At 33.2% G+C, this 72,089-nt stretch overlaps 4 protein-coding genes across 5 annotated transcripts in view; 2 read left to right on the top strand and 2 right to left on the bottom strand.

The window, feature by feature from the left end:
- The window catches only part of LOC136987490 (coiled-coil domain-containing protein 73-like), a 23,684-nt gene extending 13,597 nt beyond the window's left edge, over positions 1-10,087 (bottom strand). Inside the window, exons 1-3 of the mRNA XM_067285223.1 lie at positions 10,060-10,087; positions 9,446-9,555; positions 3,879-3,950 (exon numbers count right to left, since the gene is read on the bottom strand). Coding sequence (XP_067141324.1) covers positions 3,879-3,950; positions 9,446-9,555; positions 10,060-10,087 — 210 coding nt within the window. The remainder of the gene's footprint in view (positions 1-3,878; positions 3,951-9,445; positions 9,556-10,059) is intronic.
- Positions 10,088-17,499: 7,412 nt separating this feature from the next.
- Positions 17,500-45,836, top strand: LOC136987505 (reversion-inducing cysteine-rich protein with Kazal motifs-like). Its single transcript, XM_067285242.1, has 22 exons — positions 17,500-17,626; positions 24,498-24,550; positions 24,631-24,714; positions 24,788-24,824; positions 24,892-24,974; positions 26,162-26,249; positions 26,655-26,840; positions 27,079-27,212; positions 29,384-29,530; positions 33,804-33,897; positions 33,966-34,242; positions 34,317-34,450; positions 36,611-36,748; positions 36,827-37,018; positions 37,089-37,196; positions 37,276-37,357; positions 37,427-37,516; positions 43,440-43,504; positions 43,583-43,710; positions 43,791-43,917; positions 45,244-45,345; positions 45,415-45,836. The coding sequence occupies exons 1-22, from the start codon at positions 17,545-17,547 to the stop codon at positions 45,825-45,827; spliced, it is 2,844 nt and encodes a 947-aa protein (XP_067141343.1). The 5' UTR covers positions 17,500-17,544; the 3' UTR covers positions 45,828-45,836.
- Positions 45,837-53,640: 7,804 nt separating this feature from the next.
- On the top strand, positions 53,641-55,589 carry LOC136987502 (indolethylamine N-methyltransferase-like). The gene is made up of 4 exons (XM_067285238.1): positions 53,641-53,680; positions 53,944-54,091; positions 54,850-55,057; positions 55,122-55,589. Exons 2-4 carry the CDS (start codon positions 53,944-53,946, stop codon positions 55,171-55,173), a joined length of 408 nt encoding a protein of 135 aa, XP_067141339.1. The 5' UTR covers positions 53,641-53,680; the 3' UTR covers positions 55,174-55,589.
- Positions 55,590-56,949: 1,360 nt separating this feature from the next.
- On the bottom strand, positions 56,950-61,958 carry LOC136987484 (WD repeat-containing protein 86-like). 2 transcript variants are annotated; one of them, XM_067285217.1, is made up of 7 exons: positions 61,698-61,958; positions 58,442-58,946; positions 58,206-58,373; positions 57,972-58,133; positions 57,769-57,904; positions 57,600-57,703; positions 56,950-57,536 (listed from the first exon to the last, which is right to left on the bottom strand). In XM_067285217.1, the coding sequence occupies exons 2-7, from the start codon at positions 58,919-58,921 to the stop codon at positions 57,342-57,344; spliced, it is 1,245 nt and encodes a 414-aa protein (XP_067141318.1). In that variant the 5' UTR covers positions 58,922-58,946; positions 61,698-61,958; the 3' UTR covers positions 56,950-57,341. The 2 variants fall into 2 exon arrangements, with proteins under 2 accessions (XP_067141318.1, XP_067141319.1); XM_067285218.1 differs by having other exon boundaries at positions 58,442-58,846; positions 61,698-61,957.
- Between the last annotated feature and the right edge of the window lie 10,131 nt (positions 61,959-72,089).

Genomic DNA, 72,089 nt, shown 5'->3' with positions numbered 1-72,089 from the left:
AAATAAACTTTTAAATTTTCTGTGGTTCGGTTCTCGTGCTCGGATATAATTCACTATATTTAGGACAGTTTTCATCACAGTATCTACTTTAGGATTAGCAATACGTCAAGCCGAGTTTTCCTGGTGAATGATGCAATAAAATGCTATTAGATTTGTCAAATCATAATTCTGTTTCAGTACAGAAATAAATTCATTTTCGGATCCAGTCATCCAAAGACAGACATCGGTACACACGAAAACTAATCTTTTTCACATTTATCTTGTTCTGTTCTAGAAAATTGCAAATAGTATCGAGATAATCTTTGCCCCTGGTCTGACCCTTCATTTGGAAGAATTTCAAATAATCTTCGCAAATTCAATTTTGTTCTGTACAATATCTAACAAAACCCAAGCATTGTGATGTTGCCGAAATATCCGTGCTAGAGTCTAAAGTTAAACTAAAAACTTGCAGTTTTTCAAGTCTTCAATTTCGTTATCACAAATATGGTTTACAATATCTTCAATACGTCTAACACGGGTAGAATCTGAAAACTGGATTTTTTTATTTCCAAAATTATTTGATTTTTGTTACTGAATTTATCAAACAGTACATTGGAAGCGCTTAAAAACATTCCTTCCCAATTTTAGCATCAGTAAACGATTTCATATGTTTACCAAGTATATAACTAATTTCATACCATGCCTTTGTTACAGCTGCATCTTGTGCTATTGTCACAGACATAATATTTTGTTGATATTGCAATGACTTTTTAAAATAGCGAATTTCTTGCGTCTTATGAATGATCCCAGAAGAAAAGTATCATCGGACGATTTGTGTTTAGTGTTAAAATGCAAGCAATATTATATTTTTTTAATATAACACTTTCACTACAGATCAAACAAGTTGCTAAACCGTGTTTGATTTGCATTACAAAATAGTCAGCTTCCCATTCGTCTAGAAACAATCTATTTTTGCCAGACATTTTTTGTTGTATTTTTTTTTTAACTCTTTCCGCCCTGTGGGCACTAAGAGGGCCTCTTTTAGTAGGCCCATTATGGGTTCGGCCAGGCCCACAATGGGGCGACCGGGTGGTGAGGGACGGGGCCCGACATATCCGAACGGACCACCCCCGAAAAAATTCCTGGGGATTATTCGACCCGTTCGGATTCGATCCCGGGTCCCCCAGAGCGGTAGGCTGCCACCTTTACCGCTCGGCCATCCGGCCGTCTTTTTGTTGTATTTGGAAGACACTCCTGACGTGCTTGATAATAATTATAACTTACAGTTTCTCAAATAGAATGGTCGCTAATTCAGTGTGATTTATTGTATACTCAATTATAACTGTTAAGCAGTGGTGATATTCAGCGGGTTTGCACAGGTTCGGCCGAACCCGTTGTTAAAATTTTCAGTTTTTCGACCTTGTTAAACACACGGAACATTTCTCAGTGGTTTTTTTAATATATTAAAATATACGTATTATACTCTGTAATACTACTAAACTAGAGCCTTATACCCCGTTCGCACTGAGCATTTCAATCTAGATTGTGAGGAAGGTCGGAAACTATGTCTTAGTGCAATCGCGATCGATTCGAAAGTTCTTGAAACTAGATCCAGTCATAAGATAGATCCGACAGTATCACGCGCGCGAGATAATACAAGATGGCTGTGGAAGACGTGTCGGGCTATGGACAGCGAAATAAAAAGGATAAAGGATATTGCATTTCGAGAGATGACATCTGTCTATTATCAGCAGTGCCATTCGGGGTGAAAAATTTCTCTGCCTAAAAAAAAGGTCGACAGCACTAATCACTAATATACTATTGTTACCTGGTCTTCGCCCAGGGCTCGTTACGTTCTACATACGCCACTGATTATTAGATATATCGCAAGAAAAGGTATTGTATTTATTTCTAGCCAAAACTTCCATTTCGTTTGTCGGTGATTGTCAGGGAAAAACTTTCCGCTAGCGAACCCTTTATTAAATATTTCGAATATCACCACTGCTCTTAAGGTAGTTAAGGTACACATTAACAATTACAGAGTCGACGACACAAATAAAAAGAAAACAAGTTATGACATGTGATGACTTTCGATTTTATTATCGGGTGTAGGCGCTATGGGTTTCAGTAAATTTCTAAGTCTAACTCTACTTTTACTATCCCATGCGGATCGCCGCCTGATGGCCACCACGTGTTCACGATGCTCGGACATCTGGCGACGACAACTTTCTAAGAAAGAACAAAAGGCACTTAGCGGTGTGGGCGGAATGACCAAATCTATTTTTTGCCGCGAAAATTTCAAAATTTATGTTTTGACTGCATTATTTACGGATCACGTCCGGGCCACTCACGAAAGCTCAGCAGTCCAGGCGCAGCAGGTCGAGTACGCTGGGTCTAGGCAGTTAATTACGTTAACATACTTTCATCCAAGTTTCGTAGCTCTTGGCAATTGGTCGAACGGCCTAGGAATACAGTGATACCCCGCTTTTCGTCGATAATCCGTCTGAAAACAATCGACGAAATCCGAAACCAACGAAAACCGAGGCAATTATTTCCATACGAATCAATGTAAATCCAATTAAGTCCTTCCAGACACTAAAATACATACCAAAAACACTTGTTATAGAGAATTAATACAGCGTTAAATACTAAAAGCAATAAGAAATTAACGAAAAAGACTAATTAATCTTAATGCTTTTATCTTTATGCTAAACATAAGATAATTAGCAATAAGATGAATGCAATGGAATTGTTTGGCTAGACACGCCGGGTAATGTCTTGTCTTATAGAAGCTCGTTAGACATGAGCTTCTAACCTATATCGCCCCGTGGTAAAGTGTGACCTAACTGTCATGTAATAGTAGTTGTATGCGTTTACGATGGTCGTATCGAGGGGAATAATGCCGTCTGGGAAATTCGTTTAATGGTAACTGGCCACTATTCGGGCGTTATAGACGTGGAGAAAACCCGGAAAACTTCATAGGGCCACCCTCCCTAGCGAAGCGCGAACCCACGACCGAACTCCCAGTGTCCAGGGAACGGAACCGTTGGCGAATGGTGGGCCGTCGCGGGGAATGTTTACACAACGAGAAATAACACCACACTGCGCCGGAAAACGCGTTGGTCGCCCTTTGTTTTCGCAAAATTAGCAGCGAGGTCACTTGAGCATGCAGACAAAATCCGAGGCAATCGACGAAAACCGAAATCGACGATAACTGAAGTCAACGAAAACCGAGGTATTACTGTATATAGTGAACAAACATCATCATTTATATACAGTGTATGTCTGTATATATATATATTATTTATATATATCCTCTTAACCGTGAGGGACGATTATAATCGTCCAAGGCGATCGTGTGGCAGTGGTGAAGGACGACTATACTCGCTAAATTCTTTTGGGGGTATCGCCAAAAACTAGCCAAAAACTACCGCAAAAAAGAAATTCACATAAAAAATGAATTATGTAACAATAAAAAAAGACTTTTCTTTACTAGACAGAACTGTTTACAAAATCTTTTTCCGAAACGGTAATGAGAAAAACGCTTGAAAATATACTTTAAAAATTTCCCACATTTCTCCTCCACAACTAAGTGGGAGCCCCACACCTGACTGTTCCACTGTTAAAAAGATATATATAGCCTATATATATATATATACACACGTCTATACACATATATAAACAAATGGATTATAGGCCTAGTATTAACGTTCTCAAAATAAATTAAAACATCAAGGCTATCAGTGCCCATTTATTACTATTTGAAATGATACTTTTTCACAGCATCATTGACATTGACTTTACTAAAACAGTTGAATCAGTAATTTAAGAATGAATAATAATTCATTCTTAAATTACTGAATCGTTATAATTTTGCATATTATATGAAAGTTTGTTACCCGTTGTTTCTTCATTTCAAAGTTTTCTTGTATCAACTGCTGAATTTTTGCCGTATTTGTTTCATCACATTCCTATAATCATAACAAAATTCTCAATTAAACGAAATATAAAATGTAATATTTTATTTTCTAAATATACCTAAATGTTATACTTGATATTATTTAACAATAAAACTAAAATAAATACGTAAAACAAGGTATTGCATTTTCATTAGTCACCAAAAATACACTCATTCCCATAAAAATTACCGCACAAAGGGAGAGTTGTAGGAATCGAACGAAATTGTACATACACATATCACCGTTACACTCACGTAAGTAACTACAAAATGAAAGCAAAAGGATCATTTATTCACGGAAATACTATAAATGGAAGGAAGTTCTAGTACCCTGTTAGCCCACCTCTAGCGTAAATACATCACGCGATACGGGCGGGCACGGAGGCATACTGGTATCGTATGTGTCCTACGGCATCTCGATGGCCGCAAGAGGTCTTCTAATTCCTTCAAACTCCCAGGTTGATCAATTTGGCACCCCGGGTGATTCCAGACACGTTCGATGGGTGACAAATCAAGAGACCGAGTGGCCAGGGAAGTGTGGCGGAGGCAATCCCGTGACACCCTTGCCGTGCGTAGTCGAGCATTGTCCCGTTGTAAATAGCTCTTGGGAGTGCGGCCAGGAGAAACAACATGTTTGGATGCAAGATGCCACTAACATACCGCTGAGCCATCATGGTCGCTCGCATTACTACTAGAGGTGACCAGCCATCGTATGTGATGGCACTCCATATGCGGGTTCAGTGTGCCGTTTCAAAGCGTAGGCAAAATTTTGGAGTTCACCACAGAGCCTATAGACACGAACATGGCCACTGGCAGTACCTGTATTGTCTGAATTCGTCGACGTAGAAGACTCGGTTCCATTTCGTCGCAGTCCAATCCCGTCAGAAGTGACACTACTCCAAACGTAAGTGACGGTGGGCGGCCGACAAATGCTGCACACGTAATGCACGCCGCCGTACCAAATGTTTCCCGCCCAGGCGCCTCAGATGACCGAGTGGTCAAGATAACAGCCTACCGCTCTGGAGGACCCAGAATCGAATGACGACAGGTCAAAAAATTCCCAGGAAATTTTTGGGGGTAGTCTGACTGGATTTTCGGCCCCCGTCCCTCACCACCAGGCCGCCCTATTGTGGGCCTGGCCGAACTCATAATGGGCTTGTTATAAGAGGCCTTTTTAGTACCTACATGATGAAAAGAGCAAAAAAAACCCCAGGCACCTCAAAATTCTATGGACAGACATAGGGGCCCGTAATGATGGCTCCAGCCGTATCTGGATGGCGGAAAATAATCCGGTCGATTCGACACCGTGTGTGCGAGTTCTCTCCGTCCATTGCCCCCAACAACACCTCACAATGTTGTCAGAACTGCCTAGGTGGCCGGCGATTCGGCGAAATAACCATCCGGTTTTTCCCCTTTCAAACTGGGTTAGTCGTTCCTATAATATATAAATTCAATGATTAAAAACAATGGGATCGATATAACTAATAAATACTAAAAATAAAGAATATTCTTGTTTAAAAACAAGTAAAATATACTCTAACTTCTTCCGACTTCGAGGAACAATACAAGTTAAACAGATAAACAAATGGTGAAAAAACCTAAACATTCATTATTACCAGCATTTTTATTCCGTTTTTTCTATAATTGATATACTCCAAATGCATTTCGCTTCACAAGTAAGCCTCATCAGTGGATACATCAGACTAGCGACCACTGCTCCTGTTTTATGTCAAGTAAACTTTTCCCAACATGCATCAACGTTCTTCCCGGTATTTAACTTTATGACATTTGCGTGCGCGATGAAGACTATTTGTATGATAGCAATAGATGAAAAAATATCAAAACTTAAAGGTATTAAATATTATGCAAGATACGTAGATGACATAATAATAATATACGACTCACAAACAGACCTAACGACCTAAAGATATTGAAGATTATGCGAATAGATTACAAAAAAATTTAAAATTTACAAGCGAAGAACTACAACGGGAAATGAATTTTTTAGATATCGTTATAAAGAGAGATGAAACAAGGGTTTTATTTTCGTAAGTACGAAAAACCATGTAATATTAAAAATACTAATCAAATTGAAGACAAGTCTGCCCAAGAGGGACCACCATTTATTTTGCGCTCCAGACTAAAAACATACACATATGGCGACAGGCCTTCCTTTTTAGGCTTCATGTCGCCAAAGGTAAAAAAGTCCTTTAAAAAACACAAACATCCAGTTAAAACTAGGAGTCGGTGACACACAGACGTCTTACTCTTCAACCATCCAGCCAGTGGGTGTTTCCGCTTTTTTATCTGCTGGAACAAGCGCTGGAAAATGCAAATTTTAAAGCTGCACCCTAAAAAGCCTGAAGCCTAAAAAGGAAGGCCTTGTCGCCATATGTGTATGTTTTTAGTCTGGAGCGCAAAATAAATGGTGGTCCCTCTTGGGCAGACTTGTCTTCAATTTGATTAATAATAATCTCGCCATCGGTCGGAAAAATCGACAAATCGATTAAAAATACTATTAATTACAACTCTTATTGTCCTTTAGAGACTAAAATAAATGTATTTATCATGGAATTAAAGAAAATTATAAACAGAACAACTTTACAGGAAGATATAGATATACTCGAAGTAACAAGACAACTTTTTAAAAAATTTTTGTTAAATGTTTATCCTAAGTACAGTACATTCTCCGTAAGTGGTGTAACTCTTACTTGAATTATAGGTTTAATGTTAAAAATGAAATAAAAAATATTTCTTATGTATAATTTCCTTATGTGATTAATCTATTTGAAAAATATAAACCAATTTTTAAAGAATTTTCTATGTAAATAGTTGCCAACCAAAAACCAAGATGTGAAACGTGATTAGCATCGTAAATAATGAAGATACAAATATATATAGGGATCAAGTTAAAACTGCAGGTGTCGTCTATAGATTATCATGTACCTGTCGAAATCCAAATTATTACATCGAAGAAACTGGAAGAAAGCTGAAATTGAGGATAAAAGAACATGAAGCAGCTGTCAGATTAAGAAGGAAGGAATCGGCGTGGTTCTTGCATTGTAATGAATTTGATTGTAATATAAATTAGAAAAATGTTAAAATATTATATAAAATAGAAAACTGTATTCAAAAAAGAATTATTAGACATTTTTGTATTATCGCGCATGCAAATGTCATAAATTTAAATACCGGGAAGAACGTTGATGCATGCTGGGAAAAGTTTACTTGACATAAAACAAGAGCAGTAGTCGCTAGTCTGATGTATGCACTGATGAGGCTTACTTGTAAAGCGAAATACATTTGGAGTATATCAATTGTAGAAACAAACGAAATAAAAATGCTGGTAATAATGAAAGTTTAGGTTTTTTTTATCATTTGTTAATCTGTTTAGCTTGTTCCTCGAAGTCGGAAGAAGTTAGAGTATTTTTTACTTGTTTTTAAATTAAGAATATTCTTTATTTTTAGTATTTACGTTCCTATAATCTTCCACTGCGACGTAAAGACATCACTATTATCCTGCTTCTCTCTGCAACAAGTAAAGTACATACAGAAAGTCTACGCGCTTTTTTTATAGGCCGAGGAAAACGCAGTTTAACACCCTCTGCTGGCATTACGCCATAAGCCATCATGCTATAATCGTCTCCTTAATCGTCACCATACCTGCTTGAGTCTTATCTGCTTGCCAAGTTTCGCAGCAATACGACAATTCCTCCTTGGTATGCTAATTTGGCGGTGAATGAATTTCGAAAAATGCCGGTATTCATCCAACGAGAAACATGTTTTAGACCGAAAGTAATCTGCATCGTGGAGGACACAAGATGACACAATGCTTATTACTTGATCTTTAAGGTTCTCTATAATTGGTGAAAAGTGTCAAGTTTATTTTCATAAATGGAAATTCACATTTTTATTGCATATCATCTAAATATCTAAAAATATAAACATTATCTAATTTTTTTTGTTACTAAAAAAATACATTTATTAAAGTAATCAGAAGTATTGCACGTTAATAATAATTTTATTTCATTGTTAAACGAGGGTGTTTTCTTTTTAGCAAAATATCGTCATCTTTTGACCTTTCTTTCCTGTTAATCTTAATCTGAAGTATATTTTATTTTAGCTTTTTATATTTTTATTTATTATAAAATGGCAAAAAAAACTTCATTTTTGGGTAAGGATGGGTTTTATAAAAAAATTGCAAGTGCTAATAAATAACAAGTAAAATCTTCATTAAGTCTGACCCTATTCGAGATATGACACAAGACTCCCCCCTCTCCCCACCCTTCCACCATTAACCACCAAAATTTAATATCATCAATCCTCCTAATCCGCAAACCTCCATGCAAAATTTCAGAAATTTTCGACAAAGAGCACAAGAGTTATTAAGCTTCAAAGAGGAAGAACAAAATCGTCCCCCCCACACACACACTAACATTCATACGTACAGAAACAAACTCCGATTATTTTTGCATTTATCAACATTTCAAGATTTCCTGAGTCCAAAAGTGTTAAAGCCTGGGGGGTCAGTTTAGGACCAATCACCATATTCCGATATTTAGTTTCCCGGCTATATAACAGACGGGAAACTAAATATCGGGCGAAACGCACGAAGCAATAATAAAAATTTTCATATTCTAAAATCTATGGGCAAATATGAAACCACGCGCATGCTTGCTGGAATAAAAAAATTTCAAATGATAGTATTTGCGATTAAAATTGTGACCCTTTATACGTAGATGTCTCTAATTTTTGAACCGTGTTTCGGCGAAATTGTGTTGTAGGAATGCCATATTGTTCCAGGGGTAACTGCAGCGTAATACGCTGTGTTCATCGAAGTCAATTGTTTCTGAATCTTTACAACTTTATTCTTTGGCGACTCCTTCGATTATTCAGAAAGAGTCACATCTGACTTGCGTAAGCGTTATTTTAGCTTTAATAATTTGCGTAATTCTCCAACCACCAAATCTGGAGAGGTGGTCAGAGTCAGAGTTGCTTTTCCAGATGTTACTCTTCGTATTTTATACTTTAATAGATTTTTATTTTTAAATATTTAGACTGCTCTTAAAGTTAAGATTTGTTTCATTCAGACCTTTTAATAGACTAATTAAAAATTACTGTCGTATTGAGCTTTGCCTGGTCATAGCTTACTGATGACTTTATATATGTGAATATGTATAATGTTTCTTTTTTTTCTTCTTCTTCTTTTCTGAGGTTTTGTTTTTCTGTTTGTTTGTGTATGTGTGTGTGTGAGGAGCAGTAATTTTTTCTCTTATGGCATTGCTATTCCGCGTGGAAAAATAAATAACTTTTCTGCGATGCTCCGTTTTAGTTGAATGTTTTCCATAACCTTGCTTTCTCGTATTCCTTACATTTACAAGTACTGTAAGGGCTAAATAGCTTCTCGACTGTATATTATTCACACAATTCTATTCACACATTTACATACAATTATTTTTATAGATTCATATTAGCATTTATTTAAAACAACTTTAATGTTTTCCTTACCCTTCTCAATCTCAATTCTTCGACGATTTCAAATAATTTACTTTCGAAGGAAATATGTTCAAACTGTAGAAACGGCAAGTTTGTGCGGCACTTTTCATAACTCTCGGCATCTAAGATATGTAAAAATTATACAAATAGATACAAGATTAAATTATCTATAATTTTAAAGAATTCTGGTTAAATATTGGCATATTTTTAAATAATAAAAAAGAATCAAGTTGAAATTTTTAATGTAAAGAGTAAAACGAAACATAGTTTATAGGCTGTCATCAAATTACGTTTACGTCAAAGAACTATAAACAACAATAAATCAATAAAAATTATATACAGTATTTAATATTTAATTTTATACAAAAATTCACGTTTTTCCCGAGCAGATATTTAATAGAATAAATTATTTAACTTTATGAATGACTTTTTACCTTAAAGAGTTTTCTTTTATTGTTTCAGTATAATGACTCGAAATTTTAATAAAATTAATTTCATCGAAAAGATTATATTAATTCGGATTTATAGAAATTTAATTTGGAAAACACTAAACTGGATATTTTCAAGAAAGAGATCCAATGACTTAAATATTACTTAGAATTTAAAAATATAACTGAAATATTTACGTTCTGTGGGTGATGAAGCATTACTCATCTTGAAATGCTTGGCAATAATATCTGAAAAAATAGTAAATTTTAAGAAATAAAATAATATTAAATACTTAATAAACTTTTATACTATAAGAGTGTATTACTTATTTAATTATTGCTAACTATTTATTATAAACATACTAAAAATTAAGTAGGGTAATGGTAGCGTCAAACGTTCGTCATGGTACAATATCGATCGTCTAACACTATTTTAGACTGATATTTATTACAATGTGTAGTAAGATAAAAAGTAAAATTTATAATTATATGAAAATAAAGTTTGGGGATACTATAGATTACTATCTATGGAATTTCAGGATTTTGATTATATATTTGAACTCGGGGGACCGAGACGAGTTCAACGGTACCCTACTTTTGGACCGGAGACGAAAAATAAAAAAGTTATCACACTTTTTAAGTTACCATACTTTTTTAATGCTCTCGTGCAGACGGCACCGTAGTTGCTAGTATTGCCATTTTCCGGTAAAGTCTGCAAACCGTGACGTCGGACTACGGTCGTCTCCCGGAGCGTTAAACACGCGATACGAGAGCGGAGAGAGCGACGCGACTTCCGATCATCGCGCGATCGCCATTTTGGTTAATGTTACTTATGGCAGCGAACATGGCGGCCCGACTGACCTCTCGTATGGGAGCCACCACACGCCGCCATGTGCTAAACTAGTGATCGATTCACGGTAGTTCTTGAACAAAGTAAAAAAGGGGGAAACGTCTACTAAAGGCAATTTTAACGGCAAGCACGCGACTCCCGATCGCGATAGCGAGGCCGACTTAGCGGAGAGCGACGCGATTCTCTATCATCGCGCGATCGCCGGAAAAAAGTATGATAACTTTTTTATTTTTCGTCTCCGGTCCAAAAGTAGAGTATCGTTGAACTCGTCTCGGTCCCCTGAGTTCAGATATATACCCAAACACACGAAATTTCATAGAAAGTAATCTATAGTATACCCACATTTTTTATCAGACCTTTGTTTACATTATGAAAACAAAGAAAACATATTGACAAGCGCTGTTCACCCAGTACTCGACCAGCAGCTATTACGATCGTTTGTGGCGGCCGATAATTCAGTATACCTTCATCGAAAGACTGCAAATGCGGCAACCTTAAAGCGAAAGGATAAGTCAGCTCAATCAAGGGTGTCGCCAGCCAATGAGCCAGGGGGGGCAAGATGATATAAATTGATAGAGGATATGAATTGTATTTAGGTAAAATAAAAACGATTCATAAATTTTAAGAAGCTTAAGAAGATTATTTTAATTAAAACATAATCTTCTTGGGTTTTTCGCGCGGGAATTATAAATCGGGCAATAAATGACTTAGCATTTAAATAATTTTTTTCGCATGTCTAGGGAGGGGCAACTGCCCCTCTGCCCCCCCTCTGGCGACGCCCTTGAGCTCAATAACTGTAGTTTGGTACAAAGCTCCCGAAACGTGGAACCTTGGTTACCTTCTAAAGCCCCTTCAATGCCTCACTACGTGTTCGACTACCAGAAGGGGTGTTGCGCACTAATTTTTCTCATCACCGTTAGGACGATACCTCTTGTTAAAAGATGTCATTGGGAAATGGGGTGGTCTTACCATGCTGCCTGCAAAGATGCTATGCCTAAACCTGCTCCGATAGACTAATTAAGCAACGATTTCGGCTTCGGCCCCCTATCCTATATACGTTATTATATAAGTAAAATATCGCATACCATTTAAAACTACTATTTTATGATAATTATAATATCTTAATTAAATCCAAACATTAGTATTTCATGCATTTTGCCTTCAACTTTCTAAATTCTACATAAACATCTTGAAATTTTTTACATTATACTTCATTTTTCTTTAATATCTTGAAGTATATGCCAGAAAACTATCACTACCTTCCTTTCAGTGACTTTAACTTAATTTTATAAAGTTCCTCAGTCAATGACGGGCATTATTAAACCATCAATTTGTATTCATTAAGCATAAATATAACTGACTTATATATAAAATTAATTAAATATTAACAATTATTCTCAACATATTTAGCAACAAGCATTTAAATTCTGTTTAATTTCAAATAATTGAATAAAAAGAATGAAAATACCTCGGCTGGTTAACGTCCATTCGTCGATTACTGCGGATGAAGAACATATAATTCTTTTTTTATTATAAACACAAGAGTAAGCGTCTGTATTATATATTTTCAGCAAAATTTAATCTTCGCAAATAATAATATATTAAAAACTTACCAAAAGTTCATTCCTTGCTATCAAAAAATTATTAATTCCAATGAAAGTTATAAACTCGCAGGTGGCGCTATGATTTTTATCGTCTGTTTTCCTTCTTTCTTTTGGACGCGTTAAGTATAAACGACGAAACTTTTTAATGTTCGTATATTATTTAATTATTTAGTATTTAAGTAAATTTTCAACGGAAAAAAATTGAATTTTTCTTATTCGTTTATTCGAGAAAAAACGTAATGTATTGCGATGTATAATTGGATATCGGAAACAGTTTTATAGTTTATGACTTTTGATTGGAAGTTATGGAATCGCGTGAAGTAAATTTACTTTTTTAAAAATTAATTATGAATAATTTTAACCTTTTACATTAAATCGCGTTAGGTTTTTACAAAATATTATCTGGATTATTAATTTGTTTTATTTTTGATTAAAAAGAAGAAGATGAATATCGATAATATATTTTTATTTACTTGTAAACTTCTTGCCTCCTTTGAATTACTTATTTAATTATCTTAAACTTCGATTAGCGAAAATGATAAGTAAATAAGTAAAAAATATATATTTATTTTTTCAAACAGCGTTAAAACAAACGAAATTTAACTATACCCCGAATGGGATAAAAGTTAACTTGGAAATTAGTGCCGCCCTCCGAAGCCAAAGAAAATAGGCGCGGCTTACTTTTTGCCTTACCCTGAACTCCAAGTAATAGCGAGGTTGCCGCCGAGGTTTTCAACGCAAATCATGTACGTCAGACGTTCTGCGCCGCCTTCCTGTAAGCCTAGAAGTTTGACAATGGCGTTTGGAAAGTCGAGCATGGCGTTCCAAACGCCATTGTCAAACTTCTAGGCTTACAGGAAGGCGGCGCAGAACGTCCGACGTACATACAGTCCACAGCTTCGTCACACGTGTCAGGTGTGTCGTGTAAAGGAGGATGCACACATGCGGCGCGGCAAAGAAAAGCGGTGTCGCAAACGCATCTTCGCCGCGCGGCAGCACGACCACACAAGCGGCAATCCGCTTACATTTCTGCGCACGCGTTCAGTATTCAAGATGGCGAACGATACCGACACTGTCGCTATCCACGTGTTTACAAATTTTGTTTTCTACGGCTTGCTTTATTTAGCTAGAAGATTTTGTCGAAGATTCGAACGAAGATATTGGATTATATTGGAAGATGTTTTCTTGGATCGAGAAGGTACTGGTGTACAAAATACACTTATTCCTCGATTAAGGTCTCTCGACAAAGAATACTATTTTGAGTAAGATTCGGTCATTTTGTTCTTTGAATTAAATTATATATGATTATTTGTGTAGAATTAGTGTTAAATTTATTATCCTTTCCTTTTTATTCTGATGTTAGTTATCTCGGTTAACCATGTCGAACTTTCCGCTATTAAAACACCACGTGATTGTATTTTCTCACGTGACTACCAGATGAACTGTTATTGGCTGATAGAAACGCGTCTTGGCGGCGTTCGCCGCAAAAGATAAAATTCTACCAACTTTTGAGGCACGAGAAAAGCCGCACAAAATGACTTCTGCTGCGAGAAAAAGTGACGTCATTCTGCCGCTTTTCCTTGCCGCGCCGCATGTGTGCATCCGGCTTAACTATAGACTTGGGAATGCGGGGAGAGTTCTTCCTGCCTGAAGAGGGAGAAATTGTGCTTTCCGTTCGTGTGTCCAGTCAGTGCTGACCAGAGTGTGTGGCTGTGTGACTGGCAAAGAACCAGTGTTGTGCTTTTATTAATTTATTGTCGGGTGCCTGAGTGTTACTCGCTTGTGGAGTGCCAGAGCGTTACTCGCTAGTGTTGGAAATAAATTTCAAACAGTTTTGTTGTTGTGTTATAAATAATCTTTGTACTGCTTTAGACCGTGTAAACGGGAACATTTTAAAACATTTTACAATTCATACGTAATTATAAATTAGCATAGGTATACTTAATTTAGCTTCCGGGACTGATGTAAACGTAATATATTGGAAATGTTTGGTTAAATATTAGTCGCTGCTAGTTTTAAATTAGTTTCCACGTGTCTGTTAGCCGGTTTCTTCTTTTAATTTTTACTAAATTCATTGCGAAAATACTATTCTCATACATAAATTGTAGAAAATAACGTTTGAATTTTTGCCTCATACTTTCACAAGCCGGAAAATTGATATATTTATTTATATTTTATGCCACGCGGGCCGCAAAAAATATTACTGCGGTCCGCGGGTTGCCCAACACTGATTTACGTACCAAAGTATGTCTGAATATCAGTAGGTCTGAGAATCGGCTACTATCTATTTTTCATACCCCTAAGTGATAAGGGTTGTTGACCCTTAACCTTTTTTTTAATTTTTGGACAAAATTTTTTGTTTTTATTTTTCTATAATGTGGCATTAAAAAATACATACAACCCTAAATTTTTACCCTTTTATCACCAACCCCTATTTTTTAATAGCCATTTTAGTAATTTAATCATTTTTCATTCCGCTCGATAACTGATCAATTATCATCTTTTTTGTATTCAGTTTCCGATTAGATTGGCATTTGCAATGACTATCAACAAATCCCAAGGCCAAACGATGTCTATTTGTGGCTTAGATTTGAGCACGCCATGTTTTTCACACGGACAATTATACGTGGCATGCTCTCGAGTGGGTAAACCATCCAGTTTGTTTGTGTTAGCTAAAGATGAGCTAACAAAAAATATTGTTCACGCTATAGCATTAAGAAATTGATATTGTTTGTTAGTGTTGCTGTCGTAATTAATTAATGATATATAATTTTAAAAAATAAATTATAATAACTTAAAAATAATAATGTTTGGCATTTGTTATTTTTATATTCCCTCATCGTTCACAACGCTCCATGCCTATTTCACGCATATACCACATCCTTACACACTTACAATAAGTTAGTTATTTTTTGTCTACACTAGAAATTACCTAGAAATAATTTATATGGCAAAACAACGTTTGCCGGGTCAGCTAGTATTTATTTATATTTTATGCCACGCGGGCCGCAAAAAATATTACTGCGGTCCGCGGGTTGCCCAACACTGATTTACGTACTAAAGTATGTCTGAAATCAAGTGAATGGCTTATTTATTTTTCTATGTACAGTACATCTAAGACACACAACACATGTTGAAAGTGAATTAATTAAATTTAAGTTTAATAATTGTATTTGTTAGACTTATGGATATGTTTTATGATTATTTGAAGACCAGGAGAAATTTTTGTCGTTTGTCAAATTTGGATTACCAAACGAAAACATCAATTATCTCCACATCAGATGTAAATTAATACTTCTGATAAAGCCTAAAAATCTCAAGATATTTTAGTTATCAAGATTTTTTAAAAGAATAAATTAAAAGTTGTTCTGAGTATTATTTCACGATTATAGTACAGGGATCTGCGCCATAGAATCGTTCATCTTATTTTTCTACGAGCACGAGCTCCATGATGGTCGAGCTTGATCTCCAGCTGGAGCTAGGAGAGTTTCCTCAATTTATGGTAATCTCTGGTAAAACGAAGGCGCCGCTAGGGTAGTTCTATCACCATGGTTCCCAATTAGTGGAACGCGAACCCCTGGTGATACGCGAAATTGCATGAAGGGGTACGCGCGGAAATCTAGAATCGGTCGATTTAAAATTTAAATGCGTGAGATGAACCAATCAAAAAATAATGGGTGGACCATCAATTTACAACATGATGTGGAATGTACAAATTCGTTTATTTATAACTAAAAATATTCTCGAAATTTCATCCAAAAAATGCATTTGTGACAATACCTAAATGAAATTCTTACGCAAGAAACAAAAATCCTACAATTAACACAATTTGTATTCGCGAAATTAACAGACAGAATTAGCTTCGAATTTATAATATTAGTATGGATTAATATGAATTTCTGCTATAAGGGGTACCCGAGTTTTAGCTCTTTCTTGAAGTGGTACGCAGTAAAAACTAATTGCGAACCACTGTTCTATCAGAAGCAGGGGCAGCACTGAGTGTAAGACAAAAAGTGCTATGCCGTGGATATTTTGTTGCCTGCCGATTTACAGCAGCTATTTCTGGTGTAATTGCTATTTGTTTAAACTACTGCGCACAAGAGCGTAACAAGAATGGCACCGAGTTGCCGCGCAGATAATTGTACGGCATGGCATAAAAAAGGATTCGGTATAGCCTTTCTCCGGTAAATTTAATATAGGCATAACTGCTCCGTTGCAATGTCGTCGGTTGGCAATCAAGAACTCGTAACTGCTCCCCAAAAAATTTTTCTGGAGAAACATTAAACTTTCTTTACCAGTCCGTTAATTCCTACGTTGATTTTTTATTTACGTATTTAACTAGGTTTAACTCGGGTTCTACCACAATTTTACACATCACGGGAAACGTGCTTCGTTATCCGCTAATGCCGTAATCTAAATTTGAGCAAATATTGGAGTTGCCAGGTTTTGATCGCCCACCGATAGTATGGTGGTGTTTTTCTTACGTAAACCCGTCACTCGATGGATATTTGACGAGTAATATACAGAATTACAGTAATTTAATTAACTTACAGTAATTTCCAATAGTCCGTTTGCGTATGCTTAATAATAATTTAAGGAATGTAATAAAAACATTTGATATTTCAAGCTGTACGATAAAAGTTTCTTTGACTTTTCTGATGAACGGAACTCAAATCTTAATCATTCTCCAATCTATTTTTTTTTTTTTTTTTGCCATGGAATCTGGTTCGAATAAAGCTCCTTCTCGGAATTTCTAATGGATTTGGTTAGATAATGGCTTTTTCGTAATTTTTGATTAGTTAGGTCGTTATCTTCCATTGTAGAGAGTTCCAGTTTAAAGCCCAATGATACTGTTAAATTCGTGAATAATCTTTCGCTCTTTCTGATTGTAGCAAGCAGTACAAAATAAAGGATGAGTCGGAATAAGGAATACCTTTTGGTTGTTTTCAGCATGATCATCCAGTGTAAATATTGAACGTACTGTACAGTACTGTAATATATATATATATATTTAATAATCGTGAACAATTTTTAAATTAATTTTAATTTCTCGTCGTATTGTTTTGTACGTCTTTATCTGACTATTACTCACCCCGATTTCGATCAATATTTTGATAATTTTCTTATCTCCTTTGCTATTTCTTCGGCCAACAGCGATCAGTTCGTTTATCGTCATCGATTAACAAGTAGAAGATATTCAAATTTGTTGTAAACACGAAAGCAACACTCATGGCTTCTAATAGGAATAAAATCGAACTGTTTACACTTGTCATATTTTTGTTTACACCTATAGAAATTCTTAACGGTCAAGGTAAGAACTTTGATCTTCTTGAATACTTTCTCCATAAAAACCTTTTGTAATTTATACATTTCACTTTTTAAATTATCGTAATTGAACCTATAAACTTATTTTAGGGACTTTAGTAAATATTTAAATGTTAAATCTAAATATCCCGAGAATGTAAAGTACCCGTAGTTTTGCTATCAAAGATATTACAGTACAAAGATTTCTGATAAACTTTGTTAAAGATAATGAAACATAATAACCTATTGTCTTATAAAATTATGTAAATAATGAATTCATTTAAGGAATATTCGTAACAGTTTTTCTAAAAGTGAAAATATCATATTTGTATGTAGAGTTCATTGTGAATATTTTTAGGCTATATAATCTTACAAAATAATTTTAATATGGCTTATTTACTTTTATATTACAAATTTTTGTGGGTTTTAGATCTATATTCGAGCTATAAAATGTGTTAATTATTTAAAGTATAATCGATGCTTATATTAAACGAGGAGATGTTTGTCTTGTCTTGTATCGGTTAGGTGGGTGGGCATCAACTTCTAAGCTATATCGCCCAGTGTAAAATGTGACGTAATTGTCACGTAGCCTAATAGTAGTTGTGTGCGTTTACGGTGGTCGTTACGCGGAGAATAATGCCTTCCGGGAAGTTTTTTAAGGGTAAGTGGCCCGTATTTGGGCGTTAGAGACGTCGGAAAATCCCGAAAACTCCACGTGGCCAGCCAGTCTCGATCGGACGCCAACCCACGAACGAACTCCCAGTGTTCGGGAAACGGAACTGCTTGGCCACTGGTGGGCTTCGTATAAATGTCACACCCATTCTGAAAATCGTCTTGTGGAAAATGGTTGTTGCATATAAGAATAAATTCAGTTTTATGTATTTTAATTTTTATAGTTAAATTTATTATGTATTTGTTTTTTTCCTGTATAGGTTTATTTTAAAATAAAAAAGTTCACGTATTTCAATAGTCCTAAATCCGCTCAGCCGATCTAGGATTTTTTATGAACTTAAGTATTTACTAATTAATTAATCGTTTAGGAGTACATAAATACAGGCTGCTTAACAAATCGCGAAGATAAGAATAAAGATAGCCGCGTAGCCAAATCTTGCCTGTAGGATCCGCGTAGAAAACCACTCGGTAACTCATAATTGCTCGACTGTAGTTCCTGGTGGGATTCGCTATCGATTGTTCGACGTAGACGCAACGTCATCGAGAGTCGGGACACTACAGCCAGCGAATATTGGACCCGTTGTCGCCAGTGAAATAAAAATAGATAAATATTTTTTATAAGTTCTTTATAAATCATTTTACAAAGAGGGAAGAAAGGCTTGGTTTTGAGAGTAGAAATGAGCTCCTAAAAATATTGTAAATGCCCATAAGAAGTAAACTTTTCATTAAGTCAGACCACGCTCGAGATATGATACGCGACTTCCATCTTCCTCTCAACCTATAATCACTAAAGTTTAATAACATCAATGTTCACATATACAAGTTATTACGCCATATTTCGTTACTTACTTAATCTTTAACTTATCCTGAAATAAGCGCCAACAAACACCCACCCATAAACACAAACGTAAACACGAAGGGCGATCAATAGCAGCTCCCAAACCATATTGGCTAGTAACCACGGTAGTAGTTTACATTAGAAAGCAACATTGTATCGTCCAAAACTCAAATGATTTCGTTTCAGTATCCATTATTTGGTTTTATGAATAAAAATTTAGAAGTTGTGAAAGAGCGCGTTAGTGTACACGAGGATGTGAGTGTCGTGTCCAATTCTTTTGTATTTTCCGGCTGCTATATATCGCAGAGGGAAAGTATGACAAACGGTCAAAAGATGACCTCCCAAAGACTTTTACATTTTTGGACTCGGGAAATCTTGAAACGTCGAGAAATGCAAAAAAGAAAAAAGAAAAGAAAACTTCGGGGATTTTTTCCTGTGTGTATGGATGTTAGTGTGAGGCACGATTTTGTTCACCTTGTTTGGAGCTTAATAAATCCTGTGCTTTTCGTCGAAAATTTCTGAAATTTTGCAGGGAGGTTTTCGTATTCGTGGATTCAACGCTAATAAATTTTGGTGGTTAAAGATCGACAGGGTGGGGAGAGAGAGCGGTTCGGATTATGAATATTTTACTCGTTATTAGCATTTACAATTTTTTTATAAAACCCGTACCCCCCTCAAAATTAAGCTTTTGGACATTTTATAATAGTTAAAAATACTGTATAAAAAAGTTTTTTTAAAAAAAATATCATAACAGATGGCGCCACACACACAGTTTTAAACGTTGCCGGAAAAGGTAAGCAACTCGTTGCTGGAGTTTTTGAATGGTAGTCGACATTGTACATTTTTTCGTAGCTACATTGAATGCTCTGTCGTCGAGAGAATCTATTTTAGATTAAATTTTATAGTTCGGATCCTTTTAAGTTTTGTCTCTAAAATCGCATATTTTAAAAGCAGAGATTCCTTTATTACGATACTATCGATATTACAGGCACCGCCATCTTTTTCTATCTTTCGTCGTCGTTTCCAAATGCCGCGCACGTCCGTAATGGCGGAGACGCTTTTAACGAACGCACCTAAAGTCCAAAACAAATACATAAAGACGTCACAGATAGCAGTTTTCTGACATTTTGGAGGTTCAGTGAGTTTCAAAACATCGAGATTCGAAAAATTCGGAGGACCAAATGTGACACGATTACAATTGATATATAATAACAGCCGGGAAATTAACAGGAAAGTAAAAATTTCAGACGATAACAATACTTTCTCGTCTTGTTATAACTGCTAGGAAAGTATTGACATTAAATACCCTTAAAAGAAGAAAGCGAGAGAATGATTTTTTAGATTTTTGTATCTGTTCCTACCATATGTTGAAAATATATGGGGGTATTACTTCCACAAAAATTTGCCTTTAATTGATTTCCCGTTATCGTCGGTCGTCAGAAATCGAGCTACCGTGTCGTCGGTTAAAACATTTGTAAATACACGGGAAGTAATTTCGGACAATTGTGATAACTGGGGAGAAAAATAAATGACTGATAAGATCTTACTTTGCCTTCTCCCTCCTGGTCGGATACAAACAAATTCTCCCCGATAAACTACTGACAATACTTCGGTGATTCCCACAAGGAGGAATACTATTTTTCAAAAAATTCAAAGTTTTTGCTAGTTTTTGTCAGTATTCATATTTTCTCTTTTGCTCTTCCAGTTTTCACACTAAAGATAATCTTGCTTAGTCTCATTAAAACTTATTTAAATCCTCTATCTACGGGCAAATACTTTTAGAACTGTGAAACAAGTGACAATTTCACCAAACTTCAAGTATGTAGTATTTATAGAACACATGCATTTCAGATAACCCCGAAACATGGATAATTGAGATATCAATTTGAAACCAGAAAAGAGAAAGTAGAATGTGGTCATTTCCAATAAATGAGATATAATATTTATACCAATAATTAGTTAATAGACCGACCGATTTGCCTTACTTCCAGACTTATCGGACCGATATTGTACGACGAGTCTGGAAGGACGAGTCGGTTAGCCTACTAACTAATTAATATCAAAACTCAGACAAGAAGCAACAGTCCCAAGATATAATAGCTTAAAATTATCTAAATTTATACTAAACAAGATTTGAATTAATCTTAAAATACGTGTTGAGTCAAAAGTGGCTACCTGTTTTCTCTTGCCAACAATTTTTGATTACAGGGAACCAATGAGTAGTTATTTCAAAGCCAAATGTTGAAAGTGATATTGAAATTATGATTCTCCAGTATCGCAGACTTTTGATTGTTTCTACGATAAATTGCCCATGCTGCACCCGTAATGTGCTTCAGATGCTATGTGCCATCTTGAATGCCAATGAAATTTGGGAACGTGACTTCTTCAAAACAGCTTCAAATGCTATTCTTGGGTAGTTGTAAATCCAAATTCCAAGCACATCCTTTCTGTCTTTCTGACACATTCCGTATATTGTTCTGAAAAGTTGGGGAGTGAAAGTCTTGTTTTCATGTTTTTAATGCAAGAAAACAAAATAATACGATAACAAATAAATATTTCTACAAGATGTATTTTCATATAAGTTTTAAATAGAGAGTATATCCCATGGAGAGATAGACTAGATTGACATAAGCATTGCAATCACCTGGTTAGATTATTATGGAGAAATAGTACACCAATTCTTCTTGAATCTTGCAGCATCAACTCATTGCCAAGGGTGTCGCCAGAGGTGGGGCAGAGGGGCAGTTGCCCCTCCCTAGACATGCGAAAAAAATTATTTAAATGCTAAGTCATTTATTGCCCGATTTATAATTCCCGCGCGAAAAACCCAAGAAGATTATGTTATAATTAAAATAATCTTCTTAAGCTTCTTAAAATTTATGAATTGTTTTTATTTTACCTACATACAATTCATATCCTCTATCAATTTATATCATCTTGCCCCCCCCGGCCCATTGGCTGGCGACGCCCTTGCTCATTGCATCTGTTGGGAGCAATTGCATTTTAAAGTATTCATTCCAATCAAGCAAATAAACTTATATTCCATCCACATATTTATGATTAAACTAGAGAACAAAGAAGAATCTTTCTTTCTAATGAAGCATTGTCAGCCTTCAGAATAATTCTCTATATGTTCTGAAATGTAAAAAATTGCAAGCAGTAGTACAAAATTTAATCTTGGATGAGCCCAGTTGACATAAAAAAAATTTTAATACACATTAAATAAAATTTTCACCTTATGTAACCACTACTTTATAAGTAGTACAGAAATAGAAGACACAACACAATATAAATATATAAAGTCAATTTTAATTAGGAAGCAATTTTTGGAAAATGAAAAAATAATGCAATGAATATCCTTTCTGTTTGCGAGTACGTCGGATTCGAATACCGAGTTCGCTGCAAAATCCTCGTCCCGGCGGCGTTAAGAAAGGTCGGATGCGTCGGTTTGTCGTGGCGTGCGATTTTAAGTCGTTTCCGTACGACTTAGCCCAAGATAAAAATGTGCAGCCTTACATCTGTGTTTCCCAAGTACTCGATACGAGGGATGAGGATTTTGCAGTGAAAAAATAATGTTTTTTCTTTTTACTTTGGGGTGTGACAGGGTCCCTTGGCTCCCACCTGGATGCACCAATAATTTGAAAGATTATAACAGATTGGAATCTTATAATCCTTCTAATACTAAGCAAAGGATTACTATAATAGAATGACTTAATGCAGTATGCCTCACCAATCCCAAACAGCAGTCTGGATGCAGTCTATTAAACTCTTTGCCATCTTGCTGACTCCTGGCCTCAACTTTCAAACTAACTTAATTCATTTTTCCTCACTTAACCCATGCTTTGTAAGTAAAAGAATAAACAAAAATCAATGAATTTCATATGTTCGAGATTTGTAGAATATCCTGTAAACAATAATAATAAGATTTGGCTGAAAACGTTTGTTATTTATTAAAATTTTTCTCAGCAACTTAAGGTGTTTGGTTGTTTGTGATTTAATTTTGCTGAGTGAGTTCACTTCAATAATAATAAGAATGTTTACTACGCTAAATACATTTTTCCTGTATTACACAAATTACTAAAACAGTTTTAATGACAAAAAGAAATTTTTAATGAATATTAACAAACAATAAGAAAGATTTTTACTTAACAGTTTAAGCTTTATTACTTATAAATTGAATAATAAGAATATTTCAATTATATGATGTTAAATTCTTAAAAAAAGAATGAATAAAATATAATTTGTTTTATTATTTCTAAAAAATCAATCTGTTTCAATCTTATTTGTTTGAAATTTCCATCTTACAAAAATTCAAATTATTTGAATCTGTAAAAAAATAGTTTTTTGATTATTCTTTTTAATTTTAAAAATACATAATGATTATTGTTATTAATTCCAGAGATGCAACAGAATTTATCCTGAAAATATTTCAATTAATATTAACAATTTGCTGTAAAGTGTACCTATGATGGAATTTAGATATAATTTAATGTAGTTTCATATTACAGAAAGTTAAAATTATTTTTTGAATATTAATCTCTAGTTGTTATTATATAATGTATTGTTAATTGTTACCTTTATGTTTAAATGTTTAATGTTTGATTACAACCCTTAAACTGTTTCTAAGCTTGGATCTTTCATTAGATATATTTTTTATATTTTTGAATATGTACAATAATATATATATAATATATACAATAATACATATGTACAATTTTTACTGGGATGTAGAATCATTATGTAGTTTGGTTTTCTTTATTTGACTTTTATATATTATGTGGATTGCTGAGATGTAATTTATTTAATTTTATTGCTTTGGTTCTGAATTGTGTTGTAGCCTTGTGGGTAGATGATTGTTAAATTAATTAATTTCAGTTCACTGAGCATTGTAGACATTAGGATGTTTTAGTTTTAGGTTACATTTCCTAGAATATGAACCATCTGTCCAAAAATATTAAAGTATTTTTATATAATTTTTGTATAATAAAGCATTGTTCTGTGTTTGTATTGAGTTATTGAAGGTGCAGTTATTATTATTATGTTTAAAACTTCACTTTTTTACAAAAGATTTTTACTTTATTTAAGAGAAACTATTGTAATATATCTTCTGTTGTCTGATGAATTATTATTTATCTTATTTTGAAAACTACTTATGTTAAAAATTTTTTTTAAATGTTTTGAATCATCAAAAACAAAATCAGTGATTTAACTTTTAAAAGTAATTATTTGATTTTAAATTTAAATTATGAACAAACTTCGGTAACAGGTTTGAAGAGTTTGTTAGTATTCTCCGGTGTCGAGTTAACAATGTATAGTAATTTAAATTATGAATTAAATATTTATTATTCTAAATAATTTTTTTGTACAGTTCCGGAATGTTGCTCGGAAGTCACGGGAAAATGTCGACGTGACTGCGAGGAGGTATCGACTTGTCGACCGAACGGTGTCTGTTTGAGATTAGAAAAAGCATAATCTATTCAATTAAATGCAATTTATTTTAGATTTCCTTAATAAATATGGCTCTAAATCCAGAAGAAAGAAAATCCAAAATGAGAAATTTACATGCCAGTTGTGGAGAAACATGGGTACAATTCTTAATCTTTATACAATGAGATGTGTGACTTTTCATATTTAATAATCATAACAAATATTTTATAGACTTTCTTCTGGAATTGCATGAACAGAACACTGCAGAGTAAGATGTTATTTTATGAATATGAATTATTTTATTTATGAATATGACAATTTGATTTTTATTATAGGAATAGATAAAGGGGAAAGATGGTATGGTCGTTCCTGTTGTCATCTTCCTAAAACTCAAGTGTGCCAAATGCAGTGTCTTGAAGTAATGAATTATTATTTAGGAGACTTTGTCTAGTCTCACTTAGTATTATTTATTGTGTTTTTATGAAAGAGAAAAACATTTTAGATAGAATTCCAAATATGGCTCATTTTTTAAGTTAAATGAGCCAAACAAAATTGCTGAATTGTTAAGTTATTGGAAAATAACTCATAAATTTAATGCTTTAGATAATTATTGCATGATCTCTCACTTAAAGAACCAATGTTTTTATATACTGGAAATTGAATGATTAAAGTTAATCTAAATAAAATATTTGAAAGAAATGATTGACATGGAACATGACTCAAATTCATACTTTTGCAAGTCTGACATTATCTACCAATTATGTCTTTTAACTTAACACTTATGTACGGGATCTGGCCGAAAAATGGACAATTATAAATAGATATTTATTATTCTTGCAGGCTTGTTAGGGAAGCCAAACCTACTTTAAAACTTTTAATTGCAAATGTGTTTTACTCATTTGAGCCAATCTCAGCCAAAAACCATTACAAACTTTAAGAATATGGAATAAAATTTATTTAAATACAAAATAAACAGAACAAATATTCAAATAAAAAGAATAAGCTGCTGTTAATTTTACAGCAAAATTGTAATAACAGTTTCTCCATTCTAACTGTAAGGATTATAATTACATGGTTTTTAACTTTTTAAATATTTATTAACAAATGTTTATTTAGTAGATTGCAAACATATTTTGCCATTTATATTTTGAAGCTGATATTGCGTGAGTGACTCTCATTTATGCACAAATACTCTTCATATCTTCAAAGTGTGTCAAGTGTAGAGTGGCACAACATTTTCAGGCATGAATTTTTGGATTAAGAGTTTCAATATTTTGTAAGTGATGAGTGTGCACTATGAAGATTGTCCACAATATGTTGAAACTCTTAAGATAAACGTTCCTATTATCATTTATATGGTAATTACCCATTTTCCTCAGAGACCCAGTATATATATATAACTTTGGAACTATTTATGTCAATTTTTATTTCAGATATTTGTAAGTTAATGTATATTGATTTAAATCATTCAATTTTCTCCAAAACTGTAACATTACTTATCTCTAGCCCAAAATTATAGCTTTAAAACAGCCTGAAAAATAATATGATAGTTTTATTTCAGTAGATAATATAAGTAATATTTGTTATAAACTAATTCTTTTACAGACCAATTCAACAGAATTTCTATCATCTTCATGTAAAAGTTTAAAAGATAAGAATGAAGAATTTTTTAAATGCATTGAAAGACAAAAATGTGAGATTTTAAATTGCATTTTTTATGAAAATTTTAGGTAGAACTGACATATTATTTTAATTACCAAATTCTCTTACATTCAATGACTTTCTATTAGTCTAATAGGTGTTTTTATGTCCATGTGGCTGTGTTGTTTAATATTTCCTGTTTTCTCTCCTTTTTATTTACTCATTTAACTATTTTATGTGTTTTTCCATTAGATATTTTCTTTTTAGTAATTGTTTTGTTTCCTTCTCTAACAGCTACAGTATGCTTTGGCATAGCTGTTTTGTGTAATCTGATATATTTGTTTACTGTTTAAATTATATAAGTTTATATAACATCCCAAGCTTAATCTTCATGATTATCAAAACCTTTAACTGTTGGGTTTGATAATTTTTTAATTTAAAATAATTTTTTTTCTAGATGCAGACACGTGTTGCAATCATGCTACTACAACGGCTTGTAAAAATATTTGTAAAACTGCATTTTCTAACCCTTTGCCGCTAAGCATGGAGATAAAATCTTCAATCTTGGATAAGTGTAATGATGATGTCAGAGAATGCATTAAAAAAATTTCAAATTTAACTGTTTCTTTCAGCATTTCAAAGGGTATGCAGTTTTTAATAATTGTGAAATTTCAAAATTATAACGAAACTTTATGGACACAAATGCTTCAAATTATATCTACAAATTAGTCTTAATTGATTAACCATGTATTAAAATAGATTGAATTTCTTGCATTACGTTTTTAAAAGTTTTTTTTTTTATAATAATTTGCCATGATGATAAGTGAAGATATTACCTAAACTAACTTCTCTAGTTACATACCATTTTTATTATCCTGTAGATCCCCGCTGCTGTGAAGGAGGTCATACTGCTCAATGTAGAGCTTCGTGCCGACAAATTTTATCTCCCACTGTTCATAGAAAAGAAATAGTAGACATGTTATTGAATAATGGCTGTGACAAATCAAAAGCAAATGTATAAATTTTTGTTATAATAATTTTCAATTAATATGTTGTTATGTTATATACTGTGATGCCTTGTATTTGAAATTTAATTCATTCCAGGAGGTAGTTTTGAGTCAACTGTTCAAACTCAAAAGCAGTTTGCCCTGTTAAAAATAATGGAAAATGAATTAATCCATTCCCACATCCAAAACAATACTCATTTTGATACACAGTAAATACACATAATTTAAGGAAAAAATAATAAAATTAAATGTCCTAAATTACAAGTTAAAACATGAAAACAGTAAATAAATTATACAGATATTTCATAATAAAATAAAAGTTGCACTTACTGTATGTTAGTAGAGAGTGATAACATCCTATTTCTTAAGGACACTGCAGCTTGCTTGGCTTACAAATAATCCTCTCAGAGATGATATTACCAGCTGACTGCTTCTTATTTATTCAGACTTATTTGTTAGAGGAGCTTTTCCATCTCCTAATAACATGCAATTTCTTGGAGGTCAACTTTGTCATGCCTTCAACCCTATTTGCTACTTTTATTACTTCTTTGTTCTTAAGAATGGTGCTGTTGATTTTGGCATCTTAAACTTGCCACCAGATCTGCTATATGTGTACCACTTTCATGCTTTGTGATAAGTTCCTTTTGCACCTGAAATGTCAGTAGTACAAACTTCCTAGTAGTACAAATTATTAACCATCCTAGAAGAGTTGAAGCATGAAATCCTTAGATTTCATGCTTCAACTCTTCTAGGATGGTTAATAATTAGGTAGGAGTTACATATGTCACCAAACACACCAAAAATAAAGCAATACAAGGACTGAAAACAGATGAGTGTAATGCAGGTGATGCTTTCATAGTGAGAATTACAGAGGAATTGAGCAGATTACAGATGGCATTTATACAGTGAACATATTTTTTGCTATTCATGAAGTTTGAACATAGAAGCATCATTTGAACTTTAGAATGTTTGAAATACAAGATGTCACTGCATTTATAAGTATTATAACAAATCAGTATATTTATATAAATTTTTTCTTAATTTTTACTGATCATTATCAACTAAACTATAGGTACTTTTAGAGATCAATAATTTTTTCTAATATATTATAAATTTAAGAGCTACAAATGGAAATTATTTTTTCATTTACAGTTTTTATTTCTATTTATCAGGCTAAGCTTATGAAATTTTATTTGGCTTGATTTGATACGTTACATTATTAAAGCGACACTCTAATTTACTGCAGCACTATTCATAGTTCAATAAGCAGAGTGAACTTAAACAAAATTAAATTTTTCTTATTTATTGGAACTAGGGGTGCAGTGCAGGCATTGGAAAGAGTGAGTTATGAGATGCAATTGCCTAAGGATGTTACATGTAGTTGTATTTTACCACAATGAAAGTCATTAAAATTATTTTGGTCATATATTGCCGTGTCGATAAAGCAGCACAATTTTTGGCAGGGAAAAAGATGGTTGTTTCATTCCCTCCATACTCTGCTGGCTTAGTCTGATATGAATGAAACTGCATGGTCAGTGTGATCACTGCCTACTGCTTTCTTTTTATATTCACGGCTTCATTTCCCTTCATAACTTTGTGCCTGTTTCCAAAATTTTTAAATATGAAAGGACATCTTTTCATAATCACTTATCTGTTAACATATTATTTCTTAACTTTGCTCGTGCCATTTGTTACATCTATACATAAATCCATTTAGACTTATTAATGCTGCAGTGTTACAAGAGATACTACTTATAAATTATTTGTTTAGTGAATTTAATTATGATATATAAGTATCAAAAAATTTTAACCCTAGTGATATAAACATTCACAGAACTGTTACGAGCATACAACACTTTGTCTGTTTAATAAATATGTATATAGAAGTGAAATAATCCCCATGAGGAAAATTATTTAGTACTAGAGTGTAATATCATTTTTCATCTTTCCTCCATAGAAATAGCTAAACCACATTATTAATCAAATACAGAAAAATAAGCGTGTGATTAACATTAAACATTATAATTTGAGTATATTAAGTTGGTCAATTTTTGTTGGTTGTTGCAATATTATAAACTAGATATTTCAATTTAATCAGTATTATATTTATTCTAATTACATAGATTTATTAAGATAAACTTAATTTTATGTTTAACTTCTGCTTTATATTGCATTTTAGAAAAGATTATGGCAATGCATTTATATGAAAGAAGAAAAAACAGAGGAAAATATTAAACCAAACAATAGTCTTCTTGGTTTGGACAGGCCAAAATTACAATGTTGTTCCAGAGCAGTATCAACAAAATGTCAAAAACTCTGCACAGATGTAAGTCAAGTTCTTTTGATTCATTAATTATCATAATATGGTATATCAGATGCATAGCATAAGCTGTTAGATCACGCGAGTGCATGGCCAACGAAAGGACAGGAAATACAAATAAAACAAAACTTTAATTTTATAGAAAAAAACAATTATTAACAAAACACTTTTCCTTCTCACGTGATGATATTCAGGATTCTTTTACAACTCCAACTCAGGACCTCGCACACGTGTAGACGAAAGAGTAGACAAAGAAAAAAAAACACGTGGTTCACACAAAAGAAGCGCAACTCAATGATAGTGAATTACAATGAGATGCTAACCGAAATATTATAAACTAAGACTAAAACTAACTTACAAACTATAGAGAGGAGAAAAAAGAGTTAGATAGATATAGAGAAGTATATGAAAGAAAGTATAGGGGGTACCCAGAATAATGATACGTCCTCGGGATCTTCGGGTCGGGGAATTATGTTTAAGACACTGGCTACTATCTTTCTTCTTTTCCAGTCGTATCTCTGTTCCACTGAACGAGCCGTTCGGATTCTCTCTCACCGTCTGCTCCGTCTCAGCTCCTCTTCAAGAATGACCGTTACTCCGTTCGTGTGCCTCGGGGTCTTTTCACTCCTTTGTCTTTCCCCTTACTTCCTGGAAAAGGACTGCCCCACCCGCAAGGAAAGTGAAAATCGAAAGATCGAGAAATAAGGGAAATAAAGAACAAGGAATTGAGGGATTAATGTTATGCTTATGACTATCGCGTATATACAAAATTATGACGTACCGTCACAAAGCAACACCACATTTTGGCACAGAATATTTAGGGGATTACTAAAAGGGGCTTTTTTTAACTGTATTCTGGTTTAAAAAAATGTAAAATTCAAATTCAATCTTCTATTTATTTAGGAAAAAGATGAGTTCAAAATTTACCATTAAAATATTCTACATGAATAAATGCAAAAGCTGCTTTGCTATAAAAATAATAATAAAGTTGAGCTAGGTAAAGGTTGTGGGATTGCGAAGATCCTTGGGGTTGAAGATCGCAGGTGTGGGTGTTTGATTACCACTAAAGAATGGAGACGAACGAGAAATACACTTAGAACTAACTTTATGTACAAAAAATTTTTTATACAATGTCAATGTATCCACAAAGTTGGCACATACGTAGCACAAGGCGGTTCACAAAACAAAAGTCCTTCAGCAAGAAGAGAAAGAGTTGAACAAATCCAATCGGTTCAAAATAAAAAAAAAAACTATTTGCTCTGTGAGGTTATAAACCAGCAACCGATTCACTTGTCTAAATATTATATCATATTTCCGATTTCTTCCTCGGATGGAAACGGATTACCAAAACCAGGAACTTCCACACACACAAAGAGAAGGAAGACTTGTTCACCCCTATGCACACAGCACTCAATCAAAAATCGTTCTTTCCTCAAACACCAGAAACCAGAATGGAACGTTGCCAGCCCCTCACACTTTATATATCGTGCCCTTCTGTAACTTACTGAAGGCCATTTGATTATTCTTTAACCTGTAGGAGATTCCCACTGTGCATATAAGGTGCAGGACACTTTTTTTGGCTAAAACTTGCATCCTGCATGCTGTAAAATATGGTACAAAATTTCTAAAATATAATTTTTGCACAAAGGAAAATTTAATTATTTCTGTTCGTTCTGATTCTTCATTTTGTTAATTTGATTATTTAACAACGATCCTGATTAATGCCTGATGCGATGCCTAATTTTCAATATTATTTTCCTATGTCTCAGTTCTTTTGGATCACCAACATAGTGCTTACCAGAGTAAAAAATGTGCACGTAGAATGCACACTAGGGTGTAGGGGTAGCAAAAACATTCACTGGGGGTCCTGAAAATTGAATTATGCCTCAGGCTTCTCAAATGCTAAATCCACCACTGACAAGTATAGTAAATTATTTTGGTAAAGTTGCCAAGGCAAGTAGTATGCACTAAATAATTCACAAAAAATTCTTAAAAAAGCAATACATTAAAATATGTTTAATTTATCTTTTCTTTACATTTTATGAAAAAAGTATCCTTGAATTGACCTTTATCTGTAGAATTCTTGTCTGCATGAAATATGCAAAAAAATTTCTTTAATTTAAAAAAAATTTTCTTGTGAATTTTTTAAAGGAAATTATTTTATGCCTAAAATACCACTTTTTTTAATACATGGCATGGGTATAAAATGCTATGCATTCTAGAGAGTTAATTGGTAATTGTCTCTTCTCCAATCTTTGCTTTTAGATCAGTTATTTTCTATGTAAATTCTAACTTTCTATATTCTGGTCATCTTCCCATTGATAGTTGGAAGTACGAGTAATTAAACCAGTTCAAGACAATTGTTTTTTAAATTTTCAACTGTTACAGATGCACCTCTGCAATTGGAATATAATTCATCTGTACAGAAATTTAAGATTTTATTACTAGTTTCCACTCATTTATCATATGTTTCGAACTTGGACTATACTGTGATAGGAATAATAATAAGTCAGTGGAATATATTATAGGTATAATAAGTGAGTGGGAACTGATGATAAAATCTTAAATTTCTGTACATATGAATTATATTCCAACTGCAGAGAGGCTTAAAAGGTTTGAAATGCATATTGGAGAATAGAGAAAAATAAAATAGAATTTTGCTGGTGATTGTTCTGTGTCAGGTTTAATAAGTCTATATGATATCTGATTTTGGAAAACTTAAAAATTACTACAGTTAAGATTAAACATGTTTTATTAATTTATATTGTTACAAAATAAAATTCACAAATCAACACTATCTCTAACCTATTGACCGGAGTAAAAATTTGTTCTAAAATTCGCTAACGTTTTCGTTGCCCCTTCCGGGCACTTCCTCGTGCTTTCGATAAAAGACCGTTGCGAGCTGTATATTGACCTTCAAACCTCCTTTTCAGAGGTGTTCAATTACCTAATTCCCGAATTGCATGCGTTTCCCCGTACTATAAATCTTCAACCCGTATACCCGCTTGTCCTCCTATTGGTTATGGATAGAAGACTTAATAAGGAAATGGTGTATGTGGGTCAACAAAAAGATCCTTGGAAATGTGATGAAAGGAGCATAAATCAGACATAGTATGGAATAAATTCACGACAGCACTGTCAATTTACGCCACAGGCCCTGACATCACAGCGGAGTTTGATAGGGCACGTATCATTCTTTCCACCCGAATCAAGACCACCTTAAAATTTTAGAGGCCATGGAAATTTTTAAAGCACAGTGCAAAATTAAGAGCCTCAACTTTAAGGAAGAAATGTCCCTTTCTAAGGCGTGGCAATTCTTAATGGATGACAGCCGGTGATTATATTTATTGTCTTTGATGTTTACCGTTAGGAAGACAAGCAGGTATACGGGTTAAAGATTTATAGTACGGGGAAATGCGTGCGATTGGGGAATTAGGTAATCGAACACCTCCAAAAGGGAGGTTTGAAGGCCAGTATACAGCTTGCAACGGTCTTTTATTGAAAGCCTGAGGAAGTGCCCGGAAGGGGCGACGAAAACATTAGCAAATTTTAGAACAAATTTTTATTCCAATCAATAGGTTAGAGATAGTGTTGATTTATCATCCCAGGGTATCGGAAGGATTAGAAAGTAGATTAAAATTTACAAATTTGTGTTGTAAGATTCAGATATAAAATATCAATAAATGTTTTTGAAACTTCTTTCCTAATTCATTAAATCATTATTTTTAATTAAATGCATTTAAATTTTAAAAAATGTGATGTAGCAGTTTATTGGGAAGCAAGTTCTAACAGAAAAGTTGAAGCAATATTTTAATTGGAAAGGAATGAAATGATTTAACAAGAAGCAAGGAACTTTCTAACACATGTTAATTATTTTTAACTCCCTATAAAATTTGTGAATTTTATGTAATTAAAACTAAGGCATTAATGAAAGATGTCCTACTCCCACTATCATTACAGTTTGATACAAAATGTGGATAAATTCCATGTGTTTGAATAAATTTATTGAACTCTTACTAAAATAAATTTTTCATAATTTTCTTACATAACATAAGATTACAAGAATCTATTTTTCATAAAAATATTTCAAGAATTTTAATAAAATTTCATTAGTAATTTAAAGAAAATTAAAGTTAATTAATTAATCAAACATCTTATTAATTGTAACAGAAGTTAAGTCCTGGAAATTTTATTATAAATTATTTGCTGATATGAATTAATTTATCGTCTTGGGCTTTGTATCATTTGAAAGGTAATTATCATTGCAAATATTTTTCAGATGTCTTCCAGCGATCCTTTGGCAGTTGACAAATTTGAACAGCAGTGTGTCGGACAGATTGTAGAAAATGATTTGTTGCAGTGTCTCGCCGACGGTGAGCAATAGGTTTTATTACATTTTAAAAATATTTTCAAAAATATATTTTTAAAATTAAACATTTAGTGGACGAACCTTGCGAACTGGGATGCGAACAGTTGATGCACTGTACAAATTTTAATGACAGACCGATCGAGCTGTTCAGAACTTGTAACACTCATGCCGACAAGACGGCCAACACCGTGTACTCGATATGGCAGAGGGGGATTATTCCCGTGGGCGATACCAGTTTCCATCTGAACGACATATCTCAATGCAATCCCGAAGGGTGGAAAGCTTTGGCTTGCACTTTAAATTTAAAACCGTGCCAAAAATTGGATGAAATAGCAACAAAAGTTTGTAGGTAAGTAATAAAAAAATATTGTACTCTATTATTCAGTAGCATTTTTATGATTTGTGTGTGTTTATTATTTACAGATTAGATTGTGAGAAGTATTTAATGTCTTGCATTGATAAAAATTTCCTTTCAAAAGGTGAAACTCCTAGTGTTTTCTGTGATAAATTTGCTGCTAGTAATTTAGAGCAGTGCATTTCTTTAACACCATATTTAAGTAAGTTCTAAATTATACTTAAAATTTTTTAAAATATCTTAAATTCTATGTGTATAAATTAGGAAACTCATTGTTTATTTAATTTTTTGTTACTACAAACTTATTGTATCTGTAAGAAAAATTACATATCACACTTTACAAATTGATTGTTGCTATTAATTTTATCTGTTTAATAAAATTGGATTGAATGGAAAGTTTTTACAATTTTTAACAGTGACAATCAAGTTTTGCTTTTTATTAAATGTATCCATTTTATTCATTATGGTTTCTATTATTTACTGTCAACTTTTATTAGTTTGCAATAAACGTATTGATTCTATCTGCTTATAAACTATGTTGTTTCTGTTAAAACAGCCTGTAAATATTTTGGTTTCACGCTTTGTATCCACATACACTTAGGATAGTTACATAGATATTTCTCTTAGTATGAGGGTAATCCCAAATGTAAGGTCTCCTATTTTTTCAAAAATACAAAGAAACGTTTATTTTCAATAACGTTCATATCATTTTAAAGCTTGAACATTTATCTATTTTCTACATAATCACCATTTCGGTCAATGCATTTTTGTAGGCGCTATGGCAATTTTTGTATGCCTATGTTACACCAGCTTGCCACCATGTCGCGGGACCCATCTTGCACACTTCTTTTTATATTGCAACTTTTCCGTTCAAATCCTATGATTGGTGCATCCGGAAACCCCAAGAACCAAAATGCAGACATTATCCAGAGTGATTTGCCGATCTTCATGCAGAGTGGTTTGATCAACCTTTGTTATTGTCTCGTCAGAAATTGACGGACTTCCGCTTCTTTCTTCCTCGTAAATTTCAGTACGATCGGCTGCAAACTCCCTACACCACTTGAGGATGTTTTTGACATCTATGTATGACTTGCCACACACTTCCATCAATTGGTGATGAATTTCAATCGGTTTAACATGACGTGGCGGCGAGCTGGTAATGACATATAGGCATACAAAAATTGCCACAGCGCATAGAAAAATGCATCGACCGAAATGGCGATTATGTAGAAAAATAGATGAATGTTCAAGCTTTAAACTAATATGAACAGTATTGAAAATAAACGTTTCTTCCTATTTTTAAAAAAATAGGAGACCTTACTTTTGGAATTACCCTCGTATAACTTTCAATGATTAACCTTTTCTGTTGCTTTGTATTGTAACTTTTCAATCTTTTTAGAATACACTCTACCACAATGATGGAAAATTTAAGTTTTTTTTAATCTACGGTGATGAGATCATCCCAATATTTTACATGTATAATCACTTAATTTGAAAAACAGCCTTAGTGATAAACAAAGAATTTCAAAAATCTTACCAAAATAAACAGAGGCAAAACTTAGAAATACAATTAATAGTTGGTTTTAAGGCTATATTAAGTTATAAACTCCACAACTTTATTTTTGTTCCTAATTAAATGTGTAATTTTTCTATAAATTTTTTAATTCAAAGTCTGAAACAATGGTTCCCAAAGTGGACACTACCGTCCCCTGTGGGTGATGAGTAAATCCAGGGGGGGCAAAAAGAAGCAAGTAGGTTGCAGGGGCCCGGAGGCAGGATCTTGAGCGGTGACTTGGAGCAAAGGTTGGGGTCACCGATAACTTCCCTTTCCTCTTTTAAAACAAGTAAGAAGAAAAGTTTTTAAAAAATATTTTCAAGCCTTTCTCAACAAGGAAAAATGGATTATGGGGTATTGGAGCACGATTGGATACATTGAGTATAACTTTATGAAACCAAGTGGCTGGAAAAAGTTTAGGAATACTGGTCTGAAACATTAAGAATGTGAGATACTCCATAAAAATATCTCAATCTCAGATTAAGATATTTAAGAACCATATTAAGAGCCAATGCTTTAAATTAAACGACAAGAAAGAAGGACCTATAGTATATGTGAATATATGATTTCATTATTTAAACCATAAAACAGTATATTAATAAATACTCTGAAAAAGAATTTAAGTGAAATTGTTTAATTAATTAACATCTATATTAAATTTTATACAATTTCAATTCTAAATTTGTTGCAACAGTATGCCTGCAATGCAGATTTTAAACCTTTTATTTTCAATTAAAGTTATACAGACCTAAATTGTCATTTAGATTTAATTATTGTAGAGAATTAATATAAAATATTATGCTTTAGCACCAAGCAAATATCAGAATCATCTAATTGAAGTCACCACTCCGTGCGTACCAAATCCTTGCTACGAAGACGAAGTTTGTATAGTGACTCACACCTGTTTATTTGGACGCGGATGTTTACCGTATTCTTGCGTTCCCGGTAATACGTGTTATTTATGTTTTATAATTCTGCATACTTCAATGTATTACGACAGTTATCGACGATATTTTTAAATAGGATGCCGAATGGGGCAAAGATCCAATCTGGTAGTGGCTAGAGGAACTTACGTGCAGTTACCTATGACTCCCGACGTTTATAATATTGTCTGTTATAAAGTTTGTTATTGTAACTTCAAAGGCGAGTTAGTAGATTGTATAAAAGCACCCTGCGGAAACAACGACAACTGTTGGAACGGCGGAAAGAAAATCGGTAAGTTTTAAATTTTATTTAAATGAAAGTAGATTAGCGGAAACAGTAACGTAATTTTATGTAATAATAGCTCACAATACTAGGATTCAAAAAGGCTGCAATATTTGTTTCTGTTATGCCGGAACGTTAACCTGTACGCAGGAAAAATGCCATTCTTCGGGACGGGATCTGGATAAAGGTTAGCATCGATTCAGTTTTTCTTAAGGAAATTTAGGTTTATTATATTTTAAAGTTTTACCTATCTTCCCATCGTTTAGCTTTACCGTGTAATTGTCCGGACCATTACGTTCCCGTCTGCGGTAGTAATGGAAAAACTTACCCCAGCGCATGTGTAGCCAGGTATAAATTTTTTTTATGAAAAATTATCAAATATGGCGCTTTAATTCGTAACGAAGTGGCAATTTTCAGATGCGATTCGTTAACCGACGATCGGTTTGAATTTGGAGCGTGTTTCGATTCCGATCCCTGTAGTCCTAATTCGTGCAGCCCGCAACAAAGGTAATTTTAATACCGTTATTATTTTATTCCATTTTTGAATTGGAAATGCCTTTTCCTGGGACATTTAAGCAAGCCACTTTCCCTCTGACCATTTCGGCTAGACCCACAATGGAGCAGCTGGGACTCAACGTATTTGTGCCAAATCCATAGTTTACTTGAGAATCTAATCTAAAGTTAAATTCGAGCTAAAACTACGGCTATCCTATTATTTACCATTAACAATATCGACGGCCATATTCTGTAATCAGAGTTACACTTAAAATTAACATTGGTATGTCAAATCTAGTTGGCAAAAAGTTGGTAAAAATTACTTCACAAGACGGGGATGGGTTAAAATTCCGAGTAAACACTCGTGCAATTAACATTATTTCTCTCAGCTATTAAAACGTATGACTGATTAATTTAAAACTCAAACACGTGTTTTATAAATTGTGACCGTATCTTACTACTTGGGTTAATTCGATGATGATCTTCCTTCCCTATTAAATGAATATCTTGTCTTTCCGAGCCTTTTTTTCCAGGCTCTTTTTGTTTAGATTTTTATAACAATCTTCAATTGTTTATTCTTCCTTGGCATGACACCCCGAGTACCGTTATATTCTTTACACGATAATTCCTGGGCAGGTGTGTATTTTCTGTTTGGATGAAGTATCGTATTTGTTTTTTTTCTATTGTCTTATAATAATTCCTGTAATACTATGTTTCGGAAATTAGTCAAATTACGACCTGCGTTGCGTCCGATTTGTGTTGATATCTCCTCCATTTCCTATACTCGTGTTTGCTGGCCATCGATCTGCTGTGAAATAGACCGTTTCGCATGGTCCATTTCACAGATTACAAAGACAGACGGTCTCCTACAACTCTACAAGACAAATGTTTAGAGCCTAGGGCGGTGTTCGGTAACCCAGAACACCTAAGTTAGAATTCTGAGTGGCTTATTGGGCGGAGCTAAGAATAGATAAAAGAAGCTAGTGGTGAGAGGAGACCGGCGGTAACCAGACCCTAAACACTGGGGAAGTTCGTGGGTTCACACCCCGGTCAGACAGACTCGCAGCTTGGAGTTTTCCGGGTTTTCTCCTTGCAGATAATGCCTAAAAAGGGGCCAGCTCCCCATAAAAGTCCTACCGGAAGGCATTCTATCTTTCCCCGCGTTTCGTTCGGCCGTCTTCTATAAGTCCAGCTGTTCGGTCGCTTAGCGATCATCCACCGACTCTCGGAGTAAAAGCGAATATCAATAAACTCCAATCGTCAGGTTCCAGGTAGAAGAAAGAAAGAAAGAAGTCAAGCAGTAGTTAGAAACGAGTTCAACATTGCATCATAACTAGACTTAGCAAGAATTCTGCGTTACTGAACACGGCCCTGGTAAACATCAGTTTTAAATTATGACGCTACGGCTAACAGCGCCAACGGCCGGACTCGATTTGTGGTATTTTCTGCTTATAGTTACAGATTCGTTTATTAGTAATTTGTATCAGATAAAAATGAAAATAAGCTAAACTTTTAGATTACTTATAAACGACAACGTCAGCCTTTTCGCCCGATTTGAAGGGTAACGTAGCACGTTTATCGTTTGTTTATCGTACTGTCAACGTTGTCGAACTCGTTACACGTTAAATAAAACGGAGGGTGGTTTAAAATATAGTCAAGATAAAGTTTAAACAGTACGATTTGTGATATACCGGTACAATACTTCTGTTTTCTGTTCGTAATTACAAATTCAACAACGTTGACAGTAGGATGAACAACGATAAAAGCGCCAGTTTTACTCTTCGGATGGGGAGAAAAAGTTGACGTTGCATTTGCGCCATGGTGCGGAAGAAATTGACATAATTGGTCGCTCGGCCTAGACCAGGGATGTCTGTTACGTTATTGACGCATGCTAAGATATGTGAACTCACGATTAATCCAGTCCTTGAACGATATAACAACTTTATTCTTAACAAACTGTTTTCACAAGCTTTACATTGAAGGTAAGCACACCTCGTGCTTCAATGCTACAAAGACTTCTAAGCAGAGATGTACCCGCCGCCCTCCTATAGCCAAATTATAGCCACGACAATGTCCAACCCGCGGGCCGCACTGCGATTCACTTAACATTTTTATGCACCCCACTGCACCCTAAAATTTTAGGTAGGCCTATATTTTTACTTATTTTGGTAAAGTATGTCGTACTACTAATTCTTGTTTCACTTTGATGCCGTAATGTCGTAATTGGTTTTAGAAAACTGTTTTATCTAGAGAACTGTTATGCACGTGGGTTTTTTTAACTCTTTCCGTCCCGTGGGCATTAAGAGAGCCTCTTTTTTGCAAGCCCACAAAGGGGCGGCCGGGTAGGACGGATGGGGCCCGACATATCCGGACGGACCATCCCCCGAAAAATTCCTGGGGATTTTTCGACCCCTCCAGATACGATCTCAGGTCCCCCTGAGCGATAGGCTGCCACCTTGACCGCTTGGCCATCCGGTCGCCTGTGCATGTGTACCGGTACAATACTGTTGCAAACAATTCTTTTCATGCATGAAAAGCATCAAAACTGCTGAAAGAAATAGGTTGAGTGATTCTCATTTAACTATCATTCTTAGAAGTAAGACTAGAATTATAAAAGCAGATATTGACAATATAAAAGGAAGGCAATGTCAAAAAATCGCAATGAATTTATTTTTATTTTGTGTATAATTCTTTTTTACTGTTAATAATATAGTATTTTTTGTAATAATATATATTTGTTATTAAAATTTGATATTTACATTTTGAACTTTGAAAAAGCATATATTTATATAAAGTACCTTTATGGCCCGCTGAATATACCTAAATTTCTAATTTGGCCCATTAGGAAAAAAGGTTGGACAACCCTGTTCTAGACGCTTCTCTTTCAAATCTGTGGTCAGCATATTGTACACACCATGCACTTAGGAAATAAGACATATTTGATCTCGAATGGGGAATTCGGAAACGCCACTGCCCATAGTGGGCGCTCGGAGTTTCGGTGAAAGGGTGATTGATGTTTACGTTTGTGTTGGCCGTATTCGCTTTACTTTTTGTGAGAACCCAGACGGTCCGAAATCGCAAAAAAATGCAGAATCCTGTTGTGAAAAAAATATCGATATTTTATATGAGAGAGAGAGAGGAAAAAAAACTCTTGATCAAAACAACGTAACGAAAAATGTAAACAACGATGTCTCGGGACGACGACACCGCGCGTTAACGACCTGTTAATGTTCAATCCAAAGGTGACACACGCGCTCATAAAGAGGTATAGGTTTGACACAAATACTTAAGAGAAAACTCAGGAAAACAATTTCAGAAAAGGGGGAAAATTGAAGAGATAGAAAAATATCGCGTGATTGTTAAAATTCCAAAATGACATCAATTGCAAACAACGGATTAAATTATGAGTGCAGGTGTTGTGGTTCTATCAACAATCTTGGAGCATAGTCGACAAAGGTGTCAAATAGACACCTCGAATCGGACCTTTCCCGCGACCCGACATGGTCTCGTTTCGTGCTTGAAAACAAAGTGGTGACCAATCGGGAAACGAGGAGAGGGACGAGAGACCAATCCGAAAGGTGGATAGTACACGAGAAAAACGTATAAAAACTGGGACTTCAAGGTCAAAAGGAGTGTTTTTTCGGAATTACGGACTACCTTTTATGGATTAAGCCAACGGTGTGTGAGTAGTGTCACCGCCCGTCACCATCGTCAAACGGCCCTTCTCGTCCGCCCGGGACTGGATAGATCAACCAGCCGAATTCTCACGTTTCTGAAGATCGCCGAGATTTGGAACAATCGAACCGATGTAATTATGAATTCGTCCAAATAAACGGTTTTCCGCATGTAAACACTTGTTGTCATTTGCCTCCTTCGCCACCGTCCACATACACGGGTCCCCTTAAGCTCATCCTGACGCGAGATTAATCGTATTCCCCTTTAAAGTCGGCAAATCTTACACTGGTGTCAGTGAAGCGGGATATTTAAGCCCAGTCTACACCAGTTCAAATCTTACATTTTCCACCCGTAAACCTGTTAGAATTCGATGTTTTTTGTACGTTATTACGACGTTACCATTAAATGATGTATTATAACACCTTAAAGTAGAAGCTTAAGGCAAAATATATTAATGGCAGACATGAAAACGTTATTAGAAAGAAATGTACCCATCATCATCAAGTTTAATAACACTTGATAATTTTAATGAATCGTATACATTCTGAACTTTGTTTGTAAGCCTGTTTATACGCTGCAGTAACTTCAATCTGACAGATAGCAAATTTGTAACGTTTGGTTCTTTAAGGGTTTAACGTACTGTGTTTGATGTCGTTCCCCAAAATAAAATATCTAAAGATCTCAGATGTATAAAATTGTACTTTTGCTTCAATCAACTGGAGTAGAAATATTTGTTAAAAGAGTGATAAATATGTTCCAATGAGGCGATGCTTAGTACTGCGTATCCCCAATCCGTAGGAATTTCCGAATCAACAGGATCAAACACCAAATGATTGAAATAAACAATTTGCGAATCTGGGGCATTTCCGGACTAATTCAGAAGTCATATTCCACGACTTCTGAATTAGTCCGCAAAATATGTACATCGTGACCTTGCGTGTTAAATTGTTCATAGACGGGTACAAATACAAATTTCATATTCGTTATGCGATAAAGAGTGATAGTGAAATTTACTAACTTATAATGTGATAAAGCTTTAAGAATGTAGGTTCATTTAGTGAAAACGTTTTTATCTGGCGATAATATACAGATGTATAGAAACTGTACTAATTCTTTATAATACCGTATTTTTTATCACTCCAAATTTACGATGCCTACAACATTTCAACTTTCACTTGATTATCCATCAGATGTCGGGTCGAGCTGAGGCGCTTATCTATAGAAGACATTACAGAAGCGAAACCCTAGTTATATTTTTATCCGAATACCAATGACGATTAGCTGGTAATCCGACTACGAGTTACATTTAAACCGGAGTTCGTTAACTCTTCATTTAATCTAAAGTGGAAGGTATTGAAAAGCATTTCAAGTTCACGAAACTTCGAATTATGGAATTACCGTTATTTAATAAGGGCATAAAAGTGTGATGCAGACAACATAAGAATGAGCAGACATGAATTTACTGTATATAGGCCTACGTATATGAAATACATAGCTTGAAATCGCCACGATACTATCTCTGCTTCGAAAGGAAACAGCGGAACTGGGAATGGATGAATCGTCACTAAATTTCTGTTACAAATAGTATAGGCTTACTGTACGTTGGGAACAAGTAGATCGAGTTCGCGGAGCAAACGAACACTTAGACAGAATTGGAATGTTTTTCTGCGAATGTTCAAAAATATCGTAATTTTTAACCCATTGAAAAAAAGCTTTTTGTTTTGGAATCCGAACTTGGTTCTATGTTCGATTTTGATAGAGAAAATATGAAACTTTTCATATGATTTGAATGAAAACTGTTTCCCCCTCCCCAATTAATTTGAGTGTGGATGTCCATTTCGAAAGGGATCAGAACTTGTATAAGTCCTTAGTTGTTTTTTAATTTTTGTGTGTCTGGCTTTGGAGGTGTTAAACAGTGATTTTCAACCGGAACAATGTTAATAATACTTGGGGGTGACGTGTAATTTAGTTTTTAGTTAGTTACACTTTATTCTTTTTTAATTTATAATATTTTTACTGTATAAGGAAAGGAATTCTAGAGTTCAGGTTGACATTTAAATATACAAATTTATTGATTTTATGAGAGTCACATTGAATGAAAATAGAATTTAATTTGATGAGGTTTGTGTTTTTCTTCTTTGTGTGTCAAAGACACTTCTCTCTGTAAACCACTTTATTTTCTAATTCGCTGATAACAGAATTATAGTATCTTGAGATTTTTTGCTTATATTCTTATAAATACAGGTGTCTTTGATTATAGATGCGTTCCCAGGAAGCGAGTATGTCTAAGCATTAATCATAAAAGCTGTAAACAATACGACTGCGGTTGGTATTTGTTTTAATGTATTTCATAAAATAGTTAAAATTCTGTATTAATTTTTCTCTTTTTACTTTATCAACTAGTCGACATAGAGCAAAACTGCAATCTACAATTAAATTCTCCCGTCTGCGATACCGACAATATTGAACATAACAATTTATGTTGGTTACTACAAAAGCAAAAGCTTCTGGCTTATTATGGAAAATGTATGGTAAGGAAAACTTTTAAGGAACATATTAAATAATCTCAATTTGCAGTTAGCTTTTTTATAACGTGTAGTTTAATAAATAGCATCACTGCCGAAGTAATGGGGTGGTATGTGGACATAACGGAGAGACATACAATAGCGAATGTGCGGCGTGGGCCGAAAGAGTTTCGGTGGATTACATGGGCCCTTGTGTTGCCGTGGGAGCCTTCGGTAAGCATTTTCTTGTTAATTAAATTTATAAACGTCTAGAAATCAAGTTATTCTATGCTATAAATAAAAGAAAATTTTCATCAGCAAGATTAAAAATTTGTTATATAAAAATATATAAAAATAAAATATATAAATATATATAAAAAAATATATAAAAATAAAATAATAATAATTAATTATTATGTTGGGTTAAGTGAGATATACTCGGTTAACACCGGTGGCTGTGTACTAAGCCGGACCAGAGTCAAGGCATAGTAACCAAAACAGAAATTAAAGAAATGTATCAGTGTGTGTGTCTGTATTCAGGAATTTTCTCACAATATGACATGTATTCAATATAGTGGCTTTCTGCAGTGTGATGTATGTGTTTCTATTCAATTCCAATGTGCCCAGGCTTTTGTGTAGCATGTGTGGTATGACACCTGTAGAGGAGAGAACAACAGGTACAATAAGCACCCTATCCATCCTCCACAGATGCCTTATTTCCTGGGCAAGTTCTGTGTACTTGCTAATTTTTTCAGTGCATGCGTTTTGTATATTGTGAGTGTTTGGAATGGATATGTCTATAATGTATGCGATTTTATTGTGTTTGTCAATGAGTGTGATGTCTGGTCTGTTGTGGTAAATTGTTTTATCTGTGATTATGGCTCTGTCGTAGTACATTTTGTGCGTGTTGTTTTCCAATACTTTCTGTGGGATGTATTTGTAGTATGGTTCGTGGATGTCTACTAATTTGTGTTTCTTTGCAAGCTCTTGGTGTATTATATTTGCTACTTGATTATGTCTGTGTAAATAATCTGTCTGTGCCAAGAGCTTGCAACCAGAGGTGATATGTTGTATAGTTTCTGGCATGACGTGACATTTTCTGCATGTGTCATTTGTGAGTGTTGCATCTTTGAGTATGTGTTTTCTGTAGTTTTTAGTATTTATGACCTGATCCTGAAGGTTTTCTTTAACTAGTTTTGTTACATCTGATTAATTTCATATTTCAGTCGCAGTTTAATCGGCATGCTGGTTTATGTGGCATGTCGGTCATTCCGCGAAATTACGGTAATCATTAACCACAATACTTTTTCTCGCCAAAATAATTTAATGCAATGATTTACCGATTCCTAGACGAATATATAAATCCCAAGTAATAATTTTAATTTAAGTGTTAAATTATTTTTTATACGTGAAATCCCGCTTAAATTATCTTGACACACGTCACACGTCACATTTATAATACTGAACGAATCACTTGTCAAACAATGGTGTAAATGTAACACCATTCTTTGACTATTTGCAGATAAATTTTCTAAAAATAAATTCGAATTAATTTTCCAGACGGCTCTACAACTACGAGATGTAACAGTATCAAGTGTTCTCCTCTACCGTCTAAATATTGTCCGCACGTGTATCCACCGGGAGGGTGTTGTCCGGTGTGTGGTAAGTAAAGTTAACATTTCATCCACTCTAACATTTGAATGTGTCTTTTAACCGCATTTGTTCGCGAAGGTGCGGCGTTACGCTTGTTATTTACTCGAAAGATGACAGACTGGATAGTGGAAACGATCGGTAACGTGGAGCCAGTCGTGGTTCAAACACTGGCAGAGAAGTTACGCGAGCACGTAAAGATCTTGGAGTGCGATGTCTTTGCGTATCTGAGCGTTAAATCGGACATTATCGCTCTGATCGTCACCACAATGGATCATCCCACCGAAGTTCAAATCGAATCTTGTATAACGGAAGCTAAGAAATTGGAATCTCTGATACAGAAATCTTCTCCCACTCTATTAACTGATTTGTCCTTATCGTTCATTAGCGGTGCCACCATGATCGAACCCATAAACGGTTCTTATAAATTAGACAGTGCTGCGATACTTCTGCAATTGTTAACTGTTTTTTGGTGCTATGTATATGTAATATAAATATTAGCACTTTAAATCGATTTTTAAATATAAATTTTAAAGAAAAATGTACAAAGTTTTTGTAATAAAATTTATATTATTATGAAAAGGCTCTCTGCTTTTCTTTAATTAAAAAGTAATTTTTGTAATTTGTGGATTTAATTAATTAACAGAAGTAATGTCTGATGACTGTAAATTCGTAAAATGGATATTCGGGGTGCGTTTTGTGCCATTTTTGACTTAAAATTGATTTCGGAAAAGAGTATAATGCTTATTTTGAACCTTTCTAATTTTAAATAGCGTAATCATTGTATTTTAATAAAATATATTTAAGAATACACATTCTCTTGCGTAACACCGAAGTGTGGGGTGGCCGAAAATACGTAGAGTAACAGCAAGTTTCGAAAAGTCAGTTGTGTAGCGGGAAGAAATTGCCAAGATATGCATCATCCATTGTATATTAAAATTTTGTAAATAAAGCATAGACAAAATTGGCGAGAGACCTGGGAAATGATTCCTTGGATCAAAGGATAATCCTTGTACATCTCTTGGAAACCAATTCAAATTGAATTGGTTTACGAAAAAATTAGGTGTTGGTAAATAAAATTCATTTTTTGCTGGGCTTAAAATTCATTTTTTTACAATGGTTTTCAACGTATTTAATATAGGTTATCGTAAGGTTTAATATTATTTAATATAGGCCATAATATTAAACTCGATGATGGTCTATATTAAATAGGTTGAAAACGTTTGTAAATTTAAAAGAATTTTAAGCCCAGCAAAAAATTAGATGTTAGTGAACCTGAATTGAATTATTTGCTGAGAAAACGGTGGATAGATACTTTCGTAAACTTTCATTGGCTGTTGAAAGATCCAATGAAACGCGACGAACCATCTGTCTACCAAAACTTGTGGAAGGAGTCCGAGGAAGGGTCGGAAATTCCGAGATAATTTTCGTCGAAAGGTGAAGGATTTAGTTCCCGTCGTGTCATCGAAAGGAAAAGTGTTATCGTGCGATCCGAGCGAGGCATATCAACTTAATGCATCTTGAGTGGTAGTCCAACCGATGCATTTATCGTCTCATCCTCTCACGGAACCACGTAAGTATCTATAAACCCAAAGTATTTAAGCAGCAATTTGACTCTGCGGTCAGCCAAATCGTTCTTTGTGTCCAATATTTTAATTTAGATTCATTCAATTGACTTCTTTAACGCGAAGTTTTCGGGTGTAAAATACATTTCCAAAATAAATTGTTAATTTAAATGTAGCAGGGTGTGTTTGTCTTTGGTCTTCTTCGAGAGGAAGATTAAAGTAAAACATTCCATGCCATTTACACATGGAAAGAGCCCTCGGGGAAAAGATTATTAGATTTTAGTTTTGACCCGCTCATTAACAAGATGGCAACAACGAATTTATATTTCGGCGAAATCGTCGCGTCGTATTTACTTCGAAATCGTCGATTACTTCGGTATCAACAGACAAGAAATCGAAAAATGGATGACTGCTTCGACTCGACGTCCTTGCTGGAAGTTTACGCCATTTTAGAAGATTTTAGGTTAGTTTGAATTTATTTTAATGTCACTATTGTAAATTCGTCCTCATCAGAACATTTGTGTTTAGGGATATTAAAGAGGAGGTTAGAAAGATCGAAAATAGGATTCACAATAAAGTTAAATTGGTAATACCTTGCGACGGGGCATAAAGATAATATATTACCCAATGATATTGGTAAATTCGACGTCATTACGTGTTTCCACAGCATCTCTGTGTCTTTGTCTTCATTATAGAAGAACAGGGAAGGTCGGGAAGTAGCGGACAAGCGTTGTTTCTAACATTTGCTACAAATGGCAGAACTTGTGAAGACACCAGCGTGTTGGGCGAATAAAGAAAGTTGAGATTCCGCCATATTTCGTTAAGCAACAGTGTTGTTTACACGTGGCAAAAAATTTGGTATTTTAATAGTGTTTAGAGTGAACGAAGATAACTTCTGGTTGTCATAGTCTGCCTGAAAATGAGAATAAGGTTTTTTTTGTTTATTGTTGGAAACAACATTTATTGTTCTTTAACTTGTAGGCCAGAAATCTTCTTAAGCTTACTAATACGTATGTGGTAACATACATATTAGTATGTTTTGTTTCATGATGTTTCGGGTTGTATGGGACAAAAATGTTGAGGTTTGTATGAGACAGAAGTGTTACGGGTTGTATTCGAAACAGTTTAAGGTTGATAAGAATTATATTCTCACGGAATATTTTTGTTTTACAAGACAATGTGGGTAAACAACGGCAGAAGAAATGAAAGAAAGAAGAAAAAGAAAGAATCTGTGCAGCTAAGAGAAAACTGCTGGGGGAAAATTGTCTAAATAAAGAGAGACAAAAAAGAAAACAGCCAATAGGCTTAAATCAGTTCAAGAAAAGAGAGAAGACCAAGAGAATCACTTCATCATCTGTGATGAAACATTTGAAGAAGACTGGATTCAGTGTAGGATGTGTGCAGGTTGGGCTCACGAAAATTGCGCCGATCTTTAAGGAAACAATCTGTTTTATGAATACGATGTGTTCATTACCAAAAAAAGTAAACGTAGAATGCATTTGTCATTAAAACGAATTGTTAAATTTTCAGACTGATCGTTTTTTAAATTCTCTCATTTATACCACTTTCTTCTCATGTATTAACTCGGTTTTACAGTCTGTAATTTGTACTTTTATCAATTTCTCAAAAATAATTCTGCCTAATAATAAAAAGTTGTTGCTGACCAAAAGTAATTCTTCTCTTGCCGATTTTTCTCATGTCCGATACAACCCTCCACAAGTAAATTTGATAAAAATGTAATGACCTTAAAAATATAAATAAATTTTTTACACTTTTTATCTTAGAAAAATGAGTTTTAACGGGAGTTTTTATAGAACAATGAAGTTTTGTATGGAATGTAATTTGGTCCAATTGAGCTGTGAAAATATTTTAAAATATAGAAAAAGCTTAGGTGTCCGATACTACCCGACCTTCCCCCTAATAAAATTTTACACAAACTCAAAAAGTATCCGAGTGACGATGGAGTCTTGGTTATATTAACGGAGCTGAAAGTCAATAAGTACTTTGGGAGTCAATGGATCGATTTTCATTCGATGAACGAAGAAGACATCGAGGAGGCTATTAAAGATTCTGCATTCTCCGTAAAGAATCGGTATGATTTCGACGTTCCTTATCTTAAAGAAAAGCATTGTTTATATTCGATGGCTAAAAGTCAAAACGAATTATGGTAATTAATTTCAAGTACATTAATTTGCCACAATTACTCCTCGGTAAACAAGTCGTTACACAGTTTATACACGGTGCATCATTTCAAATGTTATATTTGTTTATAGTGTTTCTAAGGTAATTAGGCTATAGTTGCAAAGTTAAGATCCGGGTGCCCAGTTCTTCGATGCGAGTATCGAAAATGTCACGTGGTAACGGACTTTACCGCGTGACATTTTCATTTTCAACGAGATCACGTTGCCACTCGACAACAGTAGACCAGAAATCCCGGTTTATTCTTCATTTCAAATTATTTATCATTATTGAAATACAGTTCATTTATACGATTATTAAATCGTCTAAAAACTGTTTCAATAATGACGAATAAATAAAATAAAATCAAAATACAAATATTATAAGAGGGTCGATATAAATTTTAATGATAAAATGCTAGTATTATGCTCTTATTTTAATTAAATTTTGATGGTTATATGTAAATAAATCAAAGGTCTTCGATTTGAATTGTATATCATTAAGTGTACGAAGTTATCGGTCAATGTCACGGTCTTACACGTTTCTCTTTGTGATATTACACGTAAATTATTTGCTTAATGATGAATTAAATGGATATTTGTAATCAGTAAAATAATTAATAATTTAATAAAGTTTGCGAGACACTAACATGCCTGGTCCTTAAATCTACATTTCGTACGCATCCGATTCGTCTCAATAGCTGCACGATAGACTAATGAAAGTCATTCGACTATAATATTTTGTTAAATTAGTTAAGTATTGCGTAGTTGTTTACAGGAAAAGAAATTTTATACGTTGACGTAACGTTCTGCTATCGGAGCATCCGAGATCAAGTTGAGGACTGATTTACTACTCTGTACAAAAAGCCAATTACATAATGTTTCATTAGGTGGGTCGATATCGAAGTTTATCGCACTTTTAACATTTTAACCTTTAAAAAGTGCAAAGATACCGAACAATCTGGAGATTACCAAATTGCGCAACTTCCGACAATTAAAAGCTCCTTTCCGAAGCATTTTTATTAATAGAAATATTACATCTTTACAATTAATAAATATAATTTAAAAGTACATTTGCTTAAAATACAGTATAAACTTTTGTCGATAGTAAATGTGCGTATAAAATCCCCAGAGAAATATACTACTTGTAAAAATCCAAAGATAATCCATAAACTACTAAACTACCTTACCCATATTTTTTTGTCCCGTTGGTACTAGAAAGGCCTTTACTCAATACCCACGGAGGCGTGGACAGGCCCACAATAGTGTCGACTGACGAGTGAGTGGCGAAGGACTTCCTTTCGCATAAAATTGGGGCATTTTACGAAATTTGTTCGACGTAATTTCTTGTCGAGCGAGGCTAAAAGTATGTCATTCGCAGACTATGGATTGTAAATTTACCGAATTTTTCATTTACCGGTAATTCGGTAAATGAAAATTAAAATACCGGTAAATTTTTCCTGAAAAATAAACTTAAGGCGATAAAAAATATAAGTCATTTTGATTTCTATTTCACATTTTTTATTTCAAAGATATAGAATATAAAAATTATAAAAATTAGTGTTATTTTAAACAAACTAAAATAATAACTTTTAGAAACAGAAATAAAATAGTACAGAAAAATAAAAATACAACAGAAATAATATATAGTGCTTAATACCATTTTATTGATTACCATTTTTTAGAAAGTAACTTCTCAAGAAACTTAAATTATTTAAAGTCTTATCTCCTAATTTTGATCTAATTTTTGTACAAAATAATCCGGATCCCGCGAATACTCTTTCTGGTTCAACACTTGGACGAATGGTATATTAAATAATCAAATACTATTTGAATATACTTCCCCCGTACTTTTTCTTGGCGGAAGTATTCTAATTTTTTTTTTTACTATTTGTTTCCAATCTTTCGTGTTTTTTGCTTGTGGAACCGACTCTTCTCGACATTCTGTTTTTGTTCGATAAGGTCGTAGAGTTTCCGCTTCGTTGATAATTCGACATTTGGTGTAGAAATATCAATATTTTCGTTATCTGACTTTGAATTGGAATCCAAATCGGGATCATTTAAGTGCCTTTGACTACTATCAACAATAATCGAAAGTATTTCAACAATGCTTTTGATTATTGTTGCTTTACCGTTTATATTAAAAATGTCATAACTTTCTCGACCCGACAAAACCAAATTACGGTCTGTCAAATAGCGTAATATGTCCGAATAAACATTCCTTTTTCTCTTTTACGCTATATATTAATGCTTTTTTTCAGTTCAACGCTTAAAAATGTATTTTGGCTGGTTAATTCATCCAACATAAATTTCAAAGTAACATCGGCTACATATAAATTAGTGTTTTCGTTGCAGTGTTTCAACGGCTAACTTAATGGGTTGCAGGCTCGAGATTATATCTGTAGTAATTTTATTTCCCTGTCATTGAAATCAAAGTCCAGTTTCAAATCTAATAGACTTTTTCGGACAGCATCTTTAAGTAATAAAAATCTTTCCAGCATGTTTAGTAAGTTCTGCAATCTAAAATTAAAGAAAGTTCTTTTTCAATAATTTCTTTGACATATTTTTGTAGTAATGTATTTTTGGTTGGCGATTTTCTAAAAAGTCTCATTATCTGCCGTATTTTTGTAATTAAAGAATTTAATTCTGCATTTCGTACAGTAAGTTCGGTACAGCCAGTAGTTTCTTGGTTTATTTCAAAATTATCGTATTCAATGTCCGAATTATCAGAATCAGATTCTGTAGTAAGCAGTAAATTAGCATTATATTCATCGTCATCCCGTACATCCGATGTGCTTATATTGTAAAGAACTTTTATGATTGCGATTTGCAATCCATGTACAAGACATAACTGATGGTCTTTATTGAGTAATTTCGTCGTTTTCTTCATAATGGCAGCTCCGTCCGATGTTATGCAGACAACATTTTTCAAAGAAATTTGAAATCCTTTTAATTTATTTTCTAATTCTGCGCGTACCTCGGCAGGCCCGGGTCCATAAATTCGACTAAATCCGAGATTACCCAAGAAAATAATACGTATTTTGCACAATCTTAAGGCATAATATTAGAATCTTGTAATAAATATTTGTATTTAATTATTTTAAACAGTTGTTAGAAGTAAAACATTTTAATGTTATTTTACAATAATATTGCATTAATGTCCTGTCATAATATGGTGTATTCAAAATTGCTATTAATTTAAAAAAATACCTCAAATATTTACGTATTATTATTTTTCAATATTAAAAAAGAAAATATTTACTTATTCTTTAAGAAAAGCGTTGATTGTAAAGATTTTAAACCTTTAAAAATCTCAAAAACTGCAGAGCGCAAATCACATATGATAATTTGCGCTTTCTGTACGATTTACAGCGCCTCTCGCACCCGAGAAAGTTCAAATTAAAATTAAACAAAAAATATCTCACATAAAATTAATAATTAGGTATATTGTTGCTTACACTTACCTGATTTTTTATTTTCGATGTCCTTTTAGCCCTTTTAAATATCTATAAACACAATATTTTCTACGTAAAAATTTCTAGTATGGATTTTTCATTTACCGAATTACCGTAAGTTTACCGAATGATTTTTTGTCAATTTATCGGTCAACCGGTAAATCGGCAAACCGGTATACAATCCCTATCGCAGACCATATAAGAACGATATATTTGGAGCGTAAGAATTTCCAGGTGAATTCGTATTTTGCGTGAGTATTGTTACCAAAGTGTGTATAATGTGCTAATATGTATATATCTGCTTTGATGTTTAAAATGAGTGTAATGGGAAAACTTCAAACATAGACTAATTAATTAATAGAAAACTTGGACAATACAACAGAGATTCGTCAAATAAAGAAGAGGAATTTAAACGTAAGCCACAAATACCTATCATTTGACTAATGCCGTATTTATATAATACATAAACGGTCCCGAGTTGTGATTTGTTTAGCTTATGTAACATAATCTAATCTTAATTCTGAACACAATTAGTGATAAATGAAATTCTTTAACAAACTAACGAAATTATCGAAAAATTATAAGATAATCGAGCTCTTAAAATTTTCCAATAAAATAAATCACCTTTAAATCATCTTAACATATTAAGTAATTGCATTTAATTTATTTAAAAGTTTATATTATGCGCTAATAAATAGAATCAATTGTTTATCAGTAATTTTTACTGAGTAATTGAATAATAATTTTAATCGAGTTTATAACTGTAACGACATAATGAATGCTGTGTAGGTCGTTATAATTTCCCCCGTTTCCCAATAGCTTATTGGTGGCAAGTATAGAAAAAAATATATTTTAATAATGCTGAGATTTATTTTATGAGACTTAATTATTCTCACTAACTGAAGAAGTGACAATTAACAGTATTGTATAATACAATTTGCTGTAACTGATATATAATAATGTATAATATCAGCTATTCGTGATAAAGTTATTTAAAATCCAGAAAATCTTATCTTAATATGAAAGTCCGCTGTTCTGAAAATTGTTACTTGTGAATCTTAAGTTTGAAGGAGGCGAAAGACTATTTTTGAAATTGCCGCCGAATATACCAATATAACTCGTATCGAACTCAAATATTGTATCTACACAGGTAAAATTCCGAATAGTTTTATACAAATTAAATTTATTTTGCGGCATATTTAATATAATTTAACAAATTTAACGAATTTACGATGTTGTTATGACATATTTAATTGACTTTTTGTGCTAAGATATTGGGCAAGACGTTAGCTAACGATTACTTACCGTTCTAGAAATGTTTATTTCCATATTTGTTCCGCGTAATGCTGACTTTGGTTGATTTAAGATACGCAAATTAATTGTTATTTTTTATTATTTCAAATTATCGTAAAGATGGAAGGAGAGAAGAATCAAAACCACGAAGTTTCTGACATTTACAGGATGTCAGAATTTCCTCCCTCTTACTATAAAGCCATGACAGGAAGATGGGCGAAGATAGAAGATATATTGGCTGAATTACTTCATCAGATTTTTCAATCAGGTATTTAAAGTTCATTACACGAGACATCAAAATCAGACGATATTGTTATATTACGATGATTTTACAATACGTCATTATCACGTTAAGGTGCCGATATCATCGAGGAATCCGGATCCGAATCCGGACTATCCTAATAATATATAAGTTTGGGGTTTTGTTCCTTTATTTATCACTAATTGCAAACTGGGCTTTTTATTTTATACTACGGCAAATAGAAATATTTCCAAGGTGTCTCATAAGTCTGACACTGTAGGAAAATTTCCTATTTTCTTATTTTTATAGATCAGTAATAGCTGCCAGCGAGAAGCAACGAAAGCATTTAATTCCGTGTCTCCAGATTTTCATCTGGACATATGAACCACTGAATATTAATTATGGTGCAGGATGGAGGGATGTGACATCATTACCCTCCGCTTACCGATTGGCAGTCACTTGAATTTGTTTGCCGAGAAAGACCGCGGACATATTGAGCAAAATACGCGAATTAAACTCTTTCCCGAAATGCCAGACTTGTGAGACACCCTGTAGTTTCACGAATCAAATCCGAAATTTATACGTAAATTTAATTAAGCATAGTGAGTAAGTTGAAATGATTTTTCTCACCTGAAAATGAATCTATATTTTTGCATTTTCTGCATAACACTATAAAATGTAAAAATCTGTATACTTCGTCACCATCTATGAGCATTTGTAATTGCAAACGTAAAAAAAAAAAACATTTTAAAATTGAAATTAATTTTTTGCTACTTTTCTTCTAGGAAACTTACCCGGAAAGAGATTACTAGATTTTGGTTGTGGTCCACTCATTCACAGAATGGCATCTGCTAGTCTTCGATACAATGACATTGTTCTTGCCGATTATTCGGAAATCAACAGGAACGAAATACAGAAATGGTTAAACGAGGATCCCGATACTTTCGATTTAACTCCATTTCTCGAGAGAACGGCCATTTTGGAAGGTTTCGAGTGAGTATATTTAATTAATAACGAGTATATTAGAATATGTTTCATTAAAATGTATTTTGATTAGAGAAATTAAAGAAGGCGTGAAGCAGATCGAAAGAAGAATTCGCCAGTGTTAAAACGGTCATTGGTTGTGATGGACTGAGTGACCAGATACTTCCCAAGGAAATCGGAAAATTCGACGTCATCACTTGTTTCTATTGTATCACTAATTTCGCATTCAGCGATGAGGAACATAAGAAATTTTTGCGGAAACTTTCCGCGTATCTTAACGATGACGGTGTCGTAATCGTCATAACCGTTTTTGGTGTAGATAAATATCAACTGCACCAATGGATCGATCATTATCCTTGCAAGAAAGAAACCATTCCGCAAATAATTAAAGACGGCGGTTTTCGGGTACAGAACTGGTACAGCCACGAAAACACCACTCTGCCCGATCATCAATGTTTATATACGTTGATTAAGCTACGATCGTAACGTACACGCGCTTACTGAGCCTTAAAGCTCGATATAGTGCCAATGTACCAAAATGGCAAATAAATGAGTCCGAATCAAAGTGCAAGCGTAATTTCTATAGATGTTCCGTATTAAAATAGTGTACTTTTGTAATTTGCACAGGACCCCCTAATCTTTTATCTCTAAGTTTCCTTCGTTATTTGATTACTAGTTATATTAACGAATGTGTAAATTTTCATGTTGTAATGATATTATTATAAGAATATATGTCTGGACTAATTAATGTCTTCTATGTCCTTCCTAACGTCTCATGGGGATCTTATTCTCGTATATTTTTGCCAACTTTGGGTCACCCTGTATATCGATACCTTTATTTCATTAAAAATGATTAAATTTTATGCTAAATAATAACATCGGTAAAATGATCAAGTTTACAGTAAAGAAATAAGCGTAATTATCAGATAAGTTTTTATTTTAAAAAACCAATTAAATGCATGCTTTTCGTTCACTCTGACTATGTGCTATCTATTGCGCTACACATCAATCTTGTGGCTAGTTGAATTTGCGATAGAAGTGCTCACCACACAGTATGCTAACACGAACTGTTTAGGCACTTGTGGAATGCCACTTCACTTCATTAACGACGAATTTCGAATTACTTTTTTAGAAAAATCTCTTAACAATTGTCTAAAAAATTAGTTCTTTAATTTCTGATGTTTCGTACGACGATCGATCGAGTCGCAACTTTTAACGTTTCAAAACTTGCAATTTATGACACTGTCCACTTGTACAATGCGTTGCCTATTTTAAGGTGAATCACTCACTCATTTGCATATTGTACAGAGTTGTGCAGGAGACAATAGGTGGTTCTCTGCAATATGTGCACGTTTTTAATAGCGAGGTTGAGGCCGAAGTTTTAAACGCGAAAACGTGTACGTCGGACGTTCGGCGGCGCTTTCCCGTAAGCCCAGAAGTTTGACAATGGTGTTTGGAAAGTCAGTGGAATCGTGTTCGACATTCCAAACGCCACTGTCAAACTTCTAGGCTTACGGGAAAGCGCCGCCGAACGTCCGACGTACACGTTTTCGCGTTTAAAACTTCGGCCTCAACTTCGCTAATAATTGCATCGTTATTTATTATAAACAAGCAGTTTCTTATAATAATTAGTCATATTTGTTAGTACTTCAAGTAAATATTTTTTAAAACTCCATTATCGTAAAGTGATATCATAAATACAATTAAAAATATCATTAATAATTCATTTTAGTTAATAAAGTTATTAAATAGAACTGTTTTCATTTTAAATAAGTAAGCTTAGAAACAAATTCATATCAATTATTGACAACGAAAACTAATCACGATGAACAACTGTTTTGATCAGCTATTTATATATCACGTGATAGAAAAACTGCTCTGATGTCTGGTGCTGTGTTCCATTTTCTTCTCGAGATATTTTCATGCCTCGAGAAATTTATCGCTGACAGGAGAGATCCTCATTAATAAACACATAGTTTCAAGTAATCATTAAGAAACAGTTCAATCTGTTAAAAGTATTGCAGAAGACCACCCGTGTCCATATTTACTTCGCGCACATTACTCAACAAGTTGAATATACACACGATTCATTCTATACAATACTTTCAACTTCTTTTTAATAAAGTTACAGTATAATAATTAACTTGTTTTTCCCTCAAAATGATTTTATTACGATTAAAATTTGTTTTTAGTTTTCTTAAAAACTAGCTTTAAGATTCTTATTGCTTTCTTAATACACGTATGAAAGTTGTTCCCGAAAATAGATATACAATATATTTTTCATTGTGAAGTATTAATCGTGTATGTACGGATCTAGAAACTTCACAGCATTTTGCAACTCTTCACTGTCATCTTCCAGTTGCGGTTCACTTGTTTGATTTCTGTCGAAAATGTCAGCACCAAAGACAGTTTCGTCACGTACTCCCGTCGTATCCCATACCATTATGGTACCGTCGTAAGAACCGGTAAATAATTTACCCGAAACCACCTGAAAAAAGAGGCATGACTAGAAAATTCTTAATTATCATTTACTATTTAGAGAGTGACATACCTCCATGCATATAATAGCATTGGTGTGGCCGGAGAACAACCTCTTCATGGTACCCGATTTAGCTTCGAACATTCTTCCAAGAGTATCTCCAGAAGCCGTGTACACTGTAGTATACATTACGAAACTTTAAAAAATCTGTGCAATCAATGTAAGTTACAAGAATACTTACAAATTCCGTCGAAATACCGTAGGCAAGAAACTGTGTGATTATGCCCTGAAAATACTCTAGTACATTCTCCAAACTCCATAGCCCATGCTCGGGCCGTTTTATCGGAGCTGCCGGAATACAACATCCTCTTGTGGATCTAAAACAATTTTGTTCATTATGAGGTACAAGAAACATTTCGTATTTCTAATCGACTTCTAACTTACCATTAATGTGTATATAGGGCCTCCGTGACCTCTCATTTGTCTAATGCACTCCCCTGTTATAATGTTCCAACATCTGATGGTCGAATCGCCTCCGGCAGTGAAAAGCATGTCTCCGGTAGTATCCGCTTCCATGGTATTGACTGGAGAATTATGGTAGAAGGTCTGTAATGCAGATTTTTTAAATTGTTCATAAATTATGCTACTCCAAAGCATAAGTAATCAAATACTACTAACATTTATACATCTGCCAGTATCAAAAGACCAGGATCTTGCGGTTCCATCAGCACTACCCGTAATTATAATGTCCTCGTCAGAACTTTTATACTCGTAGTTGTCTTCTTCCTCTTCCGATTCTTTCTCTCCGGACAGGAAGATAATAGGATAAGTAGCTTTGGTGTGTTTCTAAAAATGGTTTACACATTATTAATAATTTGATAATGATTTTCGAGTGATGGATTGTGTCCGCTTACCTCTAACGTCCTTATGCACGCCTCCCCCTGAAGGTCTCCAACATCGTTAACATCAAAAATCCATATCCTTGCGGTAGTATCGCTAGACGTAGAAAATATATAATCGCCGGCACATACAACTCGACTTATTCTGGACGTGTGACCCTCGTAGACGTAAACGCAATCGCCAGTAGTTATCATCCACTTCCTTATCGTGTGATCGGCAGACCCCGTTACTACGTATTGTTCGTGAATAACGCAACAAGTGATGTATCCCGTGTGACCTTCCATCACGCCTATACATTCGATGGGATTCGATTGTGTGCTCCACATGCGAGCAGTTTTGTCGTCACTTCCTGTCACAAGAAGCGATCCATCTTCACTTAGTGCCATACAATTGATGCCCCCTTGATGTTCCGTTATCTTCTGCAATAGGTAATTTTTGCCTATAATATGTTTCGGTTTGTGAGGATTGCTTTCTTTCGTAGGACTGCAACCCATGTTGCGTTTTTTTGCCACAATGATTCTGTAAATAGTATTGTAACGTTTAAAAAGCTGTACGTAAATATCGAGAAAGAAACCTAATTCGTGACGAAAGAACACGAGACAAGCCGGTGTCACGCACCACGAAACTGTTTAAACATAAACAAGGTCAACTTCTAACATGTTTCTTTACAAGATTGTTAGCTTTTGTAAACTAGAATTTTCCTGTGTGTTTTCTTTTCGTGACAGTACAGAAAAATACGCGATTTGTCGCGACGGACTTAAAGAATATTAAACTTTTGTTTAAAGTCTCCAGTCTATCCACTGGATATAAACGAACTGGAATGTGCCTATACTCAACGAAATATTTTATAATTTTAACACAATTTCTACTGTTTAAAGTGTTTAATCCATTTACTAATAATAATACTAATTTTTAAACACCGAATCTTGTATATCTTGGGCACTGAATTTTACCTAATGTTTATCACGACGTTCGAAGTCTTTCGACGTGAAACCCGTTGAACTTTCTGGTACAATTTGTTAAATTTCGTGACACGTGAATCCCGGTGGATCATTATTACCCTCGTTCCATTTATTTTTCGTTTAATAGCTAAGTTATAAGGAAGTGGGTCAATTTCCTAGTAAAACTGTTAAATGGGCGAGGTCTGTTGTTCAATAATTGAATGAATCTCAACCAGCCATGTCCATTACTATCGATTCGTTTCTGTTAAGCCGAGATTTTTCTATAAAGTCTTCTGTTTGATATAACAGATTAGTAATTGTTAAATCGAATTTTCAAAGTAATCTAACAGCACTTTACTGCGATGTTTCGTTGTAGTTGTAAACGTAGCCCAAAATAACTCGCGTGAAACGAATTATCGAAGTAACGTGCATTTTTTTTTTTTTTTTCATTGATTAATCGCAAATTTTTAGCTTCCTTTGTTTATGTAGTACACGAGCATCCTTCAATTTTCTTGTATAAAATGAGAATTGTCATTCATACAAACGTATGCGTTTTTTGCTTACGTAAAATCGTTGTACTGAGCGTTGGACAATCTGAACGTCTATTTATGGCAATTGCTAGACTTTTTTTTTTTTTGTCATTCGAAAGTAAGTAGAGCTTAACTGTATGTGTCTTAATAGAAATCGGTTTTATTACGTCATGAATTATTTTGCTCCTTATTTTACACTGGACTGTAAAGTGCCGATTGTATTCACGGATTCGGAGATATACACACTTTATATTATGATATCCACTTTTGTAAGTAGAACATATTCGTACAATTGAAATTTTACACTAAAATTAGCATATTTTCAATTTTTCGTCTTGAAAACACGTATTTACATTTCAGTAACTATTGTAAATAGTAACCCTGTTTACTTGATTACCATTTTCACTATTTTAAAACATGAAAATGCAAAAAAAAACTTCAATTTTTAAAATTTATTTTTGTAAAATTTTAATTTTTCTCCAGTTTAATAAAGAATATTTCACACGTTTCCCTCATAAAAAAGGATTATTTCAATTTTTGATTCGAACACGTCTTCGTAACCGATAAAATATGACGGATCGACAACATTAATAACTTGTTGGCAGGAATCGGCAGTTTATATTTCTTTTGGTTCGTGTATAATATCTATCTTTATATTAAATTATATTTTCCAAGAAGTTTACGGGAAAATGTTCATTCCGCCATTTTATAAACTAAACTCTGATAAATTTAAGCTTTCGATATATAAAATTAAGCGCTTTGAGGCATGAAAAATGTAGTTTTCCGAATAATATGATGTAAATTTTTCTCAAAATATTTTACACAATTACGACAATATTAAAACCTAAATGGCAGCCATTTTGAATGAATTCTAGTAGCTGCGTTGTTTCAATTATCGTCAAAAATGCTAGTACAGACAGATTTGGAAGTGAAGTCTAAATATGTAGCAGACATACACGCAGTAGGATTAATTTAATAACATTTTTACCTTATTTTTTGTAAAATTTTATGAAATTTACAGCTCTTACGGATGCTTTTTCCTCCCTATACGCATACGAATCACATTTCAAACAGTATATTTAATTAATTCTTTAAGATATTTTTTTGTTATTATCAGTGAAAGTCCTTTATAAAATACAATTTTTATATACAAAACAAATAAAAATTATAACAATTGAATTTCTCGAATACATTTTAAGAAATCTTAAATCGGCGTTTCATTAAAATTTGAACATTAAATACGTTAAAATATATTAATTTCACGTGTTTAGAAGAAAAATAAAAGTATTTTACTACACGAGAAACACGTCAGCGCATCGATCATCAGTCACTTTTTGATAGTTACGTAAAGAAATCCATTAAAGAAATATAATTTTCATAATCCTACTCGAAAACACAGATAAGAATTTTCAGAAGAAATGAAGAAAGTAATGAAATTTATTTTTAAATAAATAATTTAAAAATGAAAAAAAACGCAAAGTTGAAAAGACAAAAACAAAAAAAAAAAAAAATACACCGGTAAGTGCTACGCCACAATTTCACTCAACAAATAAATTGAGAATACCTAAAAAACAAACGATACGATTGTTCGAGACACGTTAAACATTAGTTTTAAAACACATAAAACAATACACGTATTTAAAATAAGTATTTTGAACAACGGTACGCATTTACTATAGACGTAACACGTGAAGCGACGATTGCCTATAACGAGTGGGGGTAAATAACGCCTACGCGTTTTATAATATTTAAATATTATGCGATAAGACCTAAGGAGGGAAAGAAAACAATTGACTTACTCGGAAAATAGTTGGAGTCGTCTCGAGCTAGATCGGTGTGCATTAGTCACAGATACAAACAATGAATATGTTTCGTTGCTTGGTGCATAAACTCAGCCTTGACTACAAAATAGGGGTGACAGCCTCTGGACGGGTGAAGAAATAAAGTTGCCATGGAAACAGATGATCATAACACAAACCGGTGTGTCGGCATTCGATTCTCCCGTTTTTTTCACTGTTCCTCACACGATGGCAGTTGACTCGTGTACGTTTAGACGAATATTCAACGAGACCCTTACGAGTTTCTCTCCCTTTTTGTGGCATTTATTTTTCTCCCTTTACAAATGAATTTCAAATATTTAGACTTTTTGTTTTATAATGTAAATATAATTTCTAAAATTTTATATATTTATAAACATCGAAATGCGTTAGTTTTTACTTATTACGATTAATTCGGGCGGTTAAATCTGTTGAAAATGAATACGGTTATTAATTAAATAGTTTCGTTTTCGGTTAACAGATGGCGCTACAAGTCACTTACCGGCTGTTATAACGAGACATTATAGCTGCCTGTTATAACTTTCCCGTCCATTTTTGTGAAATGGACGTGAAAGTTTGTTTAAAAACTAATAGAATATAATGTTATACAAAACTGATACTATTTGTTTTTCTCTTCTTATAGCAAATTCAACTTACTTTTAACGTTTTTATTTCACCAAATTCTTTCCTTATCTACTTAGAAACCCACAGAATCAGTTTTGAACTTTCATCTTTTTACGCTTAATTTTAATTCTTTAGACTCATAATTCGTAATTTCTTTTAGATTTAATTGTGTGGCTAATTCTGTTTGTTAGAGGATGTATCACGTGTTTGGTTACGTCACAACGATTTGAGTGTTTATTTCTTGAGGGCAATATATGAGATCCTTCCTTTTGTTAAACGTAACAGCGTATATCACACAAGATGTTGTGTTTCGTAGAAAGAATATAGTTATAAAATCATTTCGTGTATAAAACTTAGCTCGAGATGGGTAAAGATTTACTAATCCAGTAGGTAAAGAGGTATTTTTCTTCGTTATTAACAGGAGAGAGCAGCCGACGTTACGTTTCTATGTTCTACAAAGAGAGCTAATTCATCTTATGTGTTGTATACTATTATATTTAACACCAGAAATTGTGAAAGTGCCGTATAATCAATTACCGAACGGGTGAATGGTAAACTATCAGAATACGGCAAAATACTGGAAAGGTGAGAAAGTGGGAATAAATATACAAAAATTTATTATTTATAAAAAATTAAGATTTATTTTGAAATGAATTTTGTGTCCGAATATCCGTTTCGAAGCGTGGAGCGAGAATTAAGTCGGCGTTAGAGTTTCTGCTCCAAAGTGTTGGATAACAGAAAAGGGGAATAGCGTGAATTGACACACTTTCCACACTTCTCACCAATTATGGTCAATATCGTAAATTTCCTTTGACGTTCTGCCATTATAATATTCGTCTACCGCAATGTTTCATCGCTTTGAACTATTCTTAAGGGGTTGTGCCCGTTTGAACACGCTTAACTATCATTAAACGCGTTTGTTCTTTTAACTATTTGCGCCTATAACTTACAACATCAATAAAGTATTAAATATTTAAGATAAACTTTACGGCATTATTTGTTTATCCGAGTGTATAATTATTAAATAATTTTATCAGATTTTTCTCTCTTTACAAATTATTCTGATATAAAAGTTTATCCATGAAAATGTTCATCAATTGCCGAGAATCCGGCAATTTAATTTGTATTTTGCAGTAGAAGTTATCATAAATTTCAACGAGATAACGTTTTATTGGACGAGATTAACGTTTACTTTTCCATTCTTAAACTTCGCATTTAATTTCCTCAACAATGAGGTTGGTAACTGGAAGAAAAAAATATATGCAAATTTTCTTTCCTATAATAAATAGTGTTGTAAAATTTTGATAAATTCCCATAGATTCTTTCATATTCTTTTCTCTTCGCTTGCAAACATCTTCGAGATATTCATTCGAAAGCATAAACATGTTTATCTTTCGAAATATTTATCCTAACCAGTAGATCGCGGTCCCATCCTAGGGAAGCCTCTTCTTTGTTAAGGTGTAGAAATTTGAATAAATGTTTCTAAATTGAATATAAGCGTGTAAATGTGTTAACTGAGGTATGACCGTTCTTCTATAATGCAAATTATAGGCAAATCATTCCAGCCACGCGCCATTTTTATATCTGTTCTGTAATTTTCGCAGCGTAATTTTTAGGTTTCTACAATGTTTATACGGAAACTGTGGCGATTATTAATGTAAAATGGACGAAAATTTATGAAATGTTTTGAAATTCTTGTAAAGAATCATTCTCTGCCGAACAGCAGTAATGTCGTTAAGATGTCAAAATGAAATATCGACATAGTTAGGTGTAACGATGATTGAGATTACAAGGAAGGTAATTTGACGCTTTAATTCTTAAACAATTGGCTCTCAGTCTGGTAAATCTTTTAAAAAATGCATAAAATTTTACTGAAAACGGTAAGAAAAACGCACAATTTACTTATCAATGAGCAAAATGCGTTAAATTGTGATAAACTTCTAGTGCATGACTTGGAAAAACCGACACAACACAAGTATATTCATTCATTCTAGACAAGTGCCATTGTTTAGTATTCAGTGTCCACGTGACACACAAACACAAACACCCAAGTGAAGAAACATTTTATTTTGCACACTTTTTTTATAAACAAAGTAAAAACCGGATATAATTAGATTTTATTTGTTTGTTTGTTTTTCTTATAATAACGAAAGACTTAAAAAGTATTTTGTTGTCTTAAAACTTTCTTTTGGTGTTTTCCCAGCGTATATTGACAATAAAAATGATTTAGTGCCTTTAAAAAAAGGGGGGATACAAGATAACGGTGGAAGTGAAAATTGGTGGACTTATCAGGCGCCTATTTGATGACAGTTTGTGACGTAGTTTGATGTTTATTAGATTATTATATTTGTTAATATTATTACTAGACGTTGAATGAGAGTTATTATGAAATTATTCCTTATTTTCTTTAACGCAGAACAGACAATTCGGCCAAAATATCTGCTTAATTATGTATTTAACTTTCTTAAATAAGTTAATTAATTTAAATATAATTAAGTTTTCTCTTACGAGACTCGTTTCTTGTACAGTACATTTTCGTTAAAGTATATTTGTATCGTAATACAGGAGTATTGTGAAGTTTTCGTGTCAGATTGTTTCCGTACCTTTTCGCTTTTATGCTTTCGTATACAAGTGATCCCTCACTTTCTCCGGGAATCATTTTTGTCATTTCTATACTTGTTACAGAGATTTTTTGCATTTTTATACTTTCACTTAAGTGTGTACAGTATTTTCCTATAAGAGTGATGGTCGGGCATTTATACAGAATATTCTGTTCTTTATTATCACGCGAGTATTCTTGTACAGTACACCTCTCACACTTGCTAAATGTCCTTCTTTGCTTCTGGAACCTGGATTTAAAGCTCTCGTGTGTTTCTCGCGACTTTTCGTGAACGTTTCCTGTTCCCTTCTTGCATATTCGCGCACGTTTTCTCGCATACGAATATAGAAAAATACGATAGAATGCGTCTACGTACTGTACAAGAATACTCCAGCTGTACTTTTACATAAATACATTATGCCATTACGAAAGAGCAGGAAACAGGTGTTACGTACGAGAAAACTCGATTTTAATAGACACAATCGATGGTAAATTCTGTTTTAAGTGCCCGAAAACCTTAATTTATGACTTACTGTCGCCAGTTAATACACAAAATTGATTACCGGGAAACATCTGTAGCCCGCCGTTTACAGAGTATTATTAAAAATATAATTCGGTTGAAAATCTGATTAATTTAATTAAAGAAAAGCAACAGAATGGAAATAATTGCTGGTCAGGCTCGTTTGTTTTATCTGTTTCTTCGGGTGAAAGTAACTACGATAAATTACCCCATTTAATTTATAGTGTCAACACTTTGAAGTCATCGTTTTCACCACTTCATTGAAATAAATTGCTAAACAACTTTGCTTTGGCGTGTTTGCTCGTCGAGTTACAACTAAGAAAGCAACGACGTATTGTTCTTCCGTGTCTATTGAAATGCCAGTGTTGTTTTTGTATACATAAAAGTTACCTTTGTATGTCGAGTGTCAATCATTAAAGACTTACAAAATAAAACAAATCGGTAAACAATTAAAATTATCTTTTTGAACTTGTATACCTCGTCTGTACTATACACTTGTATATGGTACAGATGGGGTACGTTTACAAAGAATTTACTCGAAAAGACAACATTCCACCCCTTGTATTTTAAGTTATACCATTTAAAAAATAATAAATAAAAAATTAAAATTAATTAAATTTTTATAAAAATAATAAAACCTCAATTTTATTTAATTATTTTTTTAAGTTAAAAATTTTTAAGATATAATTTTCGACGTTTATTTTCCTTTTTTCGAATATAAAATTTAAATATTTGCTTTGTTTTACTATAAAAAAAGTTAAAATTTAGTTTTGAAAAATCAGAATGTCTTTTTCAGAAACTAGTTTAAAATTTATATAAAAATATACGTTAATTTCTATTATATTTCTTGTTTGTTTTCCGGAAATAAAATGAATGGAGAAATACAAAAAGTCAAATTCCGCTTTCAATTTTCTCTCGAGTTAATTTATTTTTAAAGAAGCAAACTTAGACTTAATGAAAATGATAATTCGTAAAATCGATAATTATTGGGCATTCTGGACCCAGCAAAATTTTTCTCTTTGTCCAAATACAGTGGAAACAAATGGCATTTGTCAGTAAACTACTACTTTATCTACAAAAAACTAAATTGACATTAAGTTCTTTAATTATTAATAAGTAAATAATTAATTTAACGTTTTTAATTCGAATTTTTAAAGGCGAATAAATGACGAGCGAGTAATAAAGGTTGGCAAAATGACAAGAAACTTAACTAATGATCCAATCCGAGGCAAGAAGTACGGGCTTTACTTATTTTCAATTTCGAATGAAAGTTTCATCATTAATTTCCTTTTCCATGTCCAACCTTAAAGGAATAGGATAGTATTCTGTTTTCTTGATATCCTGTCGGCGCTATCGATCCTACTGTTTTATTCTTATTTTATTTTATCCGCTTCCTAAGACAAAATCAGATATCTTAAATTAATAGAATGATCGTGATTTATTAAGTAAAGATACTTTGACGGAACTCTCTTCTTTTATTTAGTAAACAAACGAATATTCTTCCATACCGAAATTTATTGAAAATTGACTTTTTATTTCTTAGTACAAGATCCCACACGTCCCTCGCTTCGTTTAAAATAATGATTCTCCTATCGAGTTCACTAAATTGTATTAAACTATATGTATAAGTGGACTACGTGAAAAAATCTATCAATTAATGATCAGTCGTCTAACCCCCCCCCCCCGCGAAAATACTTCTATTGACATCGGCGATACGTCGTTGTATCGATTTTTAACCGAGTTTTACTCATTAGGGGTTAAGTTAAATACTTACATATACCGATTATACGTAAATCTCTACCCACGATTACCGATTGGTAGTTGGAAGCCCGCCAAGCATTATATAACTTACGTGTGTAAACGCGATAAAGCTGGCTAAAAATTCACCTTTGCACCGTCTTTTTTCATTTATCGAATGACACGAGGGTTTCCAGCTCTCCGTGTAAACGTATTTATGACTTACAACTAGCAACTACCGATTATTCAAAACTCTACTGGTGATTCGTAAGTCTTTAGTAATGCTAGCGCAGTTTCTACCGACGGCCCCCACAGTTCTGTAAAATCCTACTGGTGATTTATCATTTTTTTTGTGATAATACTTCAATTTGTTTACGATTGATCGACACTACTGATTAAATTCTGCTGACGATACATCATATTCTGATTACTAACCGCGCAACGATTCGTTTGTTTCTATTGATGATTTTGACACCCACACCCGAATTATTGTTACTTATTATTCGTTTTAACACGTAACGGGTCTCGAAACCTTCAGAAATCACAGGAAATGATATTATATTGACAATTACGTTTATCATAATGTCAATTAAACGTTAACGAATGTCGACAGTTTTAAGAATTATAAGTCATTATAATGCCACAAAAACACAGACAAAAAAATGGTATTTTCGAGTGTGGAAGTTCATTTTTTTAACAATTATTTCAGTTTTTTAAAAGGAAACTGTTTATTTAGAATACAAATAAAAAAAGAGAAATTTTTATTCATTTTATTTCGAACTCAAACTTTAATTAATTGACAGAAACTATTCGTAGTGAAGAGGATTTTTTTTTAAAATTTTCCTTCTTCAAATTTTATATTAAAAAATATTTTCAAGAATTAATTTTTATCTCGACAAAGCTTCATTCTTCGATATTTTATAACATTTAAAATATCGATTCTATCCGCTTCTTTACATTATCAATTTTATTCTAATAAAAAATAATTTATTCAAAAAACAAATGGTATAAGTAATATAATTTTTTTATAATTTAAGAATAGAACGCAATATCTATACAGGCCTAGACAGTGTATATTATACGTGCCTGTAAAATTTGTATAAGTTACATTATTTTTAGATAAAATCTAAAATATTATTTTAACTTTATTACATATAATAAATTAATAAAGCTTTAGCTGTCGTGTAGCTGCCATGTAACCACGCATAAGTAGGCATACAATATAATGTGCACGAAAGATACATTTACGTCTCGATATAACGAACTTTAATATATACCCTGATATAATGCACTCTCAAAAGAGGAAGCAAAATTATTCACCTTATACATAAAAAACTACGAGGATCAACAAAACTATTCGCTATTTCGGGTGGTAAATAACTTATAATATATCGAGTTTCCCACTATATTAAATACTAACATTAAATACGCCTATAGCATTTATCTATGTCATAGTGTATGCTTATTTTTAGATATATTCTAAAGATTAGCTTAATTAGATATTATTAATACTGTTATTGTAGGTTTATTATATAATACTTTAAAGTATATGATGTAATCTATGCAGGTTGGTTCAAGTTATACTATAAGCTAAATTGTATAATATAAAACGATGCCTGTATATATTAAATTTGCTTATTTCGTAAAATACGAATTAATTAGCCCGTGCCTAATTAAGTTTACACTTAATTATATTTAAAGTTGAGCGCATACGTAGATTAATACGCGCTTATTAACGTGAAATTTATTTTAAAAATTACCTTAATTAATTAAAAAACTTAAAACGAAAAAAACCAAATATATAAGGGAATAAAAGACGTTTTAAGCACGAGATATTGAACATCTCAATTAACATGTCCCGTTTGATCATCGTTAAAAACAATTTTTCTCGCTTTTATCCATCCAACATTCGTCTAAATCCCTGTTTAAGGTATAAAGCAGGCCATTTTATTGCCATCAATCTGTCACTTAGCATTAATATTAGCAATTTGTTCCATCAAAAATAACTTTTATTATCATCATTATTATTATAAAAGTCGAAGAAAAACAATATTTACGAGTAAGAAAAACGGGGAACAATTGTCCGGCGCTAAGAAGGGGTTATTAATATAAAACTTGATTGGAAAATTTCTTTAAAAAAACTAAACACGTTGTTTTCAATTTAAAGAAAAAGAAAAATAAATTCGACTTTCAATTGTTTTTTCCTGAGTATCCCCAGAAGGTATTTCCGTGTAATTTTTTTAGTATTCAGTTGTGGCGTGAGTAGTAGCGAGTTAAAGGGTTCTTCATTTCCGTTGTGACACAAGTTTGGTGCTTTAGATTGATTGTACCAATTCCCCGATAGACTGTACGACGATTGGGTAATTAAGACGATAACCCTCATTCCCATGTCGTAAAATAAAATATCAGGATGTAGTTCTTATCTGGTGATACGTTGTTGCCATCATTCTATATCTTTTTTCCAAAAATACACCTCGTTTTCTTTTGTTTATTGCGTACTTCTAACGTACAGATGCTACAAAGATAACTTTATCCTCATCTCTGTTATTCTCTTTTTAAAAATATAGTTAAACCTTTTAAAGTTGAAAATCTTTATAAAATTACCAGTCTCATTTTATTCCCTCTTAATTTTTTATTTTTATTTCGGTGAAAATATATGAATATACAAATAATAAAGGTAAATGTAATAAGCCACCGTCTAAAATTGCAATTTATTTAAAAGAAAATTGTTCGTCGGCTAACATACGTTTATCAAAATACACAGGGTCGGTTAACCGATATATTAATTTTTAACGGTTGTATACGTAATTCACGCGGTTCCTCGAAAGGTCAACCACTTCTGGATCGACCTTTATTTACGGAAATTTCTTTTATTTTATATTGTAACCGATACGCGATGTTATTCAAAATTGTTGCAAAATGTGCATCGTTAAGTGTGAAGAAATAGAATTTCTTTGCACTCCGGTGAGCTTATTAATTTTAAAACTAAAAAATGATATTTACCCTGACATAAAAAATGAGTTGTTTTTAAAAAAAACTGGAAAAAGTCAACGGATAGTTTGAGTAAAATCTGATTGAGATCGAATCAATATCGGTTCTTATAAGTCAAAACTCTTCTACTAACTAAACAATAAAAATCTGTGTGCTTTCCACACGGAACAGAAGGTTATTTTATTTCTTGAACCAATTTTTATGATGTAAGATAGAGCAAACGCATTGTTAAAAAGAGAAAGACCTGTATAATTTCATAAAAGTCACTATAAATACGTCCTAGATGATTTTTTGGATTTAAATAATGCCTTTCTGTACAAAACAACTGTTGGCGATATAATAAATATTTCGATTTTAGTGTTAGAAATTACTTTTAAAAATCTCAAATATTTTAAGGATCCTTTCAGCTTATTTTCGGGGTGAAAATAATTAAATTTAGATCAATGTTTCATCCATTCGCTTTGTTTCTTTACGAGTGAATGAACGGATTGTATTAGGCCCGAAAATATATCTTAGAATTTTTCAGAGAATATTTTTTAGAATATTTTTACAACGTTTAATAAGAAAAATACACATATACATGTAATATACTTTTTGAAATTTTTCTGGGAGAAATTACTTTCTTCTATTGATACTTCTAGTTGAATAGAAATGTATCAATAGAAATGAAAGGTCCGGGCTATTTCTGATGCACAAAACTGTTCCAGTTTTTAAAATTAAATTCCGAAATGAAGAAGAACTGTTGTTTATTTCTTCTAATAATATTTCTACCGAGTTCTTGTTAAGGTAAAACTTATAATTTTAAAAATATAAATAACGAGTGAAGCAGCCTTTCAGTTAAACACTTGAATTTCTTAAAGATTTAATAAACTTTGCTCGGTTAATCGTCGACCTCGATCATTCGGTCAAAATGTAAAAGGATGTAAATGATCGATGACGAAGATGATGATTTTCACAGCCAATAGAAACGAGTGTTTCATTCGAAAAAGCTCGTATTAAAATCTGATTAACGTACACGTTATACGTCATAATAAATTTTCAGTAAATAATTTAAAGAATATTTATCATCAAAATCTATATTTATATAATTATCAGTAAAGCGTAAGGCTAAAATATATTCGAAATTCTTTATTCATAAGCTGGCTAGGTTTAAAATTAGTTACAGTTCTATTATTTATAAGATTAATTATATTTCGAATGCGGCATAATAATTAAATTTGTGTAGAAATTTTGGAGATTTTAAGTGATTTGTGTGTTAGTGACGACCTCGAACAAGTTATTAATTGAAAAACAGAAAATATTTTTAATGTATAACAGTAAATAAGCCAGGAAAAAAGTATATTTTATAATATTTTAACTAAAATAATATAATTTAAATCCTATTTTTAAATTGTTAATCGATAATAAACAAAATGGAGAAAAGATATTATATTTCTATTTACATCAAATTACTTTTTTATAATATAGATTAGTAATATATAAATTAAATTAAAAAGTATAGATTAATCGATTGCAGATTGATTAAATATTAACAATTAATTGTGTTTAGTTAAAAATTGACAAGCGATTTTGTAATAATCGATTTTAAATAACATAGAAAAACAGTCAATTTCAGTTTAATTTAAAAATTAATAATCAGTTTCAACACAATTCCTAATCGACAATCGATTTCGTCATTAATCGATTACAGACAATTAAAATCGATTTTTTCTCGTGCATCGTTGTCGTTTTCTAGTTAATAAACGCTATAAAATCGGATCAATTTAATTCAGTTTATACGAATTAACGACGATAATTAATGATAATTAATCATTACAGTTTAATGAGCATTTACATGTTTAATGGAAACAATTAATCGTTTTCGGATTCAAATTAATTTAAACTCCGTAAGGGGAACCGAATT

The sequence above is a fragment of the Centruroides vittatus genome, unplaced genomic scaffold (assembly GCF_030686945.1).
Source record: "Centruroides vittatus isolate TY-2023 unplaced genomic scaffold, ASM3068694v2 scaffold_2342, whole genome shotgun sequence".
Classification (NCBI taxonomy): Eukaryota; Metazoa; Arthropoda; class Arachnida; order Scorpiones; family Buthidae; genus Centruroides; species Centruroides vittatus.
Note: the sequence above shows the minus strand (reverse complement) of the source record. Positions and strands in the feature narration are given on the sequence as shown.

Bases quoted from the DNA above. Each gene is read 5' to 3' on its own strand.
- LOC136987505 (XM_067285242.1), top strand. From the start codon at position 17,545: ATGGCTTCTAATAGGAATAAAATCGAACTGTTTACACTTGTCATATTT. The intron at 29,531-33,803 runs GTAAGTCAAGTT...AATATTTTTCAG, and splicing joins GTCAAAAACTCTGCACAGAT to ATGTCTTCCAGCGATCCTTT. The intron at 37,197-37,275 runs GTTAGCATCGAT...CCCATCGTTTAG, and splicing joins GGGACGGGATCTGGATAAAG to CTTTACCGTGTAATTGTCCG.
- LOC136987502 (XM_067285238.1), top strand. From the start codon at position 53,944: ATGGAAGGAGAGAAGAATCAAAACCACGAAGTTTCTGACATTTACAGG. The intron at 54,092-54,849 runs GTATTTAAAGTT...CTTTTCTTCTAG, and splicing joins TCATCAGATTTTTCAATCAG to GAAACTTACCCGGAAAGAGA. The intron at 55,058-55,121 runs GTGAGTATATTT...TATTTTGATTAG, and splicing joins GCCATTTTGGAAGGTTTCGA to AGAAATTAAAGAAGGCGTGA.
- LOC136987484 (XM_067285217.1), bottom strand. From the start codon at position 58,921: ATGGGTTGCAGTCCTACGAAAGAAAGCAATCCTCACAAACCGAAACAT. The intron at 58,134-58,205 runs GTTAGTAGTATT...TCTGCATTACAG, and splicing joins ATACTGGCAGATGTATAAAT to ACCTTCTACCATAATTCTCC. The intron at 57,704-57,768 runs GTAAGTATTCTT...TGTATACTACAG, and splicing joins ACGGTATTTCGACGGAATTT to TGTACACGGCTTCTGGAGAT.